This window comes from Salvia miltiorrhiza, chromosome 2 (assembly GCF_028751815.1).
Source record: "Salvia miltiorrhiza cultivar Shanhuang (shh) chromosome 2, IMPLAD_Smil_shh, whole genome shotgun sequence".
NCBI lineage: Eukaryota > Viridiplantae > Streptophyta > Magnoliopsida > Lamiales > Lamiaceae > Salvia > Salvia miltiorrhiza.
In genome coordinates, this window is record NC_080388.1 from 44,445,528 (window position 1) to 44,517,616 (window position 72,089).

Sequence of the window (72,089 nt, forward strand, 5' to 3'; positions counted from 1 at the left end):
ACATGGCCAAGGAAGAGTGGGGGGTGGACGGTTATGGCTCGATGAAGGGGTTGATCAGGCTGAGATCGCTTGGGCACGAAGACGAGGAAGATGAGGGCGACTCAAGTGGGAGCGACGTGGAGGAGCATGTTGAGGTTGAGAGGAGGTTGGACCATGATTTGAGTAGGTTTGAGATGATCTATGATCCAAATAGTGGCAATGCTGGCGGGGTAGAGTATCACAATGTGTTGGAAAACCGGGTTGATGATCAGGACACTCACATTGCACAGCTCGAGGAAGAGAACTTGAATCTGAAGGAGAGGCTGTTCTTGGTGGAGGGAGAGTTGGGGGATCTGCGGAGGAGGTTACTGTTGCTAGAAAGGCGAGGAGGCCGAGTGGACGAGGAGGTTGTTGAGAATGAGTCTGAAAATGAGAGAGAGAGCAATACACATTCAACGGGGGAGAATGATGAACAAGATAAGTGTGAAGTTGGGGAAGGCGTTGAAGGTCATGTTGGTGGTGGATTTGAAGCAGTAGAAACTAGAGAGGGAGGTTGTGTGGAAGGGAGATTCCAAAGTGGAGACGAAGGAATGAAGATGAGTGATGATACTAATGTCAATTATTCTATCGTAGAAGATAAATTTGCTGCTGAAGTTGAGACAGCAGAAAGTGTTGATGGGGAATCTTGAAAACTTGTGGTTGAAGATGATGCTTGTAAGTTACAGAGTGGGGTGACTAAAGAAGAGAAACTTGGTTGTTAGGCTATTGCTGTTATTCTTTTTCTTTCTCTTTCTCTGTCATGGTGGGGAAAGAGAGGGAGAGAGGTTTCCTGCCATGGATGGACGCAATTAGGTTTTCATTAGAGTTTGACTGCGTAATGGCCTTTACAACTGCTTAACCATTCAGAATATGGTGGCATATTCTTTTTGGCCAGCCTTGTTTATAATGAAACTTTCACTGCTTAAAGAAAATGAATCTTTAACTATTTAATATTTTCATTTATCATAATTACATAAATTCTGAGATGGCGTAGATTGTCTTTAATTATGATAATGTGGAATTTTAAAATGTGAAAGAGCTAATAGTTGTGGTCTTCAATTTCCATGGGTCTGACTCTGATCTTTTGTTTATTATTTGGGATGTGAAGATTTTTAGAGAAGTCGCAGTGAGTGTAATCTGAATCTGTTTTCTTGTTTTTGGCTGTTCATTTTTTGTTTAGAGGTTCCTTGTTGGTTGGAGGTTTTGTGGTGTCAGAACTTGAAACTTTTCACTTCTACTCATATCACGTCCACTTCCATTTGTAGCTGTAAAGATTGATTGTAACTCTGTTACTTCTGTCTTTTCTTCCTTTTTTCAAGTACTACAAGACAAAGGGCTCTTCTCAAGTTCTTTCCGAATAATTCAGACCGAATTATCCATTTTTTAAATCCAAAATGATCGAAAAAAAGCCTAAAAATCAACTAAAATTTGTTTTAAAATTTAATTCAGATTATTTCAATAGATTTATAATGCTGAATTTGATTAATCTGATTTGACCATATCAAATTATTTGAATAAATTTATTATTCAAATAAAAATAACCTAAATTATACTACTACAAGTTGGGTAACGTAAAAATTACTCCCTTTGTTTTTGTAATCTTTACCCCATTTGAGAAATAAGAATTTTAATAAAATGATTGAGTGCGTTGTGAGTAGAATAAGAATTTCATTTTTGTTATGAAATTGTGTAAAATAATTTTACTAAAAATAGAAATAGATAAGAATTTTGGGGACGAAGTTTTACAAAGGGAAAAAGATTTGAGGGACAGAGGGATTATATTTTATTATGAGAACTAATAACACTACACTAAATAAAAAAATATCTCATGTGATTTTAATCTGGGTGCTGCATTTATTCATCAATGTAATACATATACCGTAGATCTTAATGATCCAACATATGTTAAGAAAAGATTTTCATTTGAATGTCCTCCCATATATATTGGAACTTATAATTTTTTTTTTTGAAGAAACCAAATTGAATTAAATATTGTGAACAAATAAAAATTGCCTACTTACATTAAGTCTATGAAAAATGCTCCCTTTATAAAAAATAGCGGTCTATGCCAAAAATGATTAACTCACATCTAATGTCTCAATTATTATTTTATTTAGAGATAATCTTTTTCACACTCCTGACATGTTTTGTACACTTCTTACACAATCGTATTTGTATAAGAAATATGTAATCATTTCACAAAAGAATAAGAAAACTCGTCAACACATAAAATATGCATTGCCCTTTTCGACAAATCAATTCCCTTTTGTAATCATTTCACATGTAAAATATTGTAATCATTTCACACAAAAATGCATAATAATACATACACAAATGCATTAAATTGTACAAAAAATACATTGCTCTTTGACAAATCTGATTTTTCACCGTTGATCCCCCTACCCCCACCCCCACCCCCACCCTACCCCCCTCCCACATCGATTTTTTATAAATATTTTTTTTTGTTATTTGTTTTAGATTTTCTAGGAAAACATGTTTTTCATGAATAAAGTTTCACACAAAAATGCATAACAGTACACTCATAAATGCATTAAATTGTACAAAAAATACATTGTACTTTTTGACAGATATAGTTTTTTCGCCTCTAACCCACCCCCACTCCCCTGAGGTCATTTTTTTTAAATTAATTTTTTTTTTGCATAACTTTGCACACACAAAAAATTAAATTATACAAAAAATGCACTGCATTTTTCGACCGATCAGATTTTTTTTCCGCTGACCCACCCTCACCCCTCACCCCACCTTGGTCGATTTTTTTATGTGCAAATGCTATCCATTTTTGTCTTTATATATGTGCATTTTTTCTGTTCATAGTTATGCAAAAAATTAAAAAAAAAATACAAATAAAAAAATTACAAAAAATGTCTTGGGGGTAGGTGAGTGGGGGGTGGGGGTGGGGAAAATACTAAATTTGTAAAAAATGAAATGCATTTTTTGTACAGCTTAATGCATTTTTGTGTGAAATTATATGCATGTAAAACATGTCTGTTTTTAGAAAATCTACAGCCTTTTGTCTAAAGAAGTTTCGAATCGTATGAATTAGACTTTTGTCTAGAGAACTTTAGAATGATGAAGAATAGAACCTTGATGAACATAGAATGTTCCCAAAATACCTATGATGCCTATAGAACAGAGAAACTTAGTTAGATCTAGCCTTGCGCTATTTCTGTTTGAATGATATTGGCCCTTCTTTATAGATGAACAAACAAGGAGAGAAATTTCGCAAGCATTGGACTCCAATGTATTTGCAAGAACAGTACAAAGAGAAACTCCTTTACTAAATCGAGAAGCTATAGGATTTCCTCAGAGATATCTTAGTAGATTTACGACGCTCTTGATGAATGCATGCAAGGGAAGAGTATTAGACATCAAATCATCAATAAGACTTGTGCAGCACCTTTCTAATGAATAGAAAATAGGGACAACCAACACATGTGCAAGATTAGTGATCGACGATTTTCCGCAGCTGACCAAGAGACCAAGCCAAGGCCATTGACATCGGAAGAAGGTCCTAAGAACAATATTGAGGAAGCTATCACAAGAGATTCATGAGAGAGCAATTGCCTGCACACGTTATTAGTTTAGTAGTGGTGACAATTGTTTAGAATAACCATTCTTTTGATAAGAACACCTAACTTTTTGACTGTAAGGTCGAACTTGTCCACATCTTACCTAGACCTTGCCTAGACACCCCAGTTCATTTAATAAATTCTTGTACTACCTAAACACTTGGAGTACACTATTATATTCATTATACTGAAAGTCCTCTCTTGAGGCATATGATACATAAGTGTTTTGTTCATGCTTTAACGCGTGTTATTCAAACTTTTCTTCCCGTAACACGCCTAGTTATTGTGGTTAGTTTACATCTGAAGTTGTTCAATCGTATTAACCAAAAGAACCTCTTTGAGAGGCACTATTATTTTGAATATTATGAAAGTCCTCTCTTGAGGCATATATATCAGTAATTTATTCATACTTTATGCGTGTTGTTCAAATTTTCTTTCTCGTAGCACGCATAGTCTCATGATTGATTCACATATGATATTGTTAAGCCCTATTAACCAATTGAACCTTTAAACCACATCATGGATACGACAATAAGATGACGTGGACGACGACGAGTAATTACCCCTGATGAGCCTGCACCACAAGTAGCACCAAACCGTTTAGTAGTGAAAAGATTCTGCATAGAGCAGCCACCTATGTTTGACGGTTTAGGCGATCCTATGGATGCCGAGAAATAAATCAAAGCAATGGGAGAATTTCACCGAGGATGACTTTAAGGCAGAGTTATATGAGAAGTACATATCGGGATGTTACCGACAGAGAAAACAGATGAGTTCTGGAACCTGAGGCAGAGGGCTGGAACGGTGACTAAGTATGACATGACTTTCAACCAACTGTCATGATATGCTCCACTCCTATTGGATACTGATGAGCAACGCGCAGAGAAGTTCAGGAACAGACTGCACCATGAGATATCGACTTTCCTAGCAAGACATGGAGGTCTTACTTATGCACAAACACTAAGCGGAGCTCTCACGACTGAGTCATTGCTACCAAGCTAATGAGAAAAGGAGAATGTTAGACTTTCTTAGTCAATTTGACAGGAGAACCAAAATCAGAGGAAAACGACCGAAGAAGTTCCAGTTGTTCGAGATTTCAAATATGTTTTTTCCGAAGAATTGCTCGGTTTGCCACCAGACCGACAACTAGAATTTACGATTGACCTAGAACCTAGAGCAGCTCCAGTGTCCAAGGTGCCGTATAAAATGGCCCCACCGAAGCTACAAGAATTGAAAGTGCATTTGCAAGGATTGTGGGACCTAGGTTTCATACAGCCTAGTGTATCACCGGGGGAGCACCAGTCCTATTTGTAAAAAAAAAGATGGTTCGCTAAGAATGTGTATCGATTATAGGGAACTAAACATGCTCACGATAAAGAATAGATATCCTCTTCCGAGGGTAGACGACATGTTTGATCAGCTGAAGGAAGCTCGTATCTTTTCCAAGATTGACCTGAGGTCTGGTTACCATCAGCTCAAGATGAAAATGGAAGACATTCCAAAGACAACATTTCGAACGCGTTACGGACATTACAAGTTCACAGTGATGACTTTTGGATTAATGAATGCCCCAGTCATTTTCATGGATATGATGAACAGAGGGTTCCATCAATATCTCGATAGTTTCGTCTTAGTGTTAATTGATAACATCCTCATCTACTCAGAGACTGGAGAACAACACGAAGAACACTTACGCATCGTACTCAAGACTTTGCGGAATGAGAAACTATTCGCCAAATTCAGCAAGTGTGAGTTTTGGTTGAGAGAAGTGATGTTGTCGGTCACAACTTGTCGACTGAAGGAATCAAAGTGGACCCTGCCAAGGTCGAAGCAGTCAAGGAATGGAAGGCATCATCAAATGTCAACGAGATCAAAAGTTTCATCGGTCTAGCGGGTTGCTAAAGAAGATTCATAGAAGGATTCTCGAAATTGGCTAGGCCAATGACTCAGCTTTTGAGAAAATGAACTAAGTACGTTTGGTCTGGAGCTTGCGAACAAAATTTTTAGGAACTCAAGATAAGGCTGACTACTACCCCAGTGTTAGCAATACCATAAGAAAATGGAGAATCCATGGTGTACACTGATGCCTCGAAACTAGGACTAGGTTGTGTGTTGATGCAAAATCGGAAAACAATAGCATACGCGTCTCATCAACTGAAGCCTCATGAGCTGAACTACCCAACCCATAACTTAGAGTTAGCTGATGTCGTGCACGTGCTGAAAATTTGGAGACACTATCTATATGGAGTTAAGTGTGAGATCTTTAAATATCATAAAAGTTTGAAGTACTTCTTCGAAGAAAATGATTTGAACATGAGACAACGAAGATGGCTCGAATTAGTAAGGGATTACGATTGCACCATCAGTTACCACCCAGGAAAAACGAACGTAGTAGCTAACACCTTAAGTCGAAAGACGAAAGCCAAGTTAGGGTATTTCATCACCCAACAGAAGGAACTGATTCGTGACATCGCCTCACTCAGTTTAGAAATTGTTCATCCTCCGGACACCGTATCAGGTTGAGTAGCTGCACTATTAGCTAAACCTGATTTGAGAGAAAGAATTATGCAAGCACAAAGGGAAGATTGGCTCTTGGAGAAGATGCATCTCGCTGCAAGAACAAGTGAAACTAAAGGATTCACCGAAGCTAAGGATAATGCGTAAATGGTTGGTGAAAGATTGTGTGTGCCGCACAAAGAAGAGTTGAAGAACGAGATTATGAGCGAGGCTCATGATACTCCTTACACTGCACATCCTGGCAACACAATGATGTACCAAGATACGAAGAAAACGTTCTGGCATAAAGGAATGAAGAGAGATATAGCCATGTTCATGGAACGGTGTCTTACACCAGCAAGTCAAAGCTCTTCAACAAAAATTTTAGGAAACATTGCAACCGTTGCCGACTCTGGAACGGGAATGGAAGCATATCAATATGGACTTTGTAGTGAGCTTACCCAGATCAGTGTGTGGAAACACCGCCATTTGGGTGATCGTTGTCGAAATCAGCACATTTCATTCCCATACAAATGACATTTGGATTGGACAAGCTTGCAAAACTATATGTCAAAGAAGTTGTGCGTCTTTACGGTGTAACTGTCTCAATCACATTCGATCGTGATTTCAGATTCACGTCTAGATTTTGTAGAAGTTTACCAGAAACCATGGGCACCAAACTGAACTTCAGCACATCGTATCACCCCCCAAATAGATGATCAATCTGAACGAACAATCCAATATTGAAAGACATGCTTCGAGTAATTGTGGCTGATAAATGAAGGAATTGTGAGGACTTGCTACCTCTCGCGGAGTTCGCCTATAACAACAGTTACCAATCAACGACCTTGCGAGGCGCTATATGGATGTAAATGCAGATCACCACTTTACTGGGATGGAACAGGTGGACGAAAATTGTTGGGACCATAACTAGTTTAGCAGATGATTGAGAAGGTCGACCATATTAAGCAGAAGATCAAAAGGCACGAGACAGATAAAAATCATATGCTGATACATGATGCGCTGAAATGGAATTCAATGTCGAGGACCGGGTCTTTCTCAAAAAAAAAATCCAACAAAAAAGAGTTATCCATTTTAGAAGTAGAGGTATATTGTGACCCCGCTATATAGGACCTTTCGAGATCCTAGATAGAGTGGGACCCGTAGCTTATATGTTGGCACTGCCACCTAGTATTTTGGATATGTACGATGTGTTTCATGTTTCACAATTATGAAAGTACGTGTTGATCCAAAGCACGCAGTAAAAGCATGATGAAGTAGTTCTAGCCAAGACCTGGGTTATGGAGATAAGCCAAGCTAGATTCCTGAGCAAAGGGTTCAAGTTTTAAGAAACAAGCAGATTCCCTTGATTAGTACTTTGTCACCACCATGGTGTAGAAGAAGCGATGTGAGAACTAGAAGGGAAATATGTAGACCCAATACCTCGAATTAGACTACCAAGGCATGTAAATTTCGGGGACGAATTTTTTTTTTAGGGGGGGAGGTATGTGATATCCCGACCTTTCCATAAGGAATATAAAATTAAAGACCCTTAAATTAGTATATTATTGATACACGCCCGATTTTTAATAAATTATAATATTTCAAGGAGATTTTACAAATTGAAAATCCATTGTTATTAGTTTTATCAAAGGTGTTGAGCTCATTAATAAATTACATGAGAAATGTTCTCACTAGTATTTTTATTTTTATTTATTTAATTCTTCACCTGTTTTTTTATGTTATGCCTCAAGCCCAAAGATACTCTCTTGTAAGTTATTTTTCTTTAGGGGCCCAAACGCAAGTGCATGAGATTTGTACTAATTTCACTGTACTAGTGTACTAGTTTTCACTGTACTATCGTTATACTATCTATTTTTCTTCTAATAAGCCTCTAACCCACAAACCCATACGTCTTCCTTTCCAAGACATCCTGCAGGCAAAATGCTCTGCAAATCCTTTTCCTTTATCTTTCATCTTCACTTCTCAGAATTACATTTTCCTCTATTATTTTACCAGCAGCAATAGTCAAGCTTATTAACATTCTGTAGAACCAAGATACTACAATCGAAAACAATGCTTTGATTAAAATTTTCAGATTGTTAAAACAGCCAAAAATCAAATCTTTACATCTGAAATATCTTATCTTTTACATTTGGGAAATTTTCTAGTTTTGCCTCCGGTGAATATGACGAGAGAGAGAGACGGGTGGGGTCTGTATTGTTTATCCAATATAAATATTTTTATGTGCGTTCTGTATTGTTTAATGCTCGCATAAGCATCGATCGAGATTCTCATTTGGTCTAACACGTTAAATGAGGATTGTGTACACAAGGTTAGTGGCTCAATGGGTTGATCGTCATTTGGCACTAACAAAGCTAAGCAGGCGTTATAAGGGTGCTCTTAGACACGTTCCAAAGCACAAATGATGATGTGTTCCGTCTGGGTTGATTCCCGAGTTCACTTAAGCGGTGGTAAGTGATCCGACGGTGGTTAAAGGCCCGGGATCATAAGCAGCGAGTAACAATCGAACGTCATATGGCGCGCCACTTAGTGAGAAAAGTTTTATCATGCTTAGAAGTAGATTTCTATTTTAAAACCTCCTGAGTTATGATTATGATATTGGATAAACTGCTTTGATTATTTCATAAAATATTTTAGAAACTCATGCCCACTGAGTACATTAGTACTCAACCCAAATTATTTTCAAATATTTTCAGGTTAATCGGTTGGTGCAGACGGGGCTGAGTTAAGGCTAGGTACCACGATGTCTTTTGCTTCCGCTAATGACTAGCTTGTCATCTCGTCTTTTAAATTTCCTAAACTGAGAATTTCTATTATGTGGTACAATATTATCTCGTTGGGCTTAGACTCTTAACCCATATTTCTATTAATGAAGCTATAATTGATTATGATCAGAGTCACGAAACTAAACTTATGCGATCCTGAGTTTGATCATTGTCATTTGACTGGCATCTCTTAATGCCTTTCATTTTATCTCTTTGGATTTTGAATACCCAATTTAACGGGTAGATTGTCAAGTTTATTCCGCTCAGTTGAGTCTTTCCATTATTTTTCTATTTCTTTTTGTCTTGGAGAAGTCGGGTCGTTACACATGTGTCACAATTTTGGGGCGTCACATGAATAAAATGTTTGTTCCAGATTAGGTACTACGAACTACCTAAGGCTTGGGTACTAATTACTTGAAAATAAAAAAATAAGTTCTATCTATAAAATGAGAAAATAATAAATAAATAAATAAATAAATAATATATATATATATATATATATATATATTATGCTCACAATAATTAGATAGGCAGTTTTGTCTATAAATCTATATTCAAGGCAAAAAGATATTTGTTATATGCAATTTGACAGTTTTGTATTTCTTTTGTTAATCGGCAATTGGTTTTTTCTTTTGTTAGTTAACATATTGAATTTAATTTTTAGTTATTCATTTTTTTCTATTTCAATTATACCTTTCAAATTGATTTTACTTACAAACACTTCTCTTTTTATATATACTAGCATTTGCATCCCGTGCAATGCACGGGAAAATATTTTTAATTTTTATATTTATATAAAATTAATACTAATTCAATTGTTATACTTATAAATATAACAAAAAATAATTTTAATTGAATATATTTGAATTGAATATTGAAAAAATAAAAAAAATTCACAATTATAAAATTTGATATTATGAAAAAAAATAAGGTAAGAAAAATTAAAAATAAAATACTAGTTAAAAAGAAATAAAAATATATTTATTCAAAAAAGATGAGAGAGGAGAGAGAAATTTATAAAACTTTAATATTTAAACAAATTTAATTTTTACATTTTAAATCAAATATTTTCATAAAATATAGTATCATATTAAAGCTCTTATTTGGATCTTTAATTTGGTATGCATATTAAATATTTTATAATTAACCAAATTTCACAATTTTGGAAAGAAATGTAACAACAAATAAGAAGTTAAAAAAATGAAAATAAAAAGAAAAATATATAGTTTAAACATAAACCTTCAATTTTATTATAACTATAAAATTGCCACTCAATTTTGAAATTGATTTCAAATTGGAAACTCGCTTTTTAATATAGTATATATTGATTCAATATAAATCTCCCATAATCTATATCTTGACTTTTATGTAATCCCTTTGTTGGAAAGGAAATGTAACACCCTAATCTAATTAAGGAGTTAAATATAAAATTTAAATAAATATTTAATGCGGAAGTCTTTTAAAACTCACTTTTAAAATAAATATTTTCAAAAATAATTTTAAGAAAAAGAAATCTTTAAATAAAATTGATTTTTAAAGCACTTTTAAAACGATTTATAAGATATCAAAATTTTCAATAATGTATTCAAATATAAATCTTGATTTTTAAATCATAAATTTAACAACTTTATTTTCAAAGCACGACATGAAGATGTCAGAAAAATAATTAACTAATTAATAAAACTTGTACTAAGGAAAAACTCTAAATATAAAATAATATCTTTTTAGCAGCGGAAAATATAACAAAATAAAATCTTTATATAATTAAAAATTATGTATGTATCCATGTATATATTTTCGTAAAGGTATAAATTCTTAAATAAATATTTGAAATGAATTTAAATATAAATTAAACAAGTCATGACATTAAAATAATATAACAACATTTATTTAAATAAATCACACACAAATCTCAAATAGTATAGAATTTCAGAGTTTACATAACCAAAAGATATCACATGAAATAACATAATATGTTTTAAGAAACATTTATTTTTAAATAGATGCGACGCGCCCATTCGACTCTCCACGCCTCCAATATCATTCACCTGAAACTGTTGAATATGGGATGAGCATACAGGGTACACTCAGTGTGGAAACATGCAATAGTTGTCCATGTTAATAAAATGGTAACACATATTGTCATAACGTAACATAACTTCCATACGCACTGTGGCATTCCAAGGACTTTAATGTCCCGGACCCTATATGTGGGCCCCTGGCGACAATATAATGGTTGCAACCCTGTAACATGAAATTGCTTTGTGGCATACCAAGGACGGTGAAGTCCTGGACCAATTATGCTGGCCCCTAGCGATAAATATTTTTACAACACATACGGTAAACACATAATATTAAAATGGACAAATATTAACCACGTGCATGTACTGAAATAAATCCCACACCTGTAACTTGAGCTTTGAAAGTTAACTGCGATAATTTAAAGTTCACGTCCTAATCGCGCCGCACCTAGTCAGATAAATTTAAATAATAAGACATGAGGGCCTAATTAAACTTTAGAAAATAATTTAGATTATAGGATCATATAAAAATAATTGATCCAATAAATTTAAGTAGTAAAATATATTTTCTTATAAAAAAATTTGGGTTGATATTTAAAATCAAGTGTAACCTATTTATAAGAAAATTTGCAGCCCAAAATAGTCCATTAATCAAAGTAAAAACTTTAGCCCAAACATTTAAATAACCTAAGCCCATGCTTTAAGCCCAATACCCATTTTCTTCTTGCTTAAAAGCCCACTCTCTCTAACTCCACACACACACACGCCAAATACCCACTCAAACACACGCACACACACACTCAGCACACACAACTCACGCACACCACACACACTCAAACTCCCAGTCCCAGTAGCCCCCCTTTCCCTTCTCCCTCTCTCTCTCGGTCCCTCTCCATACCGCGCCTCCCTCTTCTCCGGCGTCCCTCGCCGCCTGCCAGCGCCTCCTCCTGGCCGACAGCAGCGGCACCCGCACCCTTGTCGTCGCCGTGTCGACAGCACAAGCCGGTTAAGCCGCCTTCTCCCTCTTCCTGATCAGAGACGCACGGTCGAGACCATAGCACCGCCGCCCTGCTCCTGTCTCCTTCCGCCACCGCCCCTGCTTCCGTCCGCCGGCCGCCGCCCTCGTTGCCGCGGCAGCACCCCATCGCCACTCTTTCTTCGATCTACTTCTTCCTCTATTTCTATTTCCCCCCTTTTTCTCTATCTATTTCCTTTTTCCATGTAATTATAAGATTTATTCTATTTGATTTCCTTATGGAAATTACAGTAAAAGGATGTGTGCATATTTTGATTTGAAAACAAAGTTCTGTTGTAAAGTTTTGATTTTTGGCAGAAATGAGAAACCATGAAATAAATAAATAAATAAAAACTTTGCAAAAATAATTAAAATTTACCAGCTGGGATTCGTAGGGAGAATCTGCAGATTTTAGTTAAATGAACAGATGAAGAGGTGAGTTGGGGGTGAGGAATTGAGGTTTAAATAGATTGAATATACTCGTTCGTCAAAGATTTGAATGTGAAAGAAATCAAAAATTTGCTGCTTGTGGAAGAAAATCAAATCTTACGGAAAGGAAATTTAATTCAAGTTTGGCATGCTGTGATGTTTGTCAAATACTGCGAATACTGATATGTGTGGCTAAGGAGGAAATCGAATCGTGTTTTGTGTTTTATAAGTTTCAGAGGAAAAAGGATGGAGAGATTGAATTGAATATTTAAATACAAATGGAATTGAGAATAAAATATGGAATATGGATTGGAGTCTGCACAAGCAATTCTCATTCTTTTAGTTGATAAGTTATAAATATTTTAACTTAATAACTATTTTAGGTGCATCATAAAATTTGGACAATAATAAAAGGCCTAGTATTAAATAAGAATTATATAAATACTTTAAATATAAGGCCCAACAATTTAATTATTTTATGTAAATATTTGTCTATGGCTCAAATTAACTAGAAATACTTAAAACATAAATCTATATAGTATACATTTTTAGAAGATCTATAATTTAAAATCATACATCTAACTAGGGGCGCGATTAGATAATTCATGACATAGACTAAAATTTTAAATAACCTCACAATTTAAATATGAAATGCTTCAAATTAATTTAAATATGAAAAACAAAAATTTAAATGAATTATTTGGTTTCGGGCTGTCACAACCCTACCCACTTAAATAAAATTTCGTCCTCGAAATTTAACTTACTTGGTTCTAACTGGGGATATCGAGCTAGAATTTCTTCTTCACGTTCCCAAGTAGCTTCATCAGGTCCGTGCCTAGTCCATTGAATTTTGACTAAGGGTATTTCTTTACCTCGCAAGACCTTTACTTTTCGATCTAATATAACACTTGGCTCTTCTTCGTATGTAAGGTCCTTGTTGATTTGGAGATTTTCATAATGGACGATGTGACTAGGATCGTGCAGATACTTTCGCAACATGGAGACGTGAAACACATTGTGCACTGCTGACAATTCAGGTGTTAAAGCTAGACGATAGGCAACATCACCTATGCGTTCTAGGATTTCAAACGGTCCAATAAATCGAGGTCTCAATTTTCCTTTCTTCCCGAATCGTAGAACTCCTTTCATTGGTGCTACTTTAATAAATACTTTTTCGCCAACCTCGAAATATAACTCCTTTCTTCTGCGATCTGCATAAGATTTCTGTCGATCCTGCGCCATTTTAATCCTCTCCTTTATCTTTTCAATGACCTCAACCGTCTTCTCAATGATTTCCGGACCTAACACTTTTCGTTCACCAACTTCGTCCCAATATAATGGCGATCTACACTTTCTCCCATATAATGCCTCATACGGAGCCATTCTAAGAGTTGTTTGAAAACTGTTGTTGTATGCAAATTCGATTAATGGTAGATGAGTTTCCCAAGTGCCTCCAATATCCATGATACTAGTCCGCAACATGTCTTCCAAAATTTGTATAGTCCTTTCGGATTGTCCGTCTGATTGAGGATGATATGCTGTTGAAAAGTTAAGTTTAGTTCCCATAGCTGCGTGTAAGCTTTTCCAGAATCTGGATGTAAATCTTGGATCTCGATCAGAGACAATAGATACTGGCACTCCATGTAGTCTAACCACCTCTTGAACATACAGTCTCGCCAATTGGTCCATTGAGTATGTCATTTTTACTGGAATGAAGTGTGCGGACTTAGTGAGTCGATCTACAACTACCCAAACTGCATCGTGTCCACGTGTTGTTCTTGGAAGTCTCACCACGAAGTCCATCGTAATGTGTTCCCATTTCCATTCGGGTATCTCCAATGGATTTAGCAATCCCGACGGTCGTTGATGTTCAGCTTTCACTTGTTGACATGTCATACATCTTCCAACATACTCAGCTATTGACCTCTTCATTCCTCTCCACCAAAATATATTTCGCAGATCTTTGTACATCTTGGTGCTTCCTGGGTGTGCTGTGTAAGTCGTGCAGTGTGCCTCATCCAAAATTTCTCTTAGCAATTCTTTATCCTTAGGGACGCAAATTCTCCCTGCATATGTAAGTGTTCCATCACTTGCCAATGAGAAACTTGTATTATTGTCTTTTAACCCCTTACTTTTCATTTTCTGGAGGAAGCTGTTGGTCTCCTGCGCTTTTCTAATACGATCACGCAATGTAGGTTTAACAACTAGTGCTGCAAGCGTAGCCTCTGGGGTATTTGGACTAACCACCTCGAGATTAATCCTTTCAAATTCTTTTATCAAGGTTTCTTGTTGAGTTATCATTGAGGCTAGTTGTCCTTCTCCTTTTCTGCTAAGTGCATCGGCCACCACATTAGCCTTTCCAGGGTGATACTGTATGGTACAATCATAATCCTTCACGAGTTCTAGCCACCTTCTTTGCCTCATATTCAACTCCCTTTGCGTGAAGAAATATTTCAAACTCTTATGATCTGTGAAGATCTCACATTTTCCCCCATACAAGTAATGTCTCCAAATCTTTAGCGCGTGCACTACGGCTGCTAGCTCCAAATCATGCGTAGGGTAGTTATGTTCGTGCGTCTTCAACTGCCTTGACGCGTAATCGATAACCTTTCCTTTCTGCATTAAAACACATCCCAGACCTTGCTTCGAGGCGTCGGTATAGATGACGAAATTTCCTGATTCATCGGGTATGGTCAACACTGGTGCTGTTGTTAACCTTCTTTTCAATTCCTGAAAACTCTGCTCGCATTGATCAATCCACTTGAACACGACTCCTTTTCTGGTTAATTGTGTCATTGAGCCTGCTATCTTTGAAAATCCCTCGATGAATCTTCTATAATAACCAGCGAGCCCTAAGAAACTTCTCACTTCACTGGCGTTGGTAGGTGCCTTCCAGTTATTTACAGCTTCCACCTTCGCTGGGTCCACCTTAATTCCATTAGCACTCACCACATGACCGAGAAAAACAACTTGATCTAGCCAAAATTCACACTTCTTAAATTTGGCGTAGAGTTTCTCATTTCGTAAGGTTTCCAAAGTGATTCTGAGATGTTCTTCGTGTTGCGCTTTGTCCTTAGAATATATCAGTATGTCATCAATGAATACTATGACAAACTTATCCAAATAAGGGTGGAAAACGCGGTTCATCAAATCCATAAATACCGCAGGGGCGTTTGTTAAACCAAAAGGCATGACTACGAATTCGTAATGGCCATATCTCGTTCGAAAAGCCGTCTTTGGTATATCACCTTCCTTTATTTTGAGTTGGTGATAACCCGACCTCAAATCGATTTTTGAAAACACTCCTGCTCCTTTCAACTGATCGAATAAATCCTCTATCCTTGGCAGAGGATACTTGTTCTTGATGGTGAGTTGATTGAGTTCTCGATAGTCGATACACATCCGCATTGTTCCGTCTTTCTTCTTGACAAACAAGACTGGCGCTCCCCAGGGTGATACACTTGGTCGAATAAACCCTAGGTCCAAAAGTTCTTGCAATTGTGTCTTCAATTCCTCCAATTCCTTTGGTGCCATTCTATACGGTGCTTTCGAAACAGGTGCTACTCCAGGTAACAAATCGATCGTAAACTCTACTTGCCTATCAGGTGGTATTCCAGGTAGATTTTCGGGGAAAACATCGGGGAATTCGCATACTACTGGAACATTTTCAAGGGTGAGTTCATCATTTTCTTTGCCTACTATGCTCACCAAATAAGCGTTGCAGCCTCCTTTATTCAATATCTTCATCGCCTTCATAGCAGATATCACCATGGGCATTTTCCTTAACTTTGATCCTTGAATAGCAACTTCTTTCTCCCCTGGTATTTTGAACACGACTTCTCTTTCGCGGCACTTAATTGTTGCATGGTTTCGACTTAACCAATCCATCCCCAGAATCACATCGAAATCGTGCATTTCGATAAGGTATAAGTCAGCTTCAAGCTTTCTATTCCTAAAATTCAAGGAAATTTTTCTAGCAATCCTATTAGTCTTAATGGATTCTCCAGAGGGAATACTTATGTTCAAGTCTAAGTTCTCTACCTCCCAAATAATCTTATTCTTTTGACAAAACTTAGGGGAAATAAATGAGTGTGAAGCTCCAGAATCAAATAGAACAACAGCAGGTGTTCCTGATATAATTAACGTACCCGTCATTGTGTTGTCATCCTCAACTTCTTCTTGTTGTGTTAAGGAAAAGAAACGAGCATTTCCTTTTCTTTCTGGCTCGTTGCCACTTCCTTTGTTTAGCCCAACGTTCATTCTCCCTTCTGGCACATTCCGCTTGTTCTTAGGACAAGTACTCACTGTATGTCCCGGTTCATGGCAAAAGAAGCAAACTCTTTTTCCCCACAGACACTCTCCATTGTGGAACTTTCCACACTTCTGACATTGTGGTTTGGTTACTTGTGTGTTTGCACTGGTGTTACTGCCAAATTTCGACCTCTTCTCTTGGAAGTTTCCTCCACTTTGGTTAGGATTTTCCCATTTCCTCTTCATTGGTTGATTTGTCGATTTTGATGTAGGATGGTTTGTTCCAAGAGCCGTGCCCACTTCTTCCGCTCGCTTAACCAGGTCGCTGAAATCGTCAATCACATGTGCAGCCATAATTCCTTTGATGTCAATTCTTAACCCTTTTCTGAACCTAGCGATCATCTTATCTTCTGTATCAACTAGGTGTGGAGCAAAACGGGCCAACTCATTGAATTTCCTTTCATACTCCTCTATAGTCATATTCCCTTGTTTCAACTCAAAGAACTCGGTCTCCTTCTTTTCTCTGAATGAGAGGGGAAAGTATTTATACATTACCACATCTTTGAAATTTTTCCAATTTAGAACATTGCGATCTTCCTCTCCCAACAAGCGATAGAAATGTTTCCACCATTGTCGAGCGTCCTCTTTGAGTTGAAAAACAGCGCATGAAACTTTCTGCTCATCACTACAGTTGATGTGAGTGAAGATACGTTCGAGCTCTTCCAACCACTCTTCGGCTGCTAGTGGTCCATCACGTCCATTGAATCGTGGTGGATTATAGTTCCGAAATCGCTCTACAGCTTGATCTATCGTGTTAGAGGTTCGGTTTAGGTCGGTTTGGGTAGCCTGAGTTTGGGCCTGCTGTTGGACAAAACCCTGTAAAGCGCTCAAGAATTGACTCATGAAGTCTCCTCCATTTGTTGGATGAGTTCGTCCTGCTTCTGCTTCGTGATTAGTATTTGAACTCTCGGCGTTGTGGGACTGTGCGCGTGTATTCCTCATTGTTCTATATTCAAAGGCACTATCAGTTTCTATTCTACACTCGCTTGAGAGAATGATACTAAAAGAAAATTCTAGGTTATTCGTAATTCGAGGACTATGTTCAAAAAATAAATTTTCGTGAATCATACTTTAACATCATGAACTGAAATAATTTCTGAAATAAATTCATTGCTGCAATTAATCTTCAACATAATAACTTGTATACTGAACTTTCTCATAATAACTTGCATAATGAACTTGAACTTTCTGATAACAACTTCAATTATTACAGCAAATTTAACATAAATTCGGAATATAAACAGTTTATACTCATCCCCTTGAAAACTTTTAAAATAACTTTTACCTTGATGTCGGAGCACGTAGAGGTCGAATGGATTTGTCATACTTGACTTAAAAACATTTTAAGAAAAATTTTTATTTTGCAGAGTCTAAGAAAATTTTTATTTTGCAGAGTCTACAGGAAAGTAGACCTGCTCTGATACCATGCTGTAACACCCTAATCTAATTAAGGAGTTAAATATAAAATTTAAATAAATATTTAATGCGGAAGTCTTTTAAAACTCACTTTTAAAATAAATATTTTCGAAAATAATTTTAAGAAAAAGAAATCTTTAAATAAAATTGATTTTTAAAGCACTTTTAAAACGATTTATAAGATATCAAAATTTTCAATAATGTATTCAAATATAAATCTTGATTTTTAAATCATAAATTTAACAACTTTATTTTCAAAGCACGACATGAAGATGTCAGAAAAATAATTAACTAATTAATAAAACTTGTACTAAGGAAAAACTCTAAATATAAAATAATATCTTTTTAGCAGCGGAAAATATAACAAAATAAAATCTTTATATAATTAAAAATTATGTATGTATCCATGTATATATTTTCGTAAAGGTATAAATTCTTAAATAAATATTTGAAATGAATTTAAATATAAATTAAACAAGTCATGACATTAAAATAATATAACAACATTTATTTAAATAAATCACACACAAATCTCAAATAGTATAGAATTTCAGAGTTTACATAACCAAAAGATATCACATGAAATAACATAATATGTTTTAAGAAACATTTATTTTTAAATAGATGCGACGCGCCCATTCGACTCTCCACGCCTCCAATATCATTCACCTGAAACTGTTGAATATGGGATGAGCATACAGGGTACACTCAGTGTGGAAACATGCAATAGTTGTCCATGTTAATAAAATGGTAACACATATTGTCATAACGTAACATAACTTCCATACGCACTGTGGCATTCCAAGGACTTTAATGTCCCGGACCCTATATGTGGGCCCCTGGCGACAATATAATGGTTGCAACCCTGTAACATGAAATCGCTTTGTGGCATACCAAGGACGGTGAAGTCCTGGACCAATTATGCTGGCCCCTAGCGATAAATATTTTTACAACACATACGGTAAACACATAATATTAAAATGGACAAATATTAACCACGTGCATGTACTGAAATAAATCCCACACCTGTAACTTGAGCTTTGAAAGTTAACTGCGATAATTTAAAGTTCACGTCCTAATCGCGCCGCACCTAGTCAGATAAATTTAAATAATAAGACATGAGGGCCTAATTAAACTTTAGAAAATAATTTAGATTATAGGATCATATAAAAATAATTGATCCAATAAATTTAAGTAGTAAAATATATTTTCTTATAAAAAAATTTGGGTTGATATTTAAAATCAAGTGTAACCTATTTATAAGAAAATTTGCAGCCCAAAATAGTCCATTAATCAAAGTAAAAACTTTAGCCCAAACATTTAAATAACCTAAGCCCATGCTTTAAGCCCAATACCCATTTTCTTCTTGCTTAAAAGCCCACTCTCTCTAACTCCACACACACACACGCCAAATACCCACTCAAACACACGCACACACACACTCAGCACACACAACTCACGCACACCACACACACTCAAACTCCCAGTCCCAGTAGCCCCCCTTTCCCTTCTCTCTCTCTCTCTCGGTCCCTCTCCATACCGCGCCTCCCTCTTCTCCGGCGTCCCTCGCCGCCTGCCAGCGCCTCCTCCTGGCCGACAGCAGCGGCACCCACACCCTTGTCGTCGCCGTGTCGACAGCACAAGCCGGTTAAGCCGCCTTCTCCCTCTTCCTGATCAGAGACGCACGGTCGAGACCATAGCACCGCCGCCCTGCTCCTGTCTCCTTCCGCCACCGCCCCTGCTTCCGTCCGCCGGCCGCCGCCCTCGTTGCCGCGGCAGCACCCCATCGCCACTCTTTCTTCGATCTACTTCTTCCTCTATTTCTATTTCCCCCCTTTTTCTCTATCTATTTCCTTTTTCCATGTAATTATAAGATTTATTCTATTTGATTTCCTTATGGAAATTACAGTAAAAGGATGTGTGCATATTTTGATTTGAAAACAAAGTTCTGTTGTAAAGTTTTGATTTTTGGCAGAAATGAGAAACCATGAAATAAATAAATAAATAAAAACTTTGCAAAAATAATTAAAATTTACCAGCTGGGATTCGTAGGGAGAATCTGCAGATTTTAGTTAAATGAACAGATGAAGAGGTGAGTTGGGGGTGAGGAATTGAGGTTTAAATAGATTGAATATACTCGTTCGTCAAAGATTTGAATGTGAAAGAAATCAAAAATTTGCTGCTTGTGGAAGAAAATCAAATCTTACGGAAAGGAAATTTAATTCAAGTTTGGCATGCTGTGATGTTTGTCAAATACTGCGAATACTGATATGTGTGGCTAAGGAGGAAATCGAATCGTGTTTTGTGTTTTATAAGTTTCAGAGGAAAAAGGATGGAGAGATTGAATTGAATATTTAAATACAAATGGAATTGAGAATAAAATATGGAATATGGATTGGAGTCTGCACAAGCAATTCTCATTCTTTTAGTTGATAAGTTATAAATATTTTAACTTAATAACTATTTTAGGTGCATCATAAAATTTGGACAATAATAAAAGGCCTAGTATTAAATAAGAATTATATAAATACTTTAAATATAAGGCCCAACAATTTAATTATTTTATGTAAATATTTGTCTATGGCTCAAATTAACTAGAAATACTTAAAACATAAATCTATATAGTATACATTTTTAGAAGATCTATAATTTAAAATCATACATCTAACTAGGGGCGCGATTAGATAATTCATGACATAGACTAAAATTTTAAATAATCTCACAATTTAAATATGAAATGCTTCAAAATAATTTAAATATGAAAAACAAAAATTTAAATGAATTATTTGGTTTCGGGCTGTCACAGGAAAGAATCATTTACATTGATTGGAGATCAAATCAAGATCAATGATTTAGAGTTTCCTAGTTTGTAACTTTCCTTGTATATTGCTTTTCAGCCCTATAAAGGGTAGATGTAATTCACAGGAAAAAATCAAGCAAAAGCACAGTCTTTACAGCCATCTAAACCTTTCTTCTCTTTATCAATGTCTATACCATGTGAAAACATTGTATCAGAGCAGGTTCAATCCTAGGAACTCAGAAACGAATCATCATCGTTCATAACCCCAGCCCCTGTTCTTCTTCATTCTTGAACACAAAAAAAAGGGATCGAAGAGACCCAAATCCAAACAGAATCCACATAATGGATCGAAGAGACCCAAATCCAATCAGCTGCTATGAAGAAGGGATTAATAAGCACCGAAAACTAATCGAAAATTGCCGATTATTTCAGTTCCTCTCTGGATTAGATGAGAGATATGACAAACTTTGTCGGGACATTCTCAAGAAAGTTCCTGTTCCCTCAGTCGAGTCGGCGTTCTCAAAAGTGAGAAAAGAGGCCGCCCGACTACAAATCTTGCAGCCGGCAACCAACCACGCCGACATTGACGCCTCATCATCGGGAGGGGTCGGAGCCGGACTCGCCGCCACCCACCGCCCTACTCAGCGGTCTGAGGTCCGACCGCCACACACCGCCGCCGGCAGAGGCAACCCACCGCGCTCAGGGAATCCTCCGAATCACAAAATTGCCAAAGGGAAAATGGCGAGAGGAAGTGGAGACAATCAGGAGCAGACCGAATTAGCGGCGTTGGCCGCGAAGGCAGCGGCGGTGGCCGTGGACCGGTCGGCGGAGATTGGGCAGAATGGAGGAGGCTGATTTGAGGGGGAGGCGACTGGAGAGGATGGGGAAGGCGTGTTGAGGCAAAATTCAGGTATAGGGTTTGGTGTTTTCACACCAAACCCTCCTACTTCTCCTTATCTCTATAAAAGACCCCATGTCTTGCCCACTAATTCCCCAAATTCTGGAGTATCACAAATACCACCCCTAGATTTCCATAAATTACAGAACCACCCCAAACCTCTACATAATACTAAAAACACCTCTCAATTATGTAGAAATTCCCTAAATACTTCCGCTGCATATCAAACCTCTTGTGATAATAGGGATAGGGATAAATGGTGGATTTTTGATTGTGGAGCCACTGATACGATGACATTTGATCAAACTGATATTATTAAGTCATCAACATCATACCGAACACATGCTCAAACTGCAAATGGTGACTTAACTCGTGTTGAAGGAGCTGGAACTATAGAAATCTCTCCTACCATGCGCCTCTCAAATTGTCTATATGTTCTATCTCTTTCTCATAAACTGTTGTCTATTAGCCATGTTACAAAAGAGCTCAATTGTACCATGATAATGCATCCCCACTTTTGTTTTCTTCAGGATATCAGGACGGGAGAGATTATTGGGCGTGGCACTGAGCGGGATGGATTATACTATGTGGATGAGATAGCTCAACAAGGCAAGGTGATGCTGGCTCACGGAACTGCTGACCGGGAAGCCTGGCTTTGGCACCGTCGGTTAGGGCATCCATCCACGGGTTATCTTAAGCTTTTATTTCCTAAATTAGTGAAAAATGAGACTTTATCTTGTGAGACTTGTGTTTTAGCTAAAAGCCACCGAAAATCTTTTAAGCCTAATGACACACAAGTGAACTCCATATTTTCTCTTGTTCATTCTGATGTTTGGGGTCCTTCACCTGTTGTGGGGGGTCAAGGTTTTAGATATTTTCTGCTCTTTATTGATGATTGCACTAGGATGACATGGGTGTATTTTCTCAAAAATAAATCTCAAGTTTTTGAAAAGTTCACTCATTTCTTTAAAATGATTCAAACTCAATTTCAAAAACATATCCAAACCCTTAGAACCGATAATGGGGGGAGTTTGTCAATCGATCCATGCAGGACTTCTGTCAACAAAGAGGGATAATTCATCAAACCACTTGTTCCCATACTCCCGAACAAAACGATGTTGCTGAACGAAAAAATAGAATTCTCCTTGAAATGACCCGTGCTATGATGCTTGAGTCTAAGGTACCCACCCACTTCTGGCCTGAAGCTGTCGCCACCTTTGTTTACCTTATAAATCGCCTTCCCACCAGAACCCTCCAGCTTCAAACTCCATTACAGAAATTATCCACTCTTTCTGATATACCTCTCGCTCTTACTCTTCAACCTCGAGTTTTTGGTAGTTCCGTATTCGTTCATATTCCCAAGCATGAATGGACTAAACTCTCTCCTTGTGCCATTAAGTGTGTGTTTGTTGGGTATGGTGTTAACCAAAAAGGGTATAGATGTTACAATCCTAAAACTCGTCAAATCATAACCACCATGAACTGCGATTTTCTTGAAACTGAGTATTTTTACAGTACCCACCTTAACAGTCAGGGGGAGAGTGAGAAAGAGAGTGAGATCGACCTGTTAAGTTGGTTACCAATGCCAGGCCCCGAAGCAGACCCAACAGAAAAAGTTAGCCTTACCACCGAGCATGTTTCATCCACTCCAGAACAATCTAGTCCGCTGCATGAGCCTATATCTTCTTCGCCACTGATATATGAGGTAATAGCTTCTGAACCTACTATTGTGGCTTCTGATTCTGCTGATCATATTTCTCAAGTCATTGAAGAAGAACAGGAGGATAATACAGTAGATGGAGATATTGGGAGATATGTGCTACCACCCAGGAGTAATCGGGGTGTACCTCCTAAACGGTATACCCCAGAGAAAATTGTGAGGAATTCCCGATACTCAGTTGGGAATATCGCCAAGGGAAACTTGTCCAAAAATGCCACAGCCTATGAAGCGGCCTTATATGACGAGGAGATTCCACAAACAGCAGAGCATGCCCTGAAGATCGAGCATTGGAGAAATGCTATGAAGAAAGAGATAGGGGCCCTGAACCGGAATCACACATGGAAGAAGTGTCGGTTGCCGAAAGGGAAGAAAACTGTGGGATGCAGATGGGTTTTCACAATCAAACGAAAACCCGATGGATCTATTGAGCGATACAAAGCTCGACTGGTTGCAAAAGGCTACACACAAATATATGGGATCGACTATGCAGAAACCTTCTCGCCTGTGGCAAAAATGAACACTGTCAGGGTGCTCCTCTCCATTGCTGCAAACAAGGATTGAGATCTTCATCAGTTTGATGTTACAAACGCCCTTCTTCATGGGGAGCTTGAAGAAGAACGGGAGGTATACATGGAAGCACCCCAAGGTTTTTCAGATGAGTTCGAGGAAGGGGAGGTATGCAGATTGAAAAAGACTTTATATGGGCTCAAACAGTCTCCCAGAGCTTGGTTCGGAAGATTCACCACAGCTGTGAAGAAGTTCGGGTACCAGCAAAGCAATTCAGACCACACCTTATTCTTGAAGAAACGAGGTGATCTTATTTCTTGCTTAGTCATTTACGTTGATGACATTATCATAACAGGAGATGACTTAGAAGAAATTCAGAAGTTAAAAGTGAATCTTTTCAAGGAGTTCGAAATGAAGGACCTTGGGAGACTAAAGTACTTCCTTGGGATCGAAGTACTCAGATCGAAGAAAGGGATCTTTATCAATCAGAAGAAGTATACTCTTGACCTTCTTGCAGAAGCAGGGATGCTAGATTGCAAGCCAGCTGAGACGCCTATGGCTGTCAATCATGGGCTACAGATTGTGAAGGGAGCTGAATTGGCGGATCGAGGAAAATATCAACGTTTGGTAGGGAAACTCATCTATCTTTCCCATACTCGGCCTGATATTGCGTATGCTGTTGGAGTTGTAAGTCAGTTTATGCACCAACCACAAGCTGACCACATGGAAGCTGCGCTCAAAATTGTGAGATACTTGAAAGTAACCTTTGACTATGGAGTACTGTTCAGGAAAACTGGACATCTCGAGATACAAGCCTACACTGATGCTGACTGGGCTGGAAACCCAGTTGACAGGAAATCAACAGCAGGATACTTTGCCTTCATTGGAGGTAATCTTGTCTCTTGGAGGAGTGAAAAACAGAAGGTGGTGGCACTCTCAAGTGCCGAAGCAGAGTTCAGAGGAATCAAAAGTGGTCTAACCGAAGTTCTTTGGTTGAGAAGACTACTGACAGAATTGGGCCTCAATCCAACCAAGACATGTCGAATGTTTTGCGACAACAAAGCAGCCATTAGTATATCCGAAAATCCAGTGCAACATGACAGGACGAAACATGTTGAGGTCGATAGGCACTTTATCATAGAAAAGATTGAAAGTGGTGTTTACCTCGTTTTTGGGTGGTATTTGTGTGTTTTTCTGCTGTGCATTCGAGCATGTTTCGTATCGTTTTGATCTATTTTTCACGTGCTCGATGACTTTTTGGGTGTACTACTGTCGTGTGCAGGATTCGGGAGTTGTTGAGCATTTTGGGCATCGTTTCGAGCATTTTTTGGAGTCAGGCCCACGGCGGCCGCCGTCGAGACGCCGGCCGCGGCCCCACGGCACTGGGCCGTGCAATTTTTAGAGAAGATCAGCGAAGGCTACTCACGGTGGCGCCGTCCCACGGCGGCCGCCGTCCCTGGCGTTTCGGCAGTTACGTTTTCTTCCATATAAAAGCCCATTTTTAGGGTTTTTCACCCCACTCTCGATCCCAGCAACCTCTAGGGCGATTTCCACACTTTTTCCTTGGTTTTTAGAGATTCTAAACATAAACAATTGCTCTTGGATTCATTGGATCACCGGTTATGTCGATTTACATTCCATCAGATTAGTTTACTTGGATCGTACGTTTTGTAAGAACTCGCTTGATTCTCTTTAATTTATTTGAATCCTTTGGTTTGTCTCAGTATTTGTCTATGCTTTTGATGATTGATAGATCTTAGATTATTTTCTATAACGTGGATGATCGTTGATAATTTAAGTATTTGGTTGTTCTTTGTTGATCGCTGCGAATGTTCTTTGATTGAATGTTAAGGAATCTTTCTAAATAGCAATTAAAGTTCGTTTTGAATTTAAGTTTGATGCTCGATTTGTCTTCATGCCTAGGTAGTAATTTATCGTTATTTATCGGTTTATGATTGTTCGGTTCGGCGTACTAGATTATAACCCTAGCTTGATAGGATTTATACTCAATCTCTACGTCCTTAGTTACTACATGCCTATTGCCTAGTTAATGCCTTTTGTTTTCTTTCATTTATGTCTTGATGATTAGGAGAGTGAAATAGTGCCAGACCCAACTACCCGATTAGAGTGTTTAGGTTTTCTTCGTTTCTTGTGAGTAATACAATTAAAGCCCTGCTAAGCCTTCCGTGTGAGACGACTTGAGTCACCTTACTGCCCTAGAACGACCTCGTATAAATTCGAGTCCATCCGCTAGGTGTTTTGGATGAGTCAAGTGGTATTGTGGCACTACCATTTGTCCGATCTGAAGATCAACTCGCTGATATTTTAACCAAGGCTGTGAATACCAAGAATTTTACAGAAGTTCTCGACAAGTTGAGCATCGGAAATCCCGTCACTCAACTTGAGGGGGAGTGTTGGAAAGGAAAGAATCATTTACATTGATTGGAGATCAAATCAAGATCAATGATTTAGAGTTTCCTAGTTTGTAACTTTCCTTGTATATTGCTTTTCAGCCCTATAAAGGGTAGATGTAATTCACAGGAAAAAATCAAGCAATACAAACAAAAACACAGTCTTTACAACCATCTAAACCTTTCTTCTCTTTATCAATGTCTATACCATGTGAAAACACCCTTAACGTACCTATCAAATAAGGCCTAAGTAGGGATTCAAAGTTGGACCTGTGATTAGGGATATCAATTCAGCTCGACATTCATGGGCTAGCTCGATAAATCCACCAATTCAATATTATTTGGGTTGAAAATTTTCAACCTGATAAAAATTACATTTCGATTAGCCCATAACCGAATAGCCCAACATCCGATAGGGTCAACCCGAAATTAACCTGAAATACTATAGGGCTGGCCCGAAAATAATGTGTTCGCTTGATTATATGAAAATTTCATCGTTATTTAATTTTCAACTTTATTACTTTGCTTATGAAAATTAATATAATAAGATATTATTTTTCCAAATAGTTTGTGTAATGTATTTTGATTCAATATTAGAAAGTTATACTCATCATTTCACTTTTTTGTATTTTTAATCCCTAAATATGAAAAAAATTATACTTATTTAATGAAAATATTGCTTATTTATATTTATAAGACTTGCATATTAGTTATTATGTAAGTCGATGTTGCAATATTACTTATTTATGCATGTAAGTATTTATTATAAATATAATATTATTAAAAGAAATATATTAGGTAATATTTTTAAATAAATTTTTTAGCCCAATTAAACCGAAACTCGAATATTTAGGCTTAGAGTTGAAAAATTTATAACTAAAAATTTTTTTACAGTCCGATTAGCTTGCATCCAAATGATAAATTGGTCTGATTGGCGGTAAATTCTACCCTTCACCAAGGTTTCCAACACTCCCACCTCGGATGCGCGACACATGGCAAAGCTCATTTTATTGGGCTGAATAAGTTTAAATCCAAAATAAATTAATATGTTGTTAGCGTTCGTTTATGCAATTATTAGTAGCTGTATAATTGCAAGGTACAAACATCTAGGACACAGACCCTCGATTTATTAGAGAGAGAGAGAGACGAGGGGGGCGAGGACGTTGCAGTGGCGAGGGAGACGGCCGGCGAGAAATCGTTGGAGAACTTCCACCGAAAACATAAGAGAGAGAGAGAGATGGTTGTTGGTTTAATAGTCCAATTAACCAAAAATTAAAGAAAAATAAGAGGCCATTTAATTAAGTTAATTATGTAGTTAATTCCATAAAAGGAAATGACTCACTTTTGTTAGGACGGTTCAAAAAAAAATATGCATTACTTTCTTTGGAATGGGGGAGTATATATTTGTTTTGAAACAAACATAATTTAATTTTCATTGTCACATGAAAAAAAAAATCGGATAAATGAACCCCACAAAAAAAATTGCCATCTAATTATCTAAAATTTATAAGCAAATGGAGGGAATAGGATTAAGGACATATAAATTAAAAAATCCGGCCCAAATTGAAGACATGGTTTGACCGATTTTAGTCTCCAAAATCGAATTTAGTCTAGACAATTATTGTCCAAATAATCAAACATCCTTTATCTATATCTTAACGTAACGTACCTATTATATAAGGCCCATGTAGGGATTCAAAGTTGGACCTGTGTTGGTGCCAAATTTAGTTGTTTTTACCTGAAATATGCATAATTGAGAAGAGGTCACCAAATTTGACCGTTGAAATCGAGTCTAGTCTCCCTGTGTGCGCGTAAAGGAAATTATAGATATTTCACCACGTCACCCAATCCTACCCACAATGGAATTCTATATTCAACCGACATATGCTGATCAAGTTAATCTCCGCCCCAAGTCTCTCTATGACTCACTATATATACCATATCTCCCCACATTCTCCTACCCATCCCCCCTCTTTGCGTGTTTCGCTATTATTTTTCTTCTATTGTGGCCCTCTTCTCCTGAATTCATATCTAGGGTTATTGTGTTTTGTGGTGCGATTTCGTTGGCGATTAAGTTTTGTGTTTTCGATCGGGTTACTCTCTCCTTGTGTTGCGATTTCCATTAACCTTCCCTGTCTGGTATGACATATGGCGGCGAGGATAGATGACCTAGCGGAGGATTTCTGTTCAATCTACTTTGACGTGTTTGATTTGTGTAGATCGGTTATTGTGATTCCTTCTGCTGATTTGGGTTAATATTCAGTTATTCGCAACGAGTGCAGATTTTATAGTTCAAGTTTTGACGGTCTATTTAGATCATGATTTCCTCTGCCGTATTGGTTATCGGGGCTTACTTTCGTTTGTATCTGTAGGGCAACCGATTGGATAGCTCGTGATCTCTCAAGCCAGAAGGTTTATTTTGTCCTTTTCCTTTCGCGCTGATAGTTTGATGGTTATCGGCAGTTGGTGGAAACGCTGATAGTTATGAATTTACTCAATCGTTCTCTTCTCTGGCCACAGATTAATCGCTGGTGAGGAGCCTCAAGATCATCATGATGAATTTATGTTTTCTGCCTCACCCTATGACAGGAGATAAAAATTATGTTTTGATTCTATCAAATTAGGAACTTATGGTGGTGCTAATCTTGGTCTGGTTGTTGGCCACGGACCAACATTTGACGCTGACAAATTGATATCGTGTTTTTATCAAGGGTTGCAGAGGAAGTATAGTATAGTAATTTTTTTACAACATTTTATCCTCTACCTAGACTTGCCCCCGTGCTTACCGTTCTCATCAATTTTCAGATGCTTGATCGCTCTGAGCTTCTTAATCTAGCTTCACTGGAAGGCTGTTCTGGTTTGATAATTGGTTACCTTTGCTCTCTTTATTTTAGTTCTTTTGTTGTTATGTAGACTCGATATTGTTTTGGGCCTCACTCTGTGACAGGAGATACAAAATAGGTTTTGATTCTATCACAATAGGAGCTTAATGTGGGGGCTATCTTGGTCTGGTTTTTGGACACGGAAAAATCTTTGATGCTGTCATTGGTATATTGTTAATCAAGGGTGGCAATAGGAAGAGTACATGGAGTAGTATTTTTTTTCTACTACATTTTCTCTTCTACCTAAAGTTTCCCGTGCTTATAGTTATACTCTTCAATCTCCAGATGTCTGATGATTCGTTGTGTGGTTCAGTGGTTCTTAACTGGAAGGCACTTCTGGTTTGATGCTTGGTTATCTTTTGTCAGTTTCAACAATTTTTTGTTTGTTACGTAGACGTGGATATTGTTTTCTGCCTCACCCTATGACAGGAGATAAAAATTAAGTATTAAAAGAAGGAGCTTAAGGTGGGGCTAATCTGGTTATCGGAAGATAAACCTTTGACGCTGTTAATTATCGAGTGTGGCAGAGGGAGTATCGAATAGTATTTTTTTTTACAACATTTTATCTTCTCCCTAGACTATCGCGTGCTTACTGTTGTTCTCATCAATTTGCAGATGCCTGATCTCTGTGTGGTTCTTAATCAAGCTTCACGGGAAGGCTGGTTTGATAATTGGTTACGTTTGCTCTGTAAATGTAGTTTTTGTGTTGTTATGTTGACTTGGATATTGTTTTGGGCCTCACCCTGTTACAGGAGATACAAAATAGGTTTTAATTCTATCAAAGTAGGAGTTCTAAGTTGGGGCTATCTTGGTTGGGTTTTTGGACATGGACTAATCTATGATGCCGGCATTGATATAGTGTTTATTGAGGGAGGCAGATGGAGAACAGAATAGCATTTTATCTTCTACATATTCTATTCTACCCAGAGTTTCTGGTTCTTATCGTTATACTCTCCAATTCCCAGGTGTCTGGTCGTTGTGTGGTTCTTAACTTGAAGACACTTCTGGTTTGATGCTTGGTTCTCTTTTTCATCAGTTTTTTGTTTGCTACGTAGACGTGGATATTGTTTTCTCCTCATCCTATGGCAGGAGATAAAATTTAAGTTTTGATTTTATCAAAGTAGGGAGCATAAGGTGGGGCTAATCTTGGTCAAGTTATTGGACACAGATCAAACCTTTCACGCTGTCTCTGATATAGGTTTTATCCAGGGTAGCAGAGGGAGTATTTTATAGTAATTTTTTCTACTAAAATTTATCTTCCACCTAGACTTTCTCATACTTATCTTTATTCTCTTCAATTTTCAGATGCTTGATTGTTGTGTGGTTTTTAATCAAGCTTAAATGGAAGGCAGTTCTGGTTTGATAATTGGTTACCCTTGCTCTTTCTATTATAGTTATTTTGTTGTTATGTAGACTTGGATATTGATTTGGCCCTCACCCTATGACAGGAGATACAAAATAGGTTTTGATACCATCGCAATAGGAGCTTAATGTGGGGGCTATCTTGGTCTGGTTTTTGGACACGGAAAAATCTTTGATATTGTCAATTGATATGTTGTTAATCGAGGGTTGCAAAGGGAGTACATAATAGTTATTTTTTCCTACTACATTTTCTCTTCTAGCTAGAGTTTCCCGTGCTTATAATTATACTCTTCAATTTCCAGATGTCTGATCGTTGTCTGGTTCTTAACCGGAAGGCACTTCTGGTTTGATGCTTGGTTATCTTTTGTCAGTTTCAACAATTTTTTTGTTTGTTACGTAGACGTGGGTATTGTTTTCTGCCTCACCCTATGACAGGAGGTAAAAATTAAGTATTGAAAGAAGGAGCTTAAGGTGGGGCTATTCTTGGTCTGGTTATTGGACACGGATCAACCTTTGACGCTGTCATTAAAATAGTAATTATCAAGTGTGGCAGAGGGAGTATAGTATAGTATTTTTTTTACAACATTTTATCTTCTCCCTAGACTTTCCCGTGCTTACTGTTGTTTTCATCAATTTGCAGATGCCTGATCTCTGTGTGGTTCTTAAATCAAGCTTCACGGGAAGGCTGGTTTGATAATTGGTTACGTTTGCTCTGTAAATGTAGTTTTTGTGTTGTTATGTTGACTTGGATATTGATTCTATCAAAGTAGGAGAGACAAAATAGGTTTTGATTCTATCAAAGTAGGAGCTTTAAGGTGGGGCTATCTTGGTTGGGTTTTTGGACTTGGACTAATCTATGATGCCGGTTCAGGTTCTTATCATTATACTCTCCGATTTCCAGGTGTATGGTCGTTGTGTGGTTCTTAGCTTGAAGGCACTTCTGGTTTGATGCTTGGTTATCTTTTGTCAGTTTCACCAAATTTTTGTTTGTTATGTAGATGTGGATATTGTTTTCTGCCTCACCTTGTGACAGGAGTTAAAAGTTAAGTTGGGAAAGAAGGAGCTTATGGTTGGGCTAATCCTGATCTAGTTAGTGGAGACATATCAACTTTTGACGCTGTCACTGATATAGTGTTTATCGAGGGTGGTAGAGGGACTGAGGGAGTATAGTATAGTATTTTTTCTACTACAATTTATCTTCCACCTAGACTTTCCCGTGCTTATCATTATTCTCTTCAATTTCCGGATGCCTTATCTTTGAGTGGTTCTTAATCAAGCTTAACTAGAAGGCAGTTCGGGTTTGGTAATTGGTTACCTTTGCTATTATAGTTATAGTTATTTTGTTGTTATGTAGACTTAGATGTTGTTTTCGGCCTAACCCTGTGACAGGAGATACAAAATAGGTTTTGATTCTATCAAATTAGGAGCTTAAGGTGGGGGCTATCTTGGTCGGGTTTTTGGACACGGACTAATCTATGATGGAGTACAGAATAGTATTTTTTCTTTATGTTTTCTCTTCTACCTGGAGTTTCCCTTACTTATCGTTAGACTCTTCAATTTCCAGGTGTTCTTAACTTGAAGGCACTTGTGGTTTGATGCTTGGTTTATCTTTCCTCTCTTTCATGTATTTTCTGTTTGTTATGCATACGTGTATATTGTCTTTCTGCCTCATCCTATGGCAGGAGATAAGAAATTTGTTTTGATTTTTTCAAAGTAGGAGCTTAAGGTGGGGCTAATCTTGGTCTAGTTATTGGAGACATATCAACTTTTGACGCTGTCACTGATATAGTGTATATCGAGGGTGGCAGAGGGATTATACTATAGTATTTTTTCTACCACAATTTATCTTCCATCTAGACTTTCCCGTGCTTATTGTTGTTATTCTCTCCAATTTTCAGATGCCTGATCGTTTTTTGGTTCTTAATCAAGCTTAACTGGAAGGCAGTTCGGGTTTGACGATTGGTTACCTTTGCTCTCTCTCTATTATAGTTCTTTTGTTGTTATGTTGACTTGTATGTTCTGATTCTATCAAAGTAGGAACTTAAGGTGGGGGCTTTCTTGGTCTGGTTTTTGGACACAGACAAATCTTTAATGTTGTTATTGATATAGTGTTAATCGTGCGTGGAAAAGGGAGTACATAATAGTTTTTTTTTCTACCACGTTTTCTCTTGTACCTAGAGTTTGCCTTGCTTACCGTTGTTCTCATCAATTTCCAGATGCCTGATCGCTGGGTGGTTCTTAATCAAGCTTCACGGGAAGGCTTTTCTGCTTTAATAATTGGTCACCTTTGCTCTGTAATTATAGTTTATTTGTTGTTATGTGGACTTGGATATTGTTTTGGGCCTCACCCTGTGACAGGAGACAATATAAATTTTATTCTATCAAATTAGTATCTTGGTCTGGTTTTTGGATACGGACTAATCTTTGATGCCGTCATTGATATAATGTTTGTTGAGGGTGGCACATGGAGTGCAGAATAGTATTTTTCCTTTTACGTTTTCTCTTCTACCTTGAGTTTCCCGTACTTATTGTTAATACTCTTCAATTTCTAGGTGTTCATAACTTGAAGGCACTTCTGGTTTGAGGCTTGGTTTTGTCTTTTCTCTCTTTCATCAGTATTTTGTTTGTTACGCATACGAGTATGTTATCAATATAGGTGTTTAAGGTGGTGCTAATCTTGGTCTAGTTATTGGCCACAGATCAACCTTTGACGCTGTCAATTATATAGTGTTCATTGAGGGTGTCAAGAGGGAGTATAGTTTAGTATTTTTTCTACTACAATTTATCTTTCATCTAGACTTTCCCGTGTTTATTCTTATTCTCTCCAATTTTCAGATGCCTGATTTTGTTGTGTGGCTCTTAATCAAGCTTAACTGGAAGGCAGTTCTGGTTTTATGTTTGGTTGCATTTGCTCTCTCTATTATAGTTCTTTTGTTGTTATGTAGACTCGGATATTGTTTTGGGCCTCACCCTGTGACAGTTTTTTGTTGTTGTTACGCATACGTGTGTGTTATCAATGTAGGTGCTTAAGGTGGTGCAAGTCTTGGTCTAGTTATTGGCCACAGATCAACCTTTGACGCTGTCAATTATATAGTGTTAGAGGGAGTATAGTAATTTTTCTACTACAATTTATCTTTCATCTAGACTTTCCCGTGCTTATTCTTATTCTCTCCAACTTTCAGATGCCTGATTTTGTTGTGGTTCTTAATCATGCTTAACAGGAAGGCAGTTCTGGTTTTATGATTGGTTGCATTTGCTCTCTATTATGGTTCTTTTGTTGTTATGTAGACTCGGATATTGTTTTGGGCCTCACCCTGTAACAGGAGATACAAAATAGGTTTTGGCTCTATCACTGTAAGAGATTAATGTGGGGCTATCTTGGTCTGGTTTTTGGACGCGGACAAATCTTCGATGCTGTCATTGATATTGTGTTAATCGAGGGTGGCAAAGGGAGTACATAATAGTATTTTTTTTTTTACTACATTTTCTCTTATACCAAGAATTTCCCGTGCTTATAGATATACTCTTCAATTTCCAGATGCCTGATCGATGTGTGGTTCTTAACTGGAAGGCACTTCTGTTTGATGCTTGGTTATCTTTTGTCAGTTTCAACAATCTTTTGTTTGTTACATAGACGTGGATATTGTTTTCTGCCTCACCTTGTGACAGGAGTTAAAAATTAAGTTGTGAAAGAAGCAGCTTATGGTGGGGCTAATCTTGGTCTAGTTATTGGAGACGTATCAACTTTTGATGCTGTCACTGATATAATGTTTATCGAGGGTGTCAGAGGGAGTATAGTATTGTATTAATTCTGCTACAATTTATCTTCCATCTTGACTTTCCCGTGCTTATTGTTATTCTCTTTGATTTCCAGATGCCTGATCGTTGTGTGGTTCTTAATCAAGCTTAACTGGAAGGCAGTTCTGGGTTCATAATTGGTTGCATTTGATCTCTCTATTATATTTCTTTTGTTGTTATATAGACTTGGATATTGTTTTGGGCCTACCCTGTGACAGGAGATACAAAATAGGTTTTGATTCCATCACTGTAGGAGCTTAATGTGGGGGCTATCTTGGTCTGGTTTTTGGACGCGGACAGATCTTTGATGTAGTCATTGATATTGTGTTAATTGAGGGTGGCAAAGGGAGTACATAATAGTATTTTTATTTCTACTACATTTTCTCTTCTACCTAGAGTTTCCCGTGCTTATAGATATACTCTTCAATTTCCAGATGTCTGATCGTGGGGTGGTTCTTAACTGGATGACACTTCTGGTTTGATATTTGGTTATCTTTTGTCACTTTCAACAATTTTTGTTTGCTACATAGACGTGGATATTGTTTTCTGCCCCACCCTATGACATGAGATAAAAATTAAGTTTTAATTTTATCAAAGTAGGAGCTTAAGGTAGGGCTAATCTTAGTCAAGTTATTGCACACAAGTCAATCCTTTGACGTGGTCACTGATATAGTGTGTTTGTCGAGGGTGGCAGAGGGAGTATAGTATAGTATTTCTTCTAATACAATTTATCTTCCATCTAGACCTTCCGGTGCTTATCGTTACTCTTCCATTTCCAGATGCCCAATCGTTGTGTGGTTCTTAATCAAGCTTAACTGGACGGCAGTTCGGGTTTGATAGGTGGTTACCTTTGCTCTCTCTATTGTAGTTCTTTTGTTGTTATTTAGACTCGGATGTTGGTTTCAGCCTCACCCTGTGATAGGAGATACAAAATAGGTTCTGATTCTATCAAAGTAGGAGCTTAAGGTGGGGGCTGTCTTGGTCTGGTTTTTGGACACTGACAAATCCTTCATGCTGTCATTGATATAGTGTTAATAGTGGGTGGTAAAGGGAGTACATAATAGTATTTTTTTTCTACCACATTTTCTCTTCTACCTAGAGTTTCCCGTGCTAATAGTTATACTCTTCAATTTCCAGATGTCTGATTGTTGTGTGGTTCTTAACTGGAAGGCACTTCTGGTATGCTTGGTTATCTTTTGTCAGTTTCAACAATCTTTTATTTGTTACGTAGACGTGGATATTGTTTTCTGCCTCACCTTGTGACAGGAGTTAAAAATTAAGTTGTGAAAGAAGCAGCTTATGGTGGGGCTAATCTTGGTCTAGTTACTGGAGACATATCAACCTTTGATGCTGTCACTGATATAATGTTTATCGAGGGTGTCAGAGGGAGTATAGTATTGTATTAATTCTGCTACAATTTATCTTCCATCTTGACTTTCCCGTGCTTATTGTTATTCTCTTCGATTTCCAGATGCCTGATCGTTGTTTGGTTCTTAATCAAGCTTAACTGGAAGGCAGTTCTGGGTTCATAATTGGTTGCATTTGATCTCTCTATTATATTTCTTTTGTTGTTATATAGACTTGGATATTGTTTTGGGCCTACCCTGTGACAGGAGATACAAAATAGGTTTTGATTCCATCACTGTAGGAGCTTAATGTGGGGGCTATCTTGGTCTGGTTTTTGGACGCGGACAGATCTTTGATGTAAGTCATTGATATTGTGTTAATCGAGGGTGGCAAAGGGAGTACATAATAGTATTTTTATTTCTACTACATTTTCTCTTCTACCTAGAGTTTCCCGTGCTTATAGATATACTCTTCAATTTCCAGATGTCTGATCGTGGGGTGGTTCTTAACTGGATGACACTTCTGGTTTGATGTTTGGTTATCTTTTGTCACTTTCAACAATTTTTGTTTGCTACATAGACGTGGATATTGTTTTCTGCCCCACCCTATGACATGAGATAAAAATTAAGTTTTAATTTTATCAAAGTAGGAGCTTAAGGTAGGGCTAATCTTAGTCAAGTTATTGCACACAAGTCAATCCTTTGACGTGGTCACTGATATAGTGTTTATCGAGGGTGGCAGAGGGAGTATAGTATAGTATTTCTTCTACTACAATTTATCTTCCACCTAGACCTTCCGGTGCTTATCGTTATTCTCTTCCATTTCCAGATGCCCGATCGTTGTGTGATTCTTAATCAAGCTTAACTGGACGGCAGTTCGGGTTTGATAGGTGGTTACCTTTGCTCTCTCTATTGTAGTTCTTTTGTTGTTATTTAGACTCGGATGTTGGTTTCAGCCTCACCCTGTGATAGGAGATACAAAATAGGTTCTGATTCTATCAAAGTAGGAGCTTAAGGTGGGGGCTGTCTTGGTCTGGTTTTTGGACACTGACAAATCCTTCATGCTGTCATTGATATAGTGTTAATAGTGGGTGGTAAAGGGAGTACATAATAGTATTTTTTTTCTACCACATTTGCTCTTCTACCTAGAGTTTCCCGTGCTAATAGTTATACTCTTCAATTTCCAGATGTCTGATTGTTGTGTGGTTCTTAACTGGAAGGCACTTCTGGTATGCTTGGTTATCTTTTGTCAGTTTCAACAATCTTTTATTTGTTACGTAGACGTGGATATTGTTTTCTGCCTCACCTTGTGACAGGAGTTAAAAATTAAGTTGTGAAAGAAGCAGCTTATGGTGGGGCTAATCTTGGTCTAGTTACTGGAGACATATCAACCTTTGATGCTGTCACTGATATAATGTTTATCGAGGGTGTCAGAGGGAGTATAGTATTGTATTAATTCTGCTACAATTTATCTTCCATCTTGACTTTCCCGTGCTTATTGTTATTCTCTTCGATTTCCAGATGCCTGATCGTTGTTTGGTTCTTAATCAAGCTTAACTGGAAGGCAGTTCTGGGTTCATAATTGGTTGCATTTGATCTCTCTATTATATTTCTTTTGTTGTTATATAGACTTGGATATTGTTTTGGGCCTACCCTGTGACAGGAGATACAAAATAGGTTTTGATTCCATCACTGTAGGAGCTTAATGTGGGGGCTATCTTGGTCTGGTTTTTGGACGCGGACAGATCTTTGATGAAGTCATTGATATTGTGTTAATCTAGGGTGGCAAAGGGAGTACATAATAGTATTTTTATTTCTACTACATTTTCTCTTCTACCTAGAGTTTCCCGTGCTTATAGATATACTCTTCAATTTCCAGATGTCTGATCGTGGGGTGGTTCTTAACTGGATGACACTTCTGGTTTGATGTTTGGTTATCTTTTGTCAGTTTCAACAATTTTCGTTTGTTACATAGACGTGGATATTGTTTTCTGCCCCACCCTAATTTTATCAAAGTAGGAGCTTAAGGTAGGGCTAATCTTAGTCAAGTTATTGCACACAAGTCAATCCTTTGACGTGGTCACTCTTATAGTGTGTTTATCGAGGGTGGCAGAGGGAGTATAGTATAGTATTTCTTCTAATACAATTTAATTTCCATCTAGACCTTCCGGTGCTTATCGTTATTCTCTTCCATTTCCAGATGCCCGATCGTTGTGTGGTTCTAAATCAAGCTTAACTGGACGGCAGTTCGGGTTTGATAGTTGGTTACCTTTGCTCTCTCTATTGTAGTTCTTTTGTTGTTATTTAGACTCGGATGTTGGTTTCAGCCTCACCCTGTGATAGGAGATACAAAATAGGTTCTGATTCTATCAAAGTAGGACCTTAAGGTGGGGGCTGTCTTGGTCTGGTTTTTGGACGCGGACAGATCTTTGATGTAGTCATTGATATTGTGTTAATCGAGGGTGGCAAAGGGAGTACATAATAGTATTTTTATTTCTACTACATTTTCTCTTCTACCTAGAGTTTCCCGTGCTAATAGTTATACTCTTCAATTTCCAGATGTCTGATTGTTGTGTGGTTCTTAACTGGAAGGCACTTCTGGTATGCTTGGTTATCTTTTGTCAGTTTCAACAATCTTTTATTTGTTACGTAGACGTGGATATTGTTTTCTGCCTCACCTTGTGACAGGGGTTAAAAATTAAGTTGTGAAAGAAGCAGCTTATGGTGGGGCTAATCTTGGTCTAGTTATTGGAGACGGATCAACTTTTGATGCTGTCACTGATATAATGTTTATCGAGGGTGTCAGAGGGAGTATAGTATTGTATTAATTCTGCTACAATTTATCTTCCATCTTGACTTTCCCGTGCTTATTGTTATTCTCTTTGATTTCCAGATGCCTGATCGTTGTGTGGTTCTTAATCAAGCTTAACTGGAAGGCAGTTCTGGGTTCATAATTGGTTGCATTTGATCTCTCTATTATATTTCTTTTGTTGTTATATAGACTTGGATATTGTTTTGGGCCTACCCTGTGACAGGAGATACAAAATAGGTTTTGATTCCATCACTGTAGGAGCTTAATGTGGGGGCTATCTTGGTCTGGTTTTTGGACGCGGACAGATCTTTGATGTAGTCATTGATATTGTGTTAATCGAGGGTGGCAAAGGGAGTACATAATAGTATTTTTATTTCTACTACATTTTCTCTTCTACCTAGAGTTTCCCGTGCTTATAGATATACTCTTCAATTTCCAGATGTCTGATCGTGGGGTGGTTCTTAACTGGATGACACTTCTGGTTTGATGTTTGGTTATCTTTTGTCACTTTCAACAATTTTTGTTTGCTACATAGACGTGGATATTGTTTTCTGCCCCACCCTATGACATGAGATAAAAATTAAGTTTTAATTTTATCAAAGTAGGAGCTTAAGGTAGGGCTAATCTTAGTCAAGTTATTGCACACAAGTCAATCCTTTGACGTGGTCACTGATATAGTGTGTTTATCGAGGGTGGCAGAGGGAGTATAGTATAGTATTTCTTCTAATACAATTTATCTTCCATCTAGACCTTCCGGTGCTTATCGTTATTCTCTTCCATTTCCAGATGCCCGATCGTTGTGTGGTTCTTAATCAAGCTTAACTGGACGGCAGTTCGGGTTTGATAGTTGGTTACCTTTGCTCTCTCTATTGTAGTTCTTTTGTTGTTATTTAGACTCGGATGTTGGTTTCAGCCTCACCCTGTGATAGGAGATACAAAATAGGTTCTGATTCTATCAAAGTAGGAGCTTAAGGTGGGGGCTGTCTTGGTCTGGTTTTTGGACACTGACAAATCCTTCATGCTGTCATTGATATAGTGTTAATAGTGGGTGGTAAAGGGAGTACATAATAGTATTTTTTTTCTACCACATTTTCTCTTCTACCTAGAGTTTCCCGTGCTAATAGTTATACTCTTCAATTTCCAGATGTCTGATTGTTGTGTGGTTATTAACTGGAAGGCACTTCTGGTATGCTTGATTATCTTTTGTCAGTTTCAACAATCTTTTATTTGTTACGTAGACGTGGATATTGTTTTCTGCCTCACCTTGTGACAGGAGTTAAAAATTAAGTTGTGAAAGAAGCAGCTTATGGTGGGGCTAATCTTGGTCTAGTTACTGGAGACATATCAACCTTTGATGCTGTCACTGATATAATGTTTATCGAGGGTGTCAGAGGGAGTATAGTATTGTATTAATTCTGCTACAATTTATCTTCCATCTTGACTTTCCCGTGCTTATTGTTATTCTCTTCGATTTCCAGATGCCTGATCGTTGTTTGGTTCTTAATCAAGCTTAACTGGAAGGCAGTTCTGGGTTCATAATTGGTTGCATTTGATCTCTCTATTATATTTCTTTTGTTGTTATATAGACTTGGATATTGTTTTGGGCCTACCCTGTGACAGGAGATACAAAATAGGTTTTGATTCCATCACTGTAGGAGCTTAATGTGGGGGCTATCTTGGTCTGGTTTTTGGACGCGGACAGATCTTTGATGAAGTCTTTGATATTGTGTTAATCGAGGGTGGCAAAGGGAGTACATAATAGTATTTTTATTTCTACTACATTTTCTCTTCTACCAACAATTTCCCGTGTTTATAGATATACTCTTCAATTTCCAGATGTCTGATCGTTGGGTGGTTCTTAACTGGAAGACACTTCTGGTTTGATGTTTGGTTATCTTTTGTCAGTTTCAACAATTTTCGTTTGTTACATAGACGTGGATATTGTTTTCTGCCCCACCCTAATTTTATCAAAGTAGGAGCTTAAGGTAGGGCTAATCTTAGTCAAGTTATTGCACACAAGTCAATCCTTTGACGTGGTCACTCATATAGTGTGTTTATCGAGGGTGGCAGAGGGAGTATAGTGTAGTATTTCTTCTAATACAATTTATCTTCCATCTAGACCTTCCGGTGCTTATCGTTATTCTCTTCCATTTCCAGATGCCCGATCGTTGTGTGGTTCTTAATCAAGCTTAACTGGACGGCAGTTCGGGTTTGATAGTTGGTTACCTTTGCTCTCTCTATTGTAGTTCTTTTGTTGTTATTTAGACTCGGATGTTGGTTTCAGCCTCACCCTGTGATAGGAGATACAAAATAGGTTCTGATTCTATCAAAGTAGGAGCTTAAGGTGGGGGCTGTCTTGGTCTGGTTTTTGGACACTGACAAATCCTTCATGCTGTCATTGATATAGTGTTAATAGTGGGTGGTAAAGGGAGTACATAATAGTATTTTTTTTCTACCACATTTTCTCTTCTACCTAGAGTTTCCCGTGCTAATAGTTATACTCTTCAATTTCCTGATGTCTGATTGTGGTGTGGTTCTTAACTGGAAGGCACTTCTGGTATGCTTGGTTATCTTTTGTCAGTTTCAACAATCTTTTATTTGTTACGTAGACGTGGATATTGTTTTCTGCCTCACCTTGTGACAGGAGTTAAAAATTAAGTTGTGAAAGAAGCAGCTTATGGTGGGGCTAATCTTGGTCTAGTTACTGGAGACATATCAACCTTTGATGCTGTCACTGATATAATGTTTATCGAGGGTGTCAGAGGGAGTATAGTATTGTATTAATTCTGCTACAATTTATCTTCCATCTTGACTTTCCCGTGCTTATTGTTATTCTCTTCGATTTCCAGATGCCTGATCGTTGTTTGGTTCTTAATCAAGCTTAACTGGAAGGCAGTTCTGGGTTCATAATTGGTTGCATTTGATCTCTCTATTATATTTCTTTTGTTGTTATATAGACTTGGATATTGTTTTGGGCCTACCCTGTGACAGGAGATACAAAATAGGTTTTGATTCCATCACTGTAGGAGCTTAATGTGGGGGCTATCTTGGTCTGGTTTTTGGACGCGGACAGATCTTTGATGAAGTCTTTGATATTGTGTTAATCGAGGGTGGCAAAGGGAGTACATAATAGTATTTTTATTTCTACTACATTTTCTCTTCTACCAACAATTTCCCGTGTTTATAGATATACTCTTCAATTTCCAGATGTCTGATCGTTGGGTGGTTCTTAACTGGAAGACACTTCTGGTTTGATGTTTGGTTATCTTTTGTCAGTTTCAACAATTTTCGTTTGTTACATAGACGTGGATATTGTTTTCTGCCCCACCCTAATTTTATCAAAGTAGGAGCTTAAGGTAGGGCTAATCTTAGTCAAGTTATTGCACACAAGTCAATCCTTTGACGTGGTCACTCATATAGTGTGTTTATCGAGGGTGGCAGAGGGAGTATAGTGTAGTATTTCTTCTAATACAATTTATCTTCCATCTAGACCTTCCGGTGCTTATCGTTATTCTCTTCCATTTCCAGATGCCCGATCGTTGTGTGGTTCTTAATCAAGCTTAACTGGACGGCAGTTCGGGTTTGATAGTTGGTTACCTTTGCTCTCTCTATTGTAGTTCTTTTGTTGTTATTTAGACTCGGATGTTGGTTTCAGCCTCACCCTGTGATAGGAGATACAAAATAGGTTCTGATTCTATCAAAGTAGGAGCTTAAGGTGGGGGCTGTCTTGGTCTGGTTTTTGGACACTGACAAATCCTTCATGCTGTCATTGATATAGTGTTAATAGTGGGTGGTAAAGGGAGTACATAATAGTATTTTTTTTCTACCACATTTTCTCTTCTACCTAGAGTTTCCCGTGCTAATAGTTATACTCTTCAATTTCCTGATGTCTGATTGTGGTGTGGTTCTTAACTGGAAGGCACTTCTGGTATGCTTGGTTATCTTTTGTCAGTTTCAACAATCTTTTATTTGTTACGTAGACGTGGATATTGTTTTCTGCCTCACCTTGTGACAGGGGTTAAAAATTAAGTTGTGAAAGAAGCAGCTTATGGTGGGGCTAATCTTGGTCTAGTTATTGGAGACGTATCAACTTTTGATGCTGTCACTGATATAATGTTTATCGAGGGTGTCAGAGGGAGTATAGTATTGTATTAATTCAGCTACAATTTATCTTCCATCTTGACTTTCCCGTGCTTATTGTTATTCTCTTCGATTTCCAGATGCCTGATCGTTGTTTGGTTCTTAATCAAGCTTAACTGGAAGGCAGTTCTGGGTTCATAATTGGTTGCATTTGATCTCTCTATTATATTTCTTTTGTTGTTATATAGACTTGGATATTGTTTTGGGCCTACCCTGTGACAGGAGATACAAAATAGGTTTTGATTCCATCACTGTAGGAGCTTAATGTGGGGGCTATCTTGGTCTGGTTTTTGGACGCGGACAGATCTTTGATGTAGTCATTGATATTGTGTTAATCGAGGGTGGCAAAGGGAGTACATAATAGTATTTTTATTTCTACTACATTTTCTCTTCTACCAACAATTTCCCGTGCTTATAGATATACTCTTTAATTTCCAGATGTCTGATCGTTGTGTGGTTCTTAACTGGAAGACACTTCTGGTTTGATGTTTGGTTATCTTTTGTCAGTTTCAACAATTTTCGTTTGTTACATAGACGTGGATATTGTTTTCTGCCCCACCCTAATTTTATCAAAGTAGGAGCTTAAGGTAGGGCTAATCTTAGTCAAGTTATTGCACACAAGTCAATCCCTTGACGTGGTCACTCTTATAGTGTGTTTATCGAGGGTGGCAGAGGGAGTATAGTATAGTATTTCTTCTAATACAATTTATCTTCCATCTAGACCTTCCGGTGCTTATCGTTATTCTCTTCCATTTCCAGATGCCCGATCGTTGTGTGGTTCTAAATCAAGCTTAACTGGACGGCAGTTCGGGTTTGATAGTTGGTTACCTTTGCTCTCTCTATTGTAGTTCTTTTGTTGTTATTTAGACTCGGATGTTGGTTTCAGCCTCACCCTGTGATAGGAGATACAAAATAGGTTCTGATTCTATCAAAGTAGGACCTTAAGGTGGGGGCTGTCTTGGTCTGGTTTTTGGACGCGGACAGATCTTTGATGTAGTCATTGATATTGTGTTAATCGAGGGTGGCAAAGGGAGTACATAATAGTATTTTTATTTCTACTACATTTTCTCTTCTACCTAGAGTTTCCCGTGCTAATAGTTATACTCTTCAATTTCCAGATGTCTGATTGTTGTGTGGTTCTTAACTGGAAGGCACTTCTGGTATGCTTGGTTATCTTTTGTCAGTTTCAACAATCTTTTATTTGTTACGTAGACGTGGATATTGTTTTCTGCCTCACCTTGTGACAGGGGTTAAAAATTAAGTTGTGAAAGAAGCAGCTTATGGTGGGGCTAATCTTGGTCTAGTTATTGGAGACGTATCAACTTTTGATGCTGTCACTGATATAATGTTTATCGAGGGTGTCAGAGGGAGTATAGTATTGTATTAATTCTGCTACAATTTATCTTCAATCTTGACTTTCCCGTGCTTATTGTTATTCTCTTTGATTTCCAGATGCCTGATCGTTGTGTGGTTCTTAATCAAGCTTAACTGGAAGGCAGTTCTGGGTTCATAATTGGTTGCATTTGATCTCTCTATTATATTTCTTTTGTTGTTATATAGACTTGGATATTGTTTTGGGCCTACCTGTGACAGGAGATACAAAATAGGTTTTGATTCCATCACTGTAGGAGCTTAATGTGGGGGCTATCTTGGTCTGGTTTTTGGACGCGGACAGATCTTTGATGTAGTCATTGATATTGTGTTAATCGAGGGTGGCAAAGGGAGTACATAATAGTATTTTTATTTCTACTACATTTTCTCTTCTACCTAGAGTTTCCCGTGCTTATAGATATACTCTTCAATTTCCAGATGTCTGATCGTGGGGTGGTTCTTAACTGGATGACACTTCTGGTTTGATGTTTGGTTATCTTTTGTCACTTTCAACAATTTTTGTTTGCTACATAGACGTGGATATTGTTTTCTGCCCCACCCTATGACATGAGATAAAAATTAAGTTTTAATTTTATCAAAGTAGGAGCTTAAGGTAGGGCTAATCTTAGTCAAGTTATTGCACACAAGTCAATCCTTTGACGTGGTCACTGATATAGTGTGTTTATCGAGGGTGGCAGAGGGAGTATAGTATAGTATTTCTTCTAATACAATTTATCTTCCATCTAGACCTTCCGGTGCTTATCGTTATTCTCTTCCATTTCCAGATGCCCGATCGTTGTGTGGTTCTTAATCAAGCTTAACTGGACGGCAGTTCGGGTTTGATAGTTGGTTACCTTTGCTCTCTCTATTGTAGTTCTTTTGTTGTTATTTAGACTCGGATGTTGGTTTCAGCCTCACCCTGTGATAGGAGATACAAAATAGGTTCTGATTCTATCAAAGTAGGAGCTTAAGGTGGGGGCTGTCTTGGTCTGGTTTTTGGACACTGACAAATCCTTCATGCTGTCATTGATATAGTGTTAATAGTGGGTGGTAAAGGGAGTACATAATAGTATTTTTTTTCTACCACATTTTCTCTTCTACCTAGAGTTTCCCGTGCTAATAGTTATACTCTTCAATTTCCTGATGTCTGATTGTTGTGTGGTTATTAACTGGAAGGCACTTCTGGTATGCTTGATTATCTTTTGTCAGTTTCAACAATCTTTTATTTGTTACGTAGACGTGGATATTGTTTTCTGCCTCACCTTGTGACAGGAGTTAAAAATTAAGTTGTGAAAGAAGCAACTTATGGTGGGGCTAATCTTGGTCTAGTTACTGGAGACATATCAACCTTTGATGCTGTCACTGATATAATGTTTATCGAGGGTGTCAGAGGGAGTATAGTATTGTATTAATTCTGCTACAATTTATCTTCCATCTTGACTTTCCCGTGCTTATTGTTATTCTCTTCGATTTCCAGATGCCTGATCGTTGTTTGGTTCTTAATCAAGCTTAACTGGAAGGCAGTTCTGGGTTCATAATTGGTTGCATTTGATCTCTCTATTATATTTTTTTTGTTGTTATATAGACTTGGATATTGTTTTGGGCCTACCCTGTGACAGGAGATACAAAATAGGTTTTGATTCCATCACTGTAGGAGCTTAATGTGGGGGCTATCTTGGCTAGTTTTTGGACGCGGACAGATCTTTGATGAAGTCTTTGATATTGTGTTAATCGAGGGTGGCAAAGGGAGTACATAATAGTATTTTTATTTCTACTACATTTTCTCTTCTACCAACAATTTCCCGTGTTTATATATATACTCTTCAATTTCCAGATGTCTGATCGTTGGGTGGTTCTTAACTGGAAGACACTTCTGGTTTGATGTTTGGTTATCTTTTGTCAGTTTCAACAATTTTCGTTTGTTACATAGACGTGGATATTGTTTTCTGCCCCACCCTAATTTTATCAAAGTAGGAGCTTAAGGTAGGGATAATCTTAGTCAAGTTATTGCACACAAGTCAATCCTTTGACGTGGTCACTGATATAGTGTGTTTATCGAGGGTGGCAGAGGGAGTATAGTATAGTATTTCTTGTAATACAATTTATCTTCCATCTAGACCTTCCGGTGCTTATCGTTATTCTCTTCCATTTCCAGATGCCCGATCGTTGTGTATTTCTTAATCAAGCTTAACTGGACGGCAGTTCGGGTTTGATAGTTGGTTACCTTTGCTCTCTCTATTGTAGTTCTTTTGTTGTTATTTAGACTCGGATGTTGGTTTCAGCCTCACCCTGTGATAGGAGATACAAAATAGGTTCTGATTCTATCAAAGTAGGAGCTTAAGGTGGGGGCTGTCTTGGTCTGGTTTTTGGACACTGACAAATCCTTCATGCTGTCATTGATATAGTGTTAATAGTGGGTGGTAAATGGAGTACATAATAGTATTTTTTTTCTACCACATTTTCTCTTCTACCTAGAGTTTCCCGTGCTAATAGTTGTACTCTTCAATTTCCAGATGTCTGATTGTTGTGTGGTTCTTAACTGGAAGGCACTTCTGGTATGCTTGGTTATCTTTTGTCAGTTTCAACAATCTTTTATTTGTTACGTAGACGTGGATATTGTTTTCTGCCTCACCTTGTGACAGGAGTTAAAAATTAAGTTGTGAAAGAAGCAGCTTATGGTGGGGCTAATCTTGGTCTAGTTACTGGAGACATATCAACCTTTGATGCTGTCACTGATATAATGTTTATCGAGGGTGTCAGAGGGAGTATAGTATTGTATTAATTCTGCTACAATTTATCTTCCATCTTGACTTTCCCGTGCTTATTGTTATTCTCTTCGATTTCCAGATGCCTGATCGTTGTTTGGTTCTTAATCAAGCTTAACTGGAAGGCAGTTCTGGGTTCATAATTGGTTGCATTTGATCTCTCTATTATATTTCTTTTGTTGTTATATAGACTTGGATATTGTTTTGGGCCTACCCTGTGACAGGAGATACAAAATAGGTTTTGATTCCATCACTGTAGGAGCTTAATGTGGGGGCTATCTTGGTCTGGTTTTTGGACGCGGACAGATCTTTGATGTAGTCAGTGATATTGTGTTAATCGAGGGTGGCAAAGGGAGTACATATTAGTATTTTTATTTCTACTACATTTTCTCTTCTACCTAGAGTTTCCCGTGCTTATAGATATACTCTTCAATTTCCAGATGTCTGATCGTGGGGTGGTTCTTAGCTGGATGACACTTCTGGTTTGATGTTTGGTTATCTTTTTTTCAGTTTCTACAATTTTTGTTTGTTACATAGATGTGGATATTGTTTTCTGCCCCACCCTATGACATGAGATAAAAATTAAGTTTTAATTTTATCAAAGTAGGAGCTTAAGGTAGGGCTAATCTTAGTCAAGTTATTGCACACAATTCAATCCTTTGACGTGGTCAGTGATATAGTGTTTATCGAGGGTGGCAGAGGGAGTATAGTATAGTATTTCTTCTACTACAATTTATCTTCCATCTAGACCTTCCGGTGCTTATCGTTATTCTCTTCCATTTCCAGATGCCCGATCGTTGTGTGGTTCTTAGTCAAGCTTTACTGGACGGCAGTTCGGGTTTGATAGTTGGTTACCTTTGCTCTCTCTATTGTAGTTCTTTTGTTGTTATTTAGACTCGGATGTTGGTTTCAGCCTCACCCTGTGATAGGAGATACAAAATAGGTTCTGATTCTATCAAAGTAGGAGCTTAAGGTGGGGGCTGTCTTGGTCTGGTTTTTGGACACTGACAAATCCTTCATGCTGTCATTGATATAGTGTTAATAGTGGTGGTAAAGGGAGTATATAATAGTATTTGTTTTCTACCATATTTTCTCTTCTACCTAGAGTTTCCCGTGCTAATAGTTATACTCTTCATTTTCCAGATGTCTGATTGTTGTGTGGTTCTTAACTGGAAGGCACTTCTTGTATGCTTGGTTATCTTTTGTCAGTTTCAACAATCTTTTATTTGTTACGTAGACGTGGATATTGTTTTCTGCCTCACCTTGTGACAGGAGTTAAAAATTAAGTTGTGAAAGAAGCATCTTATGTTGGGGCTAATCTTGGTCTAGTTATTGGAGACTTATCAACTTTTGATGCTGTCACTGATATAATGTTTATCGAGGGTGTCAGAGGGAGTATAGTATTGTATTAATTCTGCTACAAATTATCTTCCAACTTGACTTTCCCGTGCTTATTGTTATTCTCTTCAATTTCCAGATGCCTGATCGTTGTGTGGTTCTTAATCAAGCTTAACTGGAAGGCAGTTCTGGGTTCATATTTGGTTGCATTTGATCTCTCTATTATATTTCTTTTGTTGTTATATAGACTTGGATATTGTTTTGGGCCTACCCTGCAACAGGAGATACAAAATAGGTTTTGATTCCATCACTGTAGAAGCTTAATGTGGGGGCTATCTTGGTCTGGTTTTTGGACGCGGACAGATCTTTGATGTTATCATTGGTATATTGTAAATCGAGGGTGGCAAAGGAAATACATAATAGTATTTTTTTTTTCTACTACATTTTCTCTTCTACCTAGAGTTTCCCGTGTTTATAGTTATACTCTTCAATTTCCATAATGGATGGCCCTTCTTGTTTTCTTGGTTATCTTTTTTCAGTTTCAACAATTTTTTGTTGTTATGTAGACGTGGATATTGTTCTCTGCCTCACCCTATGATAGGAGATAAAAATTAAGTTTTGAAAGAAGGAGCTTATGGTGTGGCTAATGTTGGCCTGGTTATTGAACACGGATCTACCTTTGATGCTGTCATTGATATAGTGGTGTGGGCCTGGCAAAGAGAGTATAGAATAGTTTTTTTTTTTTACTATATTTTATCTTCTACCTAGACTTTCCCATGCTTACCGTTGTTCTCATCAATTTCCAGATGCCTGATCGCTGTGTGGTTTTTAATCAAGCTTCACGGGAAGGCTGTTCTGGTTTGCTAATTGGTCACCTTTGCTCTGTAATTATTGTTTATTTGTTATGTAGACTTGGACAATGTTTTGGTCCTCACCCTGTGCCAGGAGACAAAATAGGTTTTGATTCTATCAAAGTAGAAGCTTAAGGTGGGGGTTATCTTGGTCTGGTTTTTGGATATGGACTAATCTATGATGCCATCATTGATATAGTGTTTGTCGAGGGTGGCAGATGGTGTACAGAATAGTATTTTTTTTTTTTTACGTTTTCTCTTTTACCTTGAGTTTCCTATACTTATCGTTATACTCTTCAATTTCCAGGTGTTCTTTACTTGAAGGCACTTCTGGTTTGATGCTGGGTTTATCTTTTCTCTCTATCATCAGTTTTTTTGTTTGTTACGTATACGTGTATATTGTATTTCTGCCTCATCCTATGGCAGATGATAAAAATTTTGTTTTGATTTTATCAAAGTAGGAGCTCAAGGTGGGGCTAATCTTGGTCTAGTTATATTGGCCACAGATCAACCTTTGACGCTGTCAATTATAGTGTTTATCGAGGATGGCAGAGGGAGTATAATATAGTATTTTTTTCTACTACAATTTATCTTCCATCTAGACTTTCCTGTGGTTATTGTTAGTCTCTCTTCCATTTCCAGATGCCTGTTCATTATGTGGTTCTTAATCAAGTTTAACTGGAAGGCAGTTCGGGTTTGATAATTGGTTATCTTTGCTCTCTCAATTATGGTTCTTTTGCTGTTATGTAGACTTGGATGTTGTTTTCAGCCTCACCCTGTGACAGGAGATACAAAATAGGTTTTGATTCTATCAAAGTAGGAGCTTAAGGTGGGGGCTATCTTGGTCTGGTTTTTGGACATGGACAAATCTTTGGTTGCTGTTTTGTTCTTAATCAAGCTTCTCTGAAAGGCAGTTCTTGTTTGACGCTTGGTTGTCTGTGTTCTCTATTATAGTTTTTTTTTTTTTTTTTTTTTTTTTTTTTTTTTTGTTATGTAGACTTTGATATTTTTTTCGCCCTCACCCTGTGACAGGAGATACAAATTCAGTTTTATTCTATCAAAGTGGGAGCTTAAGGTGGGGGCCAACTTGGTGGGGTTGTTGGATGTGGACTAATATAAGATGATGTCAATTGATATAATGTTTATTGAGGGATGCAGATTGTTATACTACATTTTCTTCTACTATATTTTCTCTTCTACCTAGAGTTTCCGGTGCTTGTCGTTATACTCTTCAATTTTCAGATTTCTGATCGTTGTGGTTCTTAATTGGAAGGCTGTTCGGTTTGATGCTTTGTTATCTTTTTTCTCTTTCATAAGTTTTTTGTTTGTTACGTTGGCGTGGATATTGTTTTCTGCATCACCCTATGACACAAAATATAAATTAAGTTTTGATTCTATCAAAGTAGGAGCTTATGGTGGTGCAATCTTGGTCTGATTGTTGGACACGGAGCAACCTTTGACACTGTCATTGATATAGTGTTTATCAAGGGTTGCATAGGGAGTATAGTATTGTAACTTTTTTACTAAATTTTATATTCTACCTAAACTTTCCCTTGCTTATCGTTATTCTTTTCAATTTCCAGATGCCGGATCGTTGTGTGTTTAATCAGGCTTCTCTGGAAGACTGTTCTGGTTTGATCCTTGGTTATCTTTGCTCTCTATTATAGTTTTATTTTGTTACGTAGACTTGGACCTTGTTTTCTGCCTCACCCTGTGTCAGGAGATACAAAATTGGTTTTGATTCCATCAAAGTTAGGTATTTAAGGTGAGGCTATCTTGGATGCTGCCATTGGTATAGTGTTTATGGTGGGTGTCAACAGGAGTATATTATTTTTCTACTGTCATTTATCTTCTAGGTGAACTTTTTCCCTTTGCTTATTGTTATGCTCTTTAATCTTCAAATGTTTGATCTTTGGGTTGTAATTAACCAGTTCTCGTGGGAAGGCGGTTCTGGTTTGGTGCTTGGTTCCCTTTTGCTCTGTTTAATCTATTTTTTGTTTGTTACGTACATGTGTATATTGTTTTTGGTCCCACCCTTTGACAGGAGATACAAAATAAGTTTTGATTCTACCAAAGTCGGAGCTTAAGGTGGGGCTATCTTGGTCTGGTTGTTGGACGTGAAGCATTGTAGAGGGAGTATAATATTTTTCTACTGTCATTGTCTTCTTCCTGGGCTTTCCCCTTGCTTATTGTTTATGCACTTCCATTTCAGATGGATCTTTGTGTGGTTCTTCACCATTTTTGAAGGAAAAGCGGTTCTGGTTTGGTGATTGGTTCCCTTTTGTTCTATTTGATCAGTTTTTTGTTTGTTACATAGATGTGGATATTGTTTTTGGCCTCACCATGTGACAGGAGATGCAAAACAAGTTTTAATTCAAGCAGATAAGGAGCGTAAGGTGGGGCTATGTTGGTCTGGTTATTGGACATGGACCAATCTTTTGATGCTGGCATTGAGATAGTGTTTATAGAGGGTGGCAGAGAGGGAGTATAGTATTTTCCGCTGTCATTGTTGGACTTTCCCCTTGCTTATTGTTTTGCTCTTCAATTTCCACATGTCTGATCTGTGGGTTTCTCTTAAAACAGTTTTCAAGTGAAGGCGTTCTGGTTTGATGCTTGAACCCCCTTTTGCACTGCTTCGTCAGTTCTTTTTCTGTTATGTGGATGTGGATATTGTTTTTAGCCTCTCCCTGTGACAGGAGATACAAAATAAGTTTCTTAAGGTGGGGTTGTGTTGGTCATTGAATCCCAGCTCATTGAAATTTTTTGATGGATTAAGTAATTTTGAGGTGTTTGAAATACTGGTACCTCTTCAGTTCTGCTGATGCCGAATCCAAGCCTGGTATCGGTGTCTTTGATCCTGATCTCAATGGGGATGTCTCCCATAAGAGGGAGAATCACAAACGCCAAGGTCCACGCTGTGGTAGTCTTTGAATCCATAGAGGCTTGTGTTAGCGATATTTGAGAGTCCGATAAGGATCCAGTGTTTACTGTCGATGAGGCCGCGTCTCCGGATAGTGTTTATCGAGGGTGGCAGAGGGAGTATAGTATTTTTCTACAGCCATTTATCTTCTAGATGGACTTTCCCCTTGCTAATTGTTATGCTCTTCAATTTCCAGATATTTTCTTTGGGTGGTGCCTAAACAGTTTTAAAGGGAAGGCGGTTTTGGTTTGATGTTTGGTTCCCTTTGCTCAATTAAATCAGCTTTTTGTTGTGGATATTGCTTTTTGTCTCGTCCTGTGACAGGGGATCTTAAGAAGTTCTTGTTCTAGCATTGTGTTATTGGGGATGTGAATGCCAGAGGATCATTAGACTAGAGAGAGTTGAAACCATTTTCTGGTGATATCATGCAATGCTGGGCTTATCTTGAGCATTTCAGGCTTTGGTTTTTTGTTCATCTCCATTTATTTGACATATAACGCATAGTTTTTGGCAATTTGATTGAAGTTTTGAGGAGATTGTGCTAATTTCTTCCTTGGTAAGGCTTTTGATAAATAATTAGTCTGTAATTTTCATCAAGATCTGATTTAGTGGCTTTCAGTTGGAGCTAAAAGGTTTATGTAGGGGACCATGAGGTTGAAAGGGGTTTCATGAGTCTTACAGGTCTGCAGGAAAATTGGTTTTCTTTTAAAACCATTCTATGCTCTATATATTTTTCTATGGTTATATCGTGTTTAGTTTATCTCCGGAACACACTCATGCTGGCTATCTACTGTCATGGTCTTCTTCTTTTGAAATTATTCAACTCAGGTGTTCAACTTATGTCTGGTTTCCTCGATCACACGAATGTGAGTTGTACCTAAGGCAGATTGTGAGTTGTACTTGCCTGCTAATAAAACCTGCTGGATGATATTTTGGGTAGCTTCCTTTTATCTTGCTCATAAGGCTTTTATTTGGTTATGGTTGGTCTTCTATATTCTTGGAAGCGTCTGGAGCTCTGCTTATAAAATTTTGATTGGGAGGGTGTTTCGTTTACATGTGCCTAAGATGGCGTAGCTTGTATATGATGGGGTGTGAAGATGGACATGAAGTACCTCATCTTGACTGTTCGTTGTGGATATACTCTTCTGCTTTCTTGTTTCTCTTGTCATTAGAATTTCTTTAGGTATTAATTCCAGAAACATGTTTCGAATCCTTAGAAATGACATTGTATTTTTCTAGTGTCTTCATCATTCACTGCAAACTTGTTTTGATTGGTGTATATTGTTGTTATATATATGATGATTATTGATTGGTTTTGTTTGTAATCCATCTCTTGATTGATGTCTTGGAAGTTGGATGTTATATAAGTTATGAACTTCTGTTATATATCTATATACGAACAATATCAGGTGTTTATATTTCAATATTAGCATGTTTATGTTTATGTGATACATAGTTGCTTCACTATTTGGTGTGATTCTGTGAGGTAGCGAGTGCTCTGTATAGAAGATATCATATAATTCCATTTCTATATACATTCATATCTTGTGGAAATACGATAGGGAATATGTTGGGGAGCTTTCTTTTGTAGAGATCACTAGATTGTTGCTTCCCTTCTTGCAATGTACAAGTTCGATTGATGTTTAAATAATTCAAATTAGTTGCTCCTCATATTTCCTGGTTACTACCCTCTCTTGGCATTAATGACATGCTATGTTCTCTATATTTAATACATTTAAGGAACATAAATATTTAACTTGAATGACAGCTGATAAAAATGCAACGAAGTTATGCCACACCATGTTTTCTATGATGATATTTTGAATTTCTAACTAACTGTCATCTATGAGAGCATTTCTTGTAGTGATCACCCTAAACTTTTGAATATTTAACTAACTGTCGTGATCATAATAACCGTCATCTATGAGAGCATTTCTTGTAGTGATATTTATCTTCCTTAAATGTGTTAAATATAGAGAACATAGCATGTCTAAACTAAGTTATGTCCCTTATGTTGTTTAACAGTTATACCTGTTCTTCATTTTTGTTTTCGGTCTAGGTTGGACTCTCTTAACCTTTTCCCAATTTTTATGGTTGAGTCACTGCTATTGTTTTGAGTCTTTTATATGCTATTTTTACGGATTTTCATTTATGAAATCTATTGAAGTGCAGTAATGACTTGATTGAAAATGTCGTTCACTCCTGAGTCCTGACCATGAAACTAGTAATTTGACATATTTCTTGTGCTCCCGACGCGATAAAACATTTGGTCTATGTTCTCTCATTGCTGAAATTAGTTTTTTCTTTGTGTTGCGCAGTTTCATGTAAATTGTCTAAACTAAGTTACTAATCCTATGTTTACAACCTTTTGTTATTCGTCGAGCTTCAACTTTATACCTGGGCTAATTTAACCATGAAACTAGTAAAATTTTGCTGTTTGGTGTTTGTTGAAGTTTATACTTGTTCCAGCTGGGTGATTATGTTGTTTCTTGTGTAATCTTTCTGTTGCAAGTCTTAAATTTGTTTCTTGGTCATCTGATTACTTGCATTTTAGCGGTCAGTCATTTAAATTTATGCTGATTTCATGTCCATTGGTGGTTGAGCTCATTTAAATTTCAGCTTCTCCTTCCCCGGATTATAGGTTATAGGTAGAGTCGTGTAACTCTGCCTGTGCCAGCCACAGCCGGTCTCAAGCCCGGGAAAAAGAGGAGGGGCGACCAAATTATGTAGTATTACTGATTATGATATTCTGTGTCACTGAAAGCAAGAAAATAAATAGAATCAATCAACTTGTCTAGGTTTTGGTGATTCTCAAGGATTATTGCTGTATTATATTTACATACCTCTGAATCTAATCCAGAGCTCGTCAAGATTCTACCAACTTCTCTCAAGGCTCTGCGAAGTTCGAGACTGGTGATTCCGTCAAGGCCCTTAGCTTCTTGTGGATTCACATTGGTCCAAGACAGAAGTCACCAAGCAACAATGCTCTTGATGTTAGCAAAGTCTTCAACAATTTTGTGATCGTCACTTCCCGTATGGAGGTTGTAATCTAGTTTCATCATGATTGTTTCTAAGTTAATGAATGTAGGGAGTTTCTGATTTCATTAATCATCATCATTTAATAATACGATTCGTTCCAAGCTGATTTTCTTTAGTCTTCATTTTACGTGGCATTTTTGCAATCTGTATTTTTATTTATCTAACTAGTATGCCCATCACGGCGAAATCGAAATTAAATGATATTTTAAATAAATAAATATATAAATAAATATAAATATTAAACATAATAAAAAATATGTATCAAGTACTCAATAAAATCTCAGATTTTAAAATGTAATTTGCAGTGTAATGATAGTTATAGTTATTAAATAATTTTAAACTATTTGATAATGAAAATGAATATACACATTATTATAGAGTTTTCCATATAATACTTAATAAATAAAGGGTAAAGTACCAAATACCCCCCAACGTTGGCGTCCTTATCGCGTACAGCCCCCCATAGTCAGGGTAAGTGATGTTTACTACCTTTGTTTACTACCTCAACGTGGCAAAATCGTAGCAATTTCCCCCTTGCGTTTTAACACTGTTAAGTCACCGTTAAAAAAATTATTTTTTTTAAAGTTTTAATTAAGATGGTCTCTCTCTCTCTCCCCTCCCCCCCTCCCCCCATCGAGCATCCTTTCCCGGCGAGAGAACATCGCCCCTCCGCCGTGGTACACGGTCGACATCTCCCCTCCCCCAATGAACCTCCCCACCGCGAACTCAGCAAATCTCTCTCACCCGAGCTCCGCCACCCCGACTTCCCTCCTTGCAAGAACCCTTTGGCCGACCATCCATCTGCCTCTCCCTGATTGTTCCCTCGCCGGCGACGTACACCGCCTCTATCTCCCTTGACCTTTCTCACAAATTGACTCATTCCCCTGCTCTGGACAGAACGACGGCACAGCCGCCGCCGCCGCCGAGCTTTGGTGGCCTGCTCACAAATTGACGGTAACTTAATTAAAATTAGGGTTCTATCAGATTCCTCATTATTAGGGTTCTTATTCAAATCGGTGAGAGTCCTAATTCCACCACCACCGCCTCCACGTCTCGCACCTCCAGCAGCAGAAGCACCAGCACCAGTTTTAGCGGCGAAGCGGAGGCGATACGGGCGGGACGCAGGCTGCGGCGACAGAGATCGCGAGCGGGAAAGAGACGGTGACAGTGACTCGGAAGGCGAATAGTGAGCATTCGATTGCGCCGCCGGGGAGGCCGGACCGACTGCGACGGGCTCCACGGGGTTAGCGTCGTCTAGGAAGGTGGAGACCGCGGCGTCCACATCGAAATTGTGTGACTCCAGGAAAAATAGGGCTTCAGATTTGGAAGGGTAAGCGGTGATCTCGCAGAAGGTGTTTATTAAGGCAATATGAGGGTGGCGTCTCCGGCGAATTCCGATGACTGATTCGCCATTGTTGGAGTGTTTTCTCTTGGCTCGAATCGATTCTTTTCTTGGAGAGAGAGAGAGAGAGACCATCTTAATTAAAACTTAAAAAAATTAAAAATTTTTAACTGTGACTTAACGGTGTTAAAACGCAGGGGGGAAATTGCTACGATTTTGTCACGTTGAGGTAGTAAACAGCGCTTACCCTGACTATGGGGGGCTGTACGCGATAAGGACGCCAACATTGGGGGGGTATTTGGTACTTTACCCATAAATAAATAAATATTTTCATACACAAGTATAAATAAAAAAAGTTGCAAAATTTTAACAAAGAGAAAATAAAATCATTTTAAATTTTATTAACCTATTCATTTTTAAGTTTATTTTTTATAGGGTTAAGGTGCAGATAGGCCCCTCAAGTGGAGGCCCTTAGAGCGTTTCAGTCCCCTTACTAATTGTGTGTGCAAATTGGCCCCCGAACTTAAAAAAATGGTGCAGATCGGCCCCTCTGACTTAACACCGTTATGGGCCTGTTAGTCAAGGGGGCGATCTGCACCGTTTTTTCGGAGTTCAGGGGCTAATCTGCACCTTTTAACTTTTTAATTAATTCAACTCTCTCGCTCAAAATTTGATCGTCGTTGTCGCTGATTCAAGCTCCGGCGAGGCCGGCGGAGGGCGCCGCCCCTTTCTTTCTCTCTTGGGCCCTAAACCTCGGAGCTCGCTCGACTGCACACGCTTAGCGTCAAGGACGAGCCCTAATTCTCCCATTCCGTCGGAAATCACCGCCGCAATATCCGGTGAACCCGCCGCCTGGCTTTTCTCGATGAGGAGTCGCCTAGCTTTTCTCGATAAGGAGTCGCCTCTTTCTCTCAAATCCGGCGAAATCCGGTGATAAAGGCCGACGATGCCCGCCGCCATCTACACTATCGGCGTGCTGTTGAAGAAGGACGCCTTCAAATCAGAGACCATGGCCAACATGATCTCGATCTCGATTGGAGTCACGATCACCGCCTACGGCGAGGCGAAGTTCGATTCGTTGTGGGTGATTCTGCAATTGGGGGCGGTGACGTTCAAAGGAGAATTCGAGTTTCCATTTCGATTGTGTGGTTTTTGGGAGCAATGACGCCGATTTAGGGCTTGGGAACTTGATTTCGTGATTTTCCTCATCTGACGGCGATTGACGCCGGAAAAGTTGGTCGGAGAAGATGAGATGTGATTTTTTTTTAATGAACGGTGTGCAGATTAGCCCCCGAACTCCAAAAAGGGAAAATGTGCAGATTAGCCCCTGAACTCCAAAAAAACGGTGCAGATCGCCTCCTTTGACTAACGGCCCATAACGGTGTTAAGTCAGAGGGGGCGATCTGCACCATTTTTTTGAGTTCGAGGGCCAATCTGCACACACAGTTAGTAAGAGGACTGAAATGCTCTAAGGGCCTTCACTTGAGGGGTCTATCTGCACCTTAACCCTTTTTTATACCATATTAAAGATCTTGTTAAGAACTTAAACTATATATGCGTATGGAATATTTCTTCATAAATCAAATTTAACGATATTTAGAAAAAAAATTAAAATTAGAAAAAGAAGAGAGAAAAAAAAAATGGAGGGAGAAAACTCCTCATTTATATATTATATAGATTTTTTTATTGTGCCTTCTTGATTGTATATTTTATTGACATTATAATTTATAAATAGAAATTATAAAGTTAGCTTACATAGTATAAATATTCGTTAATTGCATATTCACATCTCAAGCACACTTAATAATCTCACCAATTCTTTGAATTCCTTGAATTTATAAAAATAAATTGTTATAATATTGATTATCTATTTTAATAAATTTAAATATTTTAATGTTAATGCTCAATCTGTTTATTATAAAAAATACTCATTTTTTTGTGAACGAACTAAGATGAGTAATAAATCGAAGAAGAAATAATAAGATTTAAGTTGTGAGCGAATATTTGAAAGAAAAAAAATAACAAATTTCAGCTTATTTTTTGTATAAACTAGTATTTTTTTGTACAGTTAACTTACAATTTTCATGCTCTTTTTTTTCATGCACTTAGTAAAATTTAATTTAACTTATAAAAAGCTGGAGTATAAAAAATGTGATGCTGGAAATTTCATTGAATGATTCTTTTAAATTTTTATATAAAGTATCATTCATATAAAGGAAATATGATGATTTCAGTTAATAGAAATAGATAAATTATAGAATGTTGGGATTGTATCTTTTAAGTGTCTTTCTTCATCTTATCAATTGAATAATATCGACGTGCTATATTTCACTATTTTTTCATAATTTTAATTCATACCGTAGAGTAATTTGTGCTTTTAATGTAATGATGGTGGTGAAGGCGGTTCTTACCAACACTTTTTAAGACACTAGACTACTAAATCTAACCTGGTTCCCTGCGTAGAATAAGGACAATTTGAACAACTGTCATGTATATAGCATCTAAATTAACAGACATATATGACGATTTATAGTGAATGTTATGTAGACTATGAATAAACGACACTCAAACATGATATTTTTTTTTTCAAAAAGTGTCAACACACACTGTATACATGATGCTTTTTAAAAAAACGTCATATATACCAAAAATGGAGCTCATACACGAAGCTTTTTCATAAAAAGTGTCATATATGCAGTGTCATGTATACTCATTTTTCTTGTAGTGCAATGATGAAAATTTTATAGTCTCAAAAAAAAATTCATCCGAATGGCCCGCGAATAAACAGTGTGACAACCTAATAAGGACTTACTTGAAATTAAATGGGTTGACTCGAAGGACAATTTGACTAATAATCATAGTAAACAAACGTTGAAATCAATAAATTACAACAATATCATAATAACTGAACAGAACCGATCACCTACCCACCGTGGGCAAGCATAATGTGCCCACCACTGATGTGGCAATTTTAATTTGGAAAGAGAATTATCATATCTTACTCTAATTAAAATTATCTTACTCTAATTAAGATTGCCACATCAGTGATGGACACATTATGCCTGCCTACGGTGGGTAGGTGATCAGTTCGGAATAACTGAATACTTAGTTTGTATCATAATTGTAAACCACCAATATATTATAATACACACAAATACATTACCTTCTATAAATTGTGGGATGTATCTTCATTGGAGTAATAATATATGAGAATATAAAGATAAAATGGTGTATTGCTTAATAAAATTTTTATTAAAAAATTATTTGTATATTTGGATCTATGGATTCTTTTTTCATTAAAGTGCTTATTTGACTCATGGAATGTTTATTTTTAGTTTTTTTTTGTGTGTTAATAATATTATTTTATGTTTTACTTTTAAGGATCAAATTTATGTTACTTTCTATTGATTTATTATTGGGTAAATATCAAATACAATTCCAAGGTTGTCTTCTCTAGTGCAAAAATAACCCTATGGCAACGTTCGTCACATTTAACACCATAGGGTATCGATTAGTATGCAAATTTGTCCGAAAGCTCAACAGACATTACATTCTGTCCAATTTTTTTTTTTAATCTCTAGGTCCCACCTAACATTTAAAAGCGGAAAAATTCTCTTCCCACTTCACAACCTTCATCAACAACAAATAAATCCCGAATCTCCTTCTCTTAGGCTGCTATACAACGTCCGAAAAATCAGTCGCTGGAGAAGATAACATTGGTCATGTTGCTCGTCGGAGAAATGACATTGCGTAATTCTAACACACAAGTTGCAGTTAGGCATATTAACCATGCTTAGAACCATAAACTAAGCAGGGTTTGCAATAGTTTGTCACAGAGGTCGAGATCATTGGCCGCCTTAGGCATAGGAATAGGGCTGGGAATCGGGTACCCTACCCGAAAAAATCGGGTACCCGATCCCGAAAATGCCAGAAAAACGCCACCCGACCCCGAACCCGAAAATTAATCGGGTACCCTAATACCCGACTCGGGTACCCGAGTCGGGTATTCGGGTACCTGAAATTACCCGGTCAAAATTAGGTTTTTGAGATCAAAATGTGAAATCGGGTATTTCGGGTATTAGGGTACCCGAATTACCCGATTTGTGCTTAATTGGGTATTAGGGGTACCCGAATACTCGAAAATACCCAAAAAATACCCGATTTTTTTTTAAAAAAACGAAAATATAACCCCTATTTTAATGCTTTGCCCTATATAATCTTGTACATTTTCAATTCCCTGTTTTAACAAATAATATATAACATCAAATCCAAAATCAACAACCACAAATCTCAACTCCGAAGTCTAAAATTTTAAATGGAACGAACGTCTAGTACCCAAGTCTAATACACAAAGTCAAAGTCTAGTACACAAACTCACAAAGTCTCAAACAAATGTCAAAGACAAAGTCTAGTACACAACTAGATCACAAAATGATGCCCATAGCTACGAGCCTACGACTACGATGCACGAGTTCCACTTAGCTCCGTTTGACTCTGTGGCGGCCTCGAATCACCATGAGTATAGCTATGGAGCACTGTAAGAATTAAGAAATTGAAATTGAAGTAAAAATAAACCAAACAAAGTAATGTAATAAATAATAATATGTAGAAGTGGAATAATTAGAATATGTAATTACCCGATTCAAACTCATGCTGTTGCTTTTTTTCTGAAACGCCTTCTTCATCTTTTTTATCAAAGTTGCTAGATCTTAACCAATCCTCATCACAAATCAAGGCCTCAACCATTTCCGGCGCCAAAGAACTTCTATACGGTGATAGAACACGTCCTCCCATACTAAATGCACACTCTGAAGCAACACTAGATATGGGGACAGCTAAGATATCTCTGGCCATCTCAGCAAGTATAGGATACCGTGGAGTATTGGTCGACCACCACATCAAAATATCAAACTGGTCGACGTCATTCTTACCCATTTTGTGTTGCTTCTCAGTGAGGTAGATGGTGAGCTCGTTTGCATCAAGATCATCACAATCTTCTTCACTCTCTTGCAATGACACAAGGCTAAGTGCATTACGACGTTCCGACCTCCTCTCTCTAACTCCTGAAGATGTAGAAGCACTTGCTCGTGGTCGAGATGTGGGTGCCACCTGATGATATGCCTTATAAAGCTCAAATAAGGCCTTCAATAAGCTTGTCACCTCACTCACCAAAACAGCAGCACGTTCTTGATCATACACCGACTTGAAGCATTTCTCAACATGCTTCAACTTTTGCCTAGGGTCCAACACAGCAGCAATATAAAGAAGCCTATTCATATTGGGATTTGATTCGACATCCTCCAACCAATATTTTCCAATCTTCACCCTCATCTTGGTAGCCATCGAAGACACCTCAAGATCTTCACTCACCTGCAACTCAGCAATAAGATCAAATATATCACACATCTCAACAAATAAGAGGTGTGAAGTGGCATATGAAGTCCCGGATGCAAGAAGAGTGAGGTCGTAGAATTTCTTGAGGTATTCTATGATCTTCTTAACATTCACCCAATCTGCCGCTTCAGGTGGTCCAATGGGCCCATTATCGAATTTTTTGTTCTTCAAGTCCTCTGTATAAGAAGAGAACATATTCCCACACACCCCGAACACCTCCTCATACGGCTCAGCTGACTCTAACATCAGATATGTTGAGTTCCACCGTGTAGGGACATCCAAACACAATTGCTTCTTGGATTCAATCTTGACTAACTTTGCATAGTCATAAAACTTTGAAGCTCTTGCTGGGGAGGCCTTGATCCACTTCACTGCTTCTCTAACTCTGTGAACCGACAAACCAATCTCAAGTAAACCCTCCTTCACAACCAAGTTCAAGATGTGGGCTGCGCAACGCATATGGAGGTAACCTCCATCGAGAACTCTAGACTGCACCTCATCAAGATAATAGTTCACATATCTTACTGCCCCATCGTTTGCTGTTGCATTGTCTAGCGTGCAACAAAACAATCTCTGCAAGCCCCAATCCTTCATCGACATCACAATAGCCTCACCAATATCAATGGCTTTGTGACTAACGATCTTGACAAATGTAATGATCTTCTTATGTAATCTCCAATCCTTACCAATGAAGTGTGCAGTAACACACATAAAATTGGTGTTGTTTATTGAAGTCCAGCTATCTGTGGTCAATGAGACCCTACCCATGCCCTTCTTGGTGAAGAAAGTCTTCAACCTATCTTTCCGCTCCAAGAAGATCTTCACACAGTCAGCTCTGATCGTTTGCCTTATAGGAATTTGGAACATTGGGCAAGCATCAGCAACAAATTTTTGGAAGCCCTCCTTTTCCACATGTGTGAATGGGAGCTCATCAAGGATAATCATCTCATCCAAAGTGAGTCGAACAAACTTCTGATCAAACTTCCAAGCTGACAATGAGCTAGTTCCATCCGTGCTGGCAGGTGTGAAATGCAATACAGTTTGACCTTCCGTTGTATTTTTATGCTTTTTGGAGCACGAAATAGTGTGGTTCTTGAGGCCATTCGTCCCATTACGGTATGAATCGGCGCAAATTACAGCTCCACATGTCTTGCACTTCCCCTTGCGTGTCTTCTCCGGAGGATCACCTTCTTAAACCCACATAAGTGTGAAACCTTTCCAATGATCTGAGCGTGCACTTCCTTTTTTCCTTTTCTTTGATACACCACTTTGAGATCCGGTTTCTATTGTTTCTTCCCCGTCTTCGCCGATAGGAATATCCTCTAACCCATCATCATCCATATCATCATTCATATCAATAGCGTCTTCCTCAACACGATTACTATTGCGAGAAGATGCCATAACAATGTAGCAAACTACAAAATAAGTAAACACACTCATTTAGTCATTTAGAAACTGAATTCATAAAGAAAATTGTCATAATAGCTCAAACTAATTTAGAAACAATCAATCAAGCCAACTGAAATCAATCAAACCAATAATAGATATGATGAAATCAATCAAACCAATCAATACCAAATGAAATCTAAAGCCAACTGTACCAAATACCAATCAAACCAAGCAAAACATTCAAATTGAATTCTGAACTGAATCAATCAATGAATCAATATTACAATAAAATACATAAAGCCAACTGAATCAAACATTCTAAAGCCAACTGAATCAAACATTCAAATTGATGCATAACAGATGTGATTTAGCTAATTTATATCAAACATTCAAACTCAACTGAATCAAACATTCTGAACTCAACTGAAATCTAAAGCCAACTGAATTCATAACACATTGAGTCATTTAAAAAAAAGGAAGAATAAGAAGATTCAGAAGAAGAAGAAGAAGAATCGTACGGACCTGGGGAGTGGGGACGGCTGGCGGCGTCTGCTGGGAGCTCGGACCTGCTCGGAGGCGGCGCGGTTGCTGGGACGATGGCGGCAGCTGCGTCCTGCGTCCTGCGCGGCTGGCGGCGTCTGCTCGGTATTTCGGCTGGGGAAGGCTCGCGACCTGGCTGGGGGCGACGGAGGCCGGCGCCGGCGCGCCGCGTGAGGAGGCTGGGGAGGCGGGCAGAGGGACGGGAGGGCAAGGAAAGTTTGGAACAGAGAGGGAGGCGGGCAGCAAGAAGGAAGAAGGAAGTCTAGGGCTGGGTGGGAAAGTCAAAGTGTTTTGAAATTAATTTAATTAATTAAATAATTTAATATATAATTATTAATTAATTGAAAAAATCGGGTATTTTCGGGTATACCCGATACCCGATATTTTAGTACCCAAAATACCCGATACCGACCCCGAACCCGAAATTTTCGGGTATAGGGTACCCGATACCCGATTTTTTCGGGTCGGGTAATCGGGTACCCTATACCCGAACCCTATCTTCCCACCCCTACATAGGAATATGGTGTCGCTGCAAGGTTGGTGTAGACACAAGAGTGATTATGTTGCTTGTTTATGACTTCATGCCTAACATCGTCAAGACTAACGAGCAGCGTTCGACTCTCACCGGAGTCTGCGCGTCTTTTAGAAACAACAACGTCACAACAAGCACCTGCATCATCGCCCCTCCGCCGCCGCCGCCTTTCCTCGGCTTGTTTGAGACTGATAGCATCGGCAAAGAATCTAGATTGTCGATCTTCTTCGAGTATGTGTGCGTAAGCGCTATAAGCGACACACCGTCCCCCAATGAGCGGTGAATCTTCATCACCACGACAGCCTCTGCGTCCGAGGTCTTCACGTTCAATATGTGGAACTCCCACAATGGCTTCGCTATGTCCATTAGAATCTCCAACAAACTCGATGCAAAGTCAACCATGACCTCATTCGGGGATTCCAAATATTAAAAATAAAAATAAATAAAAAAGAAAATTTTGGATGGAATGTAACGTCCGCTGAGCCACTAGACGAATTTGTATATTAATCGGTACATTGCATATGGTTATTTTGGCGTCAGAGGGACAACCTTGGGGTTGTATTTGATATTTAACCTTTTATTATTGTCTGTAAGTAAAGATGGATAATTAAATAATAAATTTTTAAATTTTCCATCTTATACAAAAGAGGTTAACCGATGGAATAATTAATTGAATAATAATTTGCATTAAAATTTACTTCCCTATTTTTTTTTAATTAAAATTAGGTACTTATACTTTCATTAATAAAATTCAATTTATATATTTCATTTGCTGGTGGCCCTAACCTAATTTTTTCATCTTCAACCTGTCGTCTCTTCTTTTTCTTTTTCTTTTTCTTCTTCTTCTTCATCATCATCATCATCATCATTAGCGCCCTTTTTTCTTTTATCATTTTTCTTTCTTTTCTTATTTATTTAAGAGCGTCGATCGCTAATCTTAACTGTCAACCTAAAACCAGGCATTCGAATCTCTTTCTGCCGTATTTGCCGCTACCATCAAATGGAGTTGCGTTTTTCAATGGACGTGAGGATTTCCTTTGCTGCAATTAGAAAATGTGCCCTCGAGTTCTCTCGCGCTCTCTCCTTTTCTCTTTGCAGTGTTATTTTTTTGTCTTTTAAGTTAATATTAATTTCTGTAGAAAAACTCTAGTAACTAATTGAAGTTCTCATTTATTTTTCTTTCTCTCTCATCACGTTGCATCTTCTTTCTCATCTCTTCTTTGTCTTCAGTTATAGTCGTGGTAGTCGTGATTTTGGGTGGCGTTTGTGGTGACAATATTACTGGACGGAGGATGGTTGTGGTAAATTTCAAATACGATGAGAAGAGCAGCCATGATTGTCATTTGATTGCAAATTTGCATCACATTTATACTGTAACAAAATGTGGAGGCTAGGCAACCTTGTTTTCCAATAACAAATGTCTTGTATTGATACACTGTCTTGTCTTATATAGATGAGTATAGTTATATGGCCATTTTGAATACTTCCCTATAGGGTTTAAATTCTCCATTTAGGGTTTAATCATCGAATGATACTTTGTTGAGAACTTAATGAAATATCCTAATCCTAGTTTTGATGATACCAAAATCAATAGGTTTCAATTGTAATAGACTAGAACTGTTCGAACTCAAGTGTTAGAGTTCTTTCTCTAGTTTAGCTGTTGTTCTGAAGATTGAAGACTGAAGAACGAATGACTGAAGACTGAAGACTGAAGACTGAAGATGCCGACTGAAGTAACGAATAAGGCAAAGTCAAAGATTGGTATTTGACTTATCAGTCGAAGGATCAGTTTCGACTGATTACTTAATGCGTGCCACGTGGATTCAACAGACTCATACTAAAGTCAAGTATCAGTTAAACATTCTTCCTCGAACTGAACCTCCAACGTTCAAAGGAAGCCACGCACTCCAGAAGTACAGCCGCATTAAATGCAGAGATCTCAGGATCGTCCTTTCTCTGTAGAGGCTATTCCTTTTGGTGATTACTTTTTCAGAGATGTCGCATCTTCTGCTCTTCAAAGTAGCCATTCTCACCAAACAAGGAACCTTGAAGATTGAAGCCTCAACCCAAGTTCAAATTACTCTCTAATGGAAGAAATCTTGATGACCATCTCCGCCAACGGATCTATTCAAGACGTCTCCAATAAATAGCGCTCGAGGATCACTTCAATCTTCACCGATTCAACAACATAAGCTGAAACGCTGCCAAATTTGTTACTCAGCTAAACCAAGCCTCCCCAAAGTTTGAATCGAAGAAGAGAATCACAAAGCCAAAAATCAGTCACTGCTGATTACATACATTCTCTTAGACCTTAGGCAAATATTGTATATCCAAAGCCTATGTAAAACTGACTGCAAAGAACTTGTTCTTTATTGTTTAGTTGGTAAGTTTTCAAACATCTCTTCAACCAACCGAATTGAGTGTTTGTGTCGAAAAGGAGTTCAGACCGGTGTTCTGTCTTCGTGAGGTCCTAGTGCCCAGTGTGCGCTAGGAGTGAGAAATCCAACCAGGTGCGTTGGTACTGAAGATAGGATATTAAGTCGTTTCGATTTGTGTGCACCCGCAAGCACACGTTCAGGTTTGCTGTGCACCCGTAAGCACTAGCATCGGTTTGCAGTGCACCCGTAAGCACTTGCCCAGTGAAGTTGTTGGTCTGATCAACCGACCATGGATGTAGGAAGTGTTTTCCGAATCACGTAAAAATCTCTGGGTTATTTACAGCTTTCAGTACTTACATTCTTACTTGCGCTCTTATCTTCTTAAACTGAAAACTGATTAATTGCAAAGAGAAACCTAACGACTGACAACATATTTAATTACACAGGCTATTACGAAACAAAAGTTTTCCGTTGCATTTGTTATCAGTCTAACTGATCTATCTTCTGATAGTCAGTAAGATTCATAACATATCTCTGTTTATCAAACTCGACTGAAGCCTTACGTGTATCAGTTAATGTCTTTGACTTAACTGATAACTCCTTACTAAAGAATATTCAGTATCAGTCGTCAACCCTGTTTTGGTCAAAACTCTTTTCAGTAAACAGGTTGAGTCAGTTTGTGTTTAAAGTTTCGTTTTAATTCATCGAAAAAAATAGCCTATAGGTGTATTCCTCCTCCCCCCATACTCCTATTCAAGACCCTCCGGACCTAACATACTTTGGCACTAATATTATCATTTGTGTCAAAAGTACCAATTTACTTGGTTTTTTAACATTTCTGTAGGTACTTTTGGCACTAATATTGTCATTTGTGCCAAAAGTACCAGTTTACTTAATTTTTTTTTTTTTTTTCTGTTGGTACTTTTGATACTAATAGTGCCAAGTGTACCTAATCCGTGCGCAAACTCGAATCCGATCCTCCCTAACTAAGGGCAAAACATTCTTAAAACATAAAAAAAAATGGTTAAAATTTGTGTTTTTAGATGGGTGGCCAAATATGATATTTTGCTGTTCAAAATGACTATCTCAAAATAAGACTCTAAAGAAATTGTAGTATATACTATATATTAGTTTGTAAACTATTTAGATCTTGTTACTTGGTTTCAGCTTGAATTCTTATTTTGCGGTACTCAACTTTGAGTTTTGTACTTTTATTCTCTCCGCCCATAAAAATAGTTTATTTTTGTTATTTTGGGATATTTACAAAAATTAGTTCATTTTTATTTTTGGATAATACCCCACAACTTATTATCATCCTCAATACATCTACTTATTTAATTACTATTTCTGCCACATGCTGAGCCATTTCTCGACTCACAATACAATTATTATTATTATTAACACTACTTTTAAAGTGAGACTATTTCTCCACTTACATTACATTCAATCATTTTATTAGAATATGTGCTATTTTTTATGGAATGATGAAGTATTTTGTATTGAGTCTCATACACACTTAACAAATTTTTACTTTTTTTGACCGACACATTACATACATACTAAAATATCATCTTTAATGCATTTATGATGTTCTAGTGATAAAGTGGTTAATGTTTGAGATCAAAGATTCGTGTTTGAGTTTATTGTCACACGCCCTTTAAAATTATTTGTTAATTAATAAAAAAATCATTTTTAAATTTCAAACTATTTTCAACTTATAAAAATATCTTAACTTATTAAAAATATCAATTTAAAATCATAAAACGTAGATAATTTATCAAAAAGGGGTTATTGCCAGAAAATACATATCCTTTGTCAATTTTCTGGTTTATATCATGACTTTATAATTTGGCCAGAAAATACATCAATTTTCAATTTAATTGCAATTATAACATGACTTTTGATGAGGACTGAAATATGCACCAACGCTGTGCTAAACATAAACGGGAATATTTCTAATTATGATTATTATTATTATTGTTATTGTGGTTATTTCTGATATTTGGTACAGGATTGCCCTGACTCTCGGCTTGGCTCAGCTCGGCTCCGCTTTCCAGATCTGATGGTTTAATTTCAAGATGTAGTTTAGAATAACGGGGCTTGGGCTTGATTCATTGGGCTAATGGGCTTTAGGGGGCCCAAGGGCCTTAAGTTTATGTTCATACTTATAAATAGGGCTTTGGATGCATAGATTAGGGGGATAGTCATTTTTCTAGCCTCAACTTGTAAACTGTAAAACACTCTCTCAATTATAGTGGAAAACCCCCAAAACCCCGTGGACGTAGGTCTTCTCGACCGAACCACGTAAATCTGGTGTCGTTTACTGCTTTCTAGTTTAGGTGTATACCCGTAGTCCCCAATTTACAAATTCAAAATTGCTTCTCAGCAAGTCAAGGGAAAAGCAGAGGGATCACTGCTATCGTAAGCCGCGAAAGTTGGTTGCACCCTCAGGGTCTTCCATGCTCCGCGCAGAGGGATGCGCTCGTAAGCCGCGAAAGTTGGTCGCGCCATCCGAGCCTTCCATGCTCCGCGCAGAGGGATGCTATCGTAAGCCGCGAAAGTTGGTCGCGCCATCCGGGCCTTCCATGCTCCGCGCAGAGCCGCGAAAGTTGGTCGCGCCATCCGGGCCTTCCATGCTCCGCGCAGAGGTTACTACTTAATCGTAAGCCGCGAAAGTTGGTCGCGCCATCCGGGCCTTCCATGCTCCGCGCAGAGGGATGCGCTCGTAAGCCGCGAAAGTTGGTCGCGCCATCCGGGCATTCCATGCTCCGCGCAGAGGGATGCGCTCGTAAGCCGCGAAAGTTGGTCGCGCCATCCGGGCCTTCCATGCTCCGCGCAGATGGATGCTATCGTAAGCCGCGAAAGTTGGTCGCGCCATCCGGGCCTTCCATGCTCCGCGCAGAGGTTACTACTTAATCGTAAGCCGCGAAAGTTGGTTGCGCCGGCCAGGCCCTCCATGCTCCGCGCAGAGTGTTCTCTTAACCGTAAGCCACGAAAGTTGGTTGTGCCATTCGGGCCCTCCATGCTCCGTGCAGGGTGTTCTCTTAACCGTAAGCCACGAAAGTTGGTTGTGCCATCCGGGCCCTCCATGCTCCATGCAGGGTGTTCTCTTAACCGTAAGCTACGAAAGTTGGTTGTGCCATCCGGGCCCTCCATGCTCCGTGCAGGGTGTCCTCTTAACCGTAAGCCACGAAAGTTGGTTGTGCCATCCGGGCCCTCCATGCTCCGTGCAGGGTGTCCTCTTAACCGTAAGCCACGAAAGTTGTGCCATCCGGGCCCTCCATGCTCCGTACAGGGTGTCCTCTTAACCGTAAGCCACGAAAGTTGGTTGTGCCATCCGGGCCCTCCATGCTCCGTGCAGGGTGTCCTCTTAACCGTAAGCCACGAAAGTTGGTTGTGCCATCCGGGCCCTCCATGCTCCGTGCAGGGTGTTCTTTTAATCGTAAGCCACGAAAGTTGGTTGTGCCATCCGGGTCCTCCATGCTCCGCGCAGAGTGCTCAAGCTTGGATGGGAAGCAGCAAATGAATGCATACAAAGGAGGGAAGCAGCAAAGGAATGCATACAAAGGAGGGAAGCAGCAGAGGAATGCTCTGCCACCGTCCGTGATTTCAATGCTCTGGCATGACTTCAATGCTCTAGCATGACTCCAATGCTCTGTTGTGATTTCACTGCTCTGCCATGACTTCAATGCTCTGCTCTGACGGGCATTTCTCTGCTCTGACCGAGCCGGGTATTTCTCTGGTCTGACAGGCATTTCTTTGTTCTGAAAGGGCATTTCTCTGCTCGGATCGGGCTAGGCATTTCTCTGCTCTGACCCGGGCTAGGCATTTCTCTGCTCTGACTGGGCTAGGCATTTCTCTGCTCGGACCGGGCTGGGTATTTCTCTGCTCTGTTCTACTCTACGGGATGCTCTGCTCTACTCTGCGGGCTACACTATTTTGCGCCTCTGCTCTATGGACTGCTTTGATCTGTTCTAATCGTTGCTCAGCGAGAAATAAGCCGGCTTTTGGCGTGCTATTATCATCCATCGGTCTTCTCGTGCGCTGGTTTTCTCACGCGCGGATTATCTATTGGTCTTCTCACGCGCTGGATTTCTCACGCGCTCAACAACAGGGTATATTGTTCAGACTCGACAAATATTTATGACGGGTTCTCTCACATGATCAGAGTATCATATTTCTCAACTTCGACAGGGATCTTCCTACGTTATTCGGGTATTCTTGCAACGGTCTTCTGATTCATCCAACACAAAGCATTTATATTGCTTATCTATGCAAAATATTCAATATAGGGTATTCTCAACGCTGGTCTTCTTATGCGCCCAAAGAAATGGAAATTATTTATCTTTGTCAACATTCAACAAACAAGAAGGAAATTTAATTTGGAACTACAATTCCAAAGTCAAGGGGAAAATGCTTATCTTTGCTTTCTTAAAATACTAAAGCTCTTATGTCTTCATGATTTGCAGGGATTAAGGAAAACAGCACAGCGCTGGCTTTAACAATACTTCGCTGGTTGAACACGAAGAATACCCGCTTCAACCAGACTAGGGGGAGTAGCTGATGAGGACTGAAATATGCACCAACGCTGTGCTAAACATAAACGGGAATATTTCTAATTATGATTATTATTATTATTGTTATTGTGGTTATTTCTGATATTTGGTACAGGATTGCCCTGACTCTCGGCTTGGCTCAGCTCGGCTCCGCTTTCCAGATTTGATGGTTTAATTTCAAGATGTAGATTAGAATAACGGGGCTTGGGCTTGATTCATTGGGCTAATGGGCTTTAGGGGGCCCAAGGGCCTTAAGTTTATGTTCATACTTATAAATAGGGCTTTGGATGCATAGATTAGGGGGATAGTCATTTTTCTAGCCTCAACTTGTAAACTGTAAAACACTCTCTCAATTATAGTGGAAAGCCCCCAAAACCCCGTGGACGTAGGTCTTCTCGACCGAACCACGTAAATCTGGTGTCGTTTACTGCTTTCTAATTTAGGTGTTAGTTTCTCGTTTCGCCAACTTTATAGTCTGGCCAGAAAATACACCAAATTTCAATTTATTCTCAATTATAACATGATCTTATTTAGATTATTTTTCATCATAGGTGTATTAATATTTATTGTATTTATATTAAATTTTTATGTATAAAATATTTTTATACATAGGGAGCCTGTGCTCACAATTCCAGAAGGTTGCATTAAAAGTCGCCTTAGGAATGCTGAAGAAATGGGTTATAAGCCGAGAGAGTTTGTAGTTGACCTTAGCAATAGTACCAGCATGCAGGCAATGAATAATGTAGTACATGGGCGTTGGTCGGATGAAATGGATGACTTTCCTATTTTTTGATACTGAGATGTTTTGTTTTACGATCTCCTTTGGAGTTTCGTGCCCTTAGTCTGCGTCTTTGTGCTTTCAGGGGTTTTTTTTTCTTTTCTTTTATAATAAACCTCAATTTAATAATATGTA

At 38.2% G+C, this 72,089-nt stretch overlaps 2 protein-coding genes and 2 long non-coding RNA genes across 20 annotated transcripts in view; 2 read left to right on the plus strand and 2 right to left on the minus strand.

Annotated features, from left to right (window-relative positions):
* The window catches only part of LOC131013647 (uncharacterized), a 2,010-nt gene extending 1,039 nt beyond the window's left edge, over positions 1-971 (plus strand). The window contains exon 2 of the mRNA XM_057941776.1: positions 1-971. This exon is cut by the window's left edge and continues 505 nt beyond it. Within this exon, the coding sequence (XP_057797759.1) occupies positions 1-668 (668 nt within the window). The 3' untranslated portion in view covers positions 669-971.
* Positions 972-16,304: 15,333 nt separating this feature from the next.
* On the minus strand, positions 16,305-17,611 carry LOC131009574 (uncharacterized). Its single transcript, XM_057936989.1, has 2 exons — positions 16,400-17,611; positions 16,305-16,310 (listed from the first exon to the last, which is right to left on the minus strand). Exons 1-2 carry the CDS (start codon positions 17,609-17,611, stop codon positions 16,305-16,307), a joined length of 1,218 nt encoding a protein of 405 aa, XP_057792972.1.
* Positions 17,612-18,530: 919 nt separating this feature from the next.
* LOC131011184 (uncharacterized) lies at positions 18,531-20,567 on the minus strand. The gene is made up of 2 exons (XR_009096780.1): positions 20,122-20,567; positions 18,531-19,175 (listed from the first exon to the last, which is right to left on the minus strand). It is a non-coding gene; the product is annotated as an uncharacterized LOC131011184 (long non-coding RNA).
* Positions 20,568-28,345: 7,778 nt separating this feature from the next.
* LOC131007768 (uncharacterized) lies at positions 28,346-55,151 on the plus strand. 17 transcript variants are annotated; one of them, XR_009096271.1, is made up of 5 exons: positions 28,346-30,535; positions 30,609-30,660; positions 30,752-35,303; positions 35,601-36,903; positions 36,997-53,331. It is a non-coding gene; the product is annotated as an uncharacterized LOC131007768 (long non-coding RNA). The 17 variants fall into 17 exon arrangements; XR_009096270.1 differs by having other exon boundaries at positions 28,346-28,952; positions 29,046-29,145; positions 29,227-35,303; XR_009096272.1 differs by having other exon boundaries at positions 28,346-28,833; positions 28,942-28,952; positions 29,046-35,303.
* Positions 55,152-72,089: the final 16,938 nt, after the last annotated feature.

Bases quoted from the DNA above. Each gene is read 5' to 3' on its own strand.
- LOC131009574 (XM_057936989.1), bottom strand. From the start codon at position 17,611: ATGAGGAATACACGCGCACAGTCCCACAACGCCGAGAGTTCAAATACT.